This window comes from Hyla sarda, chromosome 2 (assembly GCF_029499605.1).
Source record: "Hyla sarda isolate aHylSar1 chromosome 2, aHylSar1.hap1, whole genome shotgun sequence".
NCBI lineage: Eukaryota > Metazoa > Chordata > Amphibia > Anura > Hylidae > Hyla > Hyla sarda.
Genome location: NC_079190.1, coordinates 473,473,151 through 473,545,239, shown reverse-complemented (window position 1 = coordinate 473,545,239; position 72,089 = coordinate 473,473,151).

Here is a 72,089-nt window from a genome sequence, read left to right as displayed (position 1 = left end):
TTATTAAGCTGAAGCTTAGCATTAGCCCCCAAAACAGCTAGCGCTAACCCCCAATTATTTCCCCGTTACCCACCACCACAGGGGTGCTGGGAGGAGCCGGTACCACCAGGCCCAGAGGCTCAAATATGGCGCTCCTGGGCCTAGGCGGTAACAGGCTGGTGTTATTTAGGCTTGGGAGGGCCAGTAACAATGGTCCTTGCCCACCCTGGTAACATCAGGCTGTTGCTGCTTGGTTGGTATTTGGATAAAAATAGGGGGAACCTTATCTTTGTTTTGCATGAATAATTATAAAAAAAATAAATAAACGCATAGGGTTCCCCCTATTTTTATTTTCAGCCAAATACCAACCAAGCAGCAACAGCCTGATGTTACCAGGGTGGGCGAGGACCATTGTTACTGGCCCTCCCCAGCCTAATTAATGCCAGCCCGTTACCGCCTAGGCCCAGGAGCGCCATATTTGATGCTCCGGGCCTATTGGTACCGGCTCTTCCCGGCACCCCTGTGGCGGTGGGTACCGGGGTAATAATTGAAGGTTACGCTAGCTGTGTTGAGGGCTAACACTAAGCATAGGCTTAGTAATGGATTCCGTCTATTAGACTAAGCCTTTCAAGTAATTAAAAAAAAAAACACAACACGTTTCCAAAAATTTTATTCCAAAAAACACTCTCATTAACATTAAACAGGTTTAAAAAAGACGCTGGTCATTGAAGCAGTCCACCAAATCCGAAATAGTCCACAGGATACATGGATCTGAAATGAGGAGAAAAAAAGAAAAATAGGTTAATACATTTATTGTCACCCGTCCGCGCCTGACTACAACTCCCAGCATGCCCTTACAGTAAGAGCATGCTGGGAGTTGTAGGGGGGGGGTGACAATCTCCCGCACCACATGACTACAACTCACAGCATGCCCTTACAGTAAGGATATGCTGGGAGTTGTAGTCATGTGGTGCGGGAGATTGTTACCCCCGCCCCCCCCCCCCCCCCCCACACACACACTACAACTCCCAGCATATCGTTATTGTAAGGACATGCTGGGAGTTGTATTTGTGCGGCAGAGGGCAGATGACAGGCTTGTCACCCGCCCCCCTACAACTCCCAGCATGCCCTTACAGTAAGGATATGCTGGGAGTTGTAGTGTGTGTGTGGGGGGGGGGGGGGGCAGGGGTAACCATCTCCCGCACCACATGACTACAACTCCCAGCATATCCTTACTGTAAGGGCATGCTGGGAGTTGTAGGGGGGCAGGTGAAAAGCCTGTCACCTGCCACACAACTACAACTCCCAGCATGTCCTTACAGTAAGGGCATGCTGGGAGTTGTAGTCATGTGGTGTGGGAGATTTTCATCCCCCCCCTACAACTCCCAGCATGCTCTTACTGTAAGGGCATGCTGGGAGTTGTAGTTGTGCGGCAGGGGGGCAGGTGACAAGCTTGTCACCCCCCCCCCACAACTCTCCCAGCATGCCCTTCCTGTAAGGACATGCTGGGAGTTGTAGTCGTGCCAGCCAGGGAAGCGGGTGGTAATGCGCTCCGCTCCTTGGCTGCAGTGATCAGAGAATCACTGTAATTTCATATTTCCTGCCGGGTCACGTGACACGGGACTCAGCGGGAAATTTGAAATTAAACCAAACTCCGCGGCGCTGTAGTAAGGAGCCCGGGCTGACATAACACTGCAGCCGCCCGGGACTCCCTCAGCCAGGCAGGGAGATGTGCAGAAGCCGTCCCTGCCATCTCTCGGTGTGTACCGCAGTGCTGAGGGATGACAGGGACGGCACCTACACATCTCCCTGCCCGGCTGTGGGAGTCCCGTGGGGGGCTGCTGAGTGAGGTTAGCCCGGGCTCCTTACCACGGCGCCGCAGGATATCTGAGGAGCCCGGGAGGGTGCAGACTGATGCCAGCCCGGGCTCCTTTTAACATCTAGCGGAACCGCGCAGCTTTTAGTCCCTAATGTAATATCAAATTTCCCGTGATTGGCTGCTCGGTCCTGGCCAATTACGGGACCCAGCGGGAAATATGAAATTACATTAAGGGAAATAGAAACTCTGCTGCGCCGAGGTTTGTTAAAAGGAGCCCAGGCTGGAATCAGTCTTCAGCCGCCCGGGTTCCTCCGATTCTATCCCCGCTACCCTAATACAATGATGGGGATGGGGACACTGCTTTATATAACCCCCACCCCCCTTGTCTTCCACCCGCCCGCGCCGCACATTGTCCGCCCGCTACAATACTACAACTCCCAGCATGCCCTCACTGTATGGACATGCTGGGAGTTGTAGTCTTGCAACAGGTAGCAGACAGATGGGAGATGTGCAGCGCAGGCGGGTGGGAAACAAGGGGGGGTGTCCTTATGTTAGGGTAGCGGGGTTAGAATCAGACAGAGCTGGGCGGCTGCAGAGTGATGCCAGCCCGGGCTCCTTTGTACAGTTGCAATATATTTCCCGCTGGAGCTGTGATCACGGCTGCCAGCGGGAAATATAAAATTTGCTCTCAAAAGCCGTTTTGTGTGCCAGCTCCGAGCTGGCTTACATTTACGCAGTTTTTGAGGGCTTGCGACTTTTTATGCGACTTTCGCACTTGATAATTCCCTGACCACTGCAAAGTAAAAAATAAAATTTACTTTCGTACGCTTTTTTGTAGCTTTTTGCTTACAGCCAAAAGTCGCACAAAAAATTGCTGAAGTGCTAATGCGACCTTTTGTGCGACTTTTGTAAGCAAAAAAAGAGCTCTAAATCCCTTGATAAATGTCCCCCATTGTATTTGTGAATCAATATATAATTTGGAATGTCCATTTTTCTTACAGGCAGAAAAATGCAAAATTTTCAAAATTTTGGGATTTTTGACCAAAAAAAGATGCAAGTAACGACAAAAATTACCACTATGTTAAAGTAGAATATGTCACGAAAAAACAATCTCAGAATCAGAATGAAAAGTAAAAGCCTTCCAGAGTTATTCATATATAAAGTGACAGTGGTCAGATTTGCAAAAAAGGGCCGTGTTGTTAAGGTGAAAATGAGCTGAATCCTTAAGGGGTTAAAAATCTAAATATAGCTATTAACTGTTACAGTTTAATAAAGGGAATAAGTGCCTCCTCCAATAAAAAATGAATTCCCCCTCTTTTCCCATTTTATAAAAAATTTTTTTTTTTAAATAAAATAAATCAACATATTTGGTAGAATAGTCTGAATGACTAAAATATAACGTTAATGACTCCATACGGTGAACGACATAAAACATAAAAATAACAAAGTCCAATGCTGAATTGTGATCACATCCCGGAAAAAAAAAAAAAGGAATAAAAAGTCATCAAAAATCACATATACACAAATGTGGTACTGATGAAAACAACAAATCACAGATTAAGTGCCCATACAAGCATAACCATATGAATAAAACATGTCCAGGGGTTAACCCCTTGGGTACGGAGGGTTTTCCCGTTCTTGCACTTTCGTTTTTTCCTCTATATGATGGCTCCATATGATTTACTCCTCTAGCCGCAAATCACATTCTAACATACCTGGCCCCGAATACAGAAGTGACGAGCGGTACTTAGTCCCGCCCCCTATGGGCGTCAGAGAGAGGCGGGGACGGATGACGTCACGCTGGGGTGCCAGGATATGACGCCAGACGCCAAGGATCGCGGCAAGGCAGCGCATAGAAGCCGGTCGGACTTTTACTGGCTCCCCGCCATTGCGGGTTTGCGCACCTTCCGGGATCCTGTAATTGGCGGTTACATCAGCGGACTGTGAGTAACGAGTGGCGGCGATACCGCTATTTTTTTGCAGGTGCCGCGCAGCAACTCCTTACAGGGATATTTGTTGTATTCTTTCTTTAGGTACTGGGAGACGGACCACGGACTGTGAGTGAGAGCCCTATACATGAAAGGATATTATATTGTACCTGATCATATGGTCTGACTGGCTTTATGTATCTTCTTTATAGGTTATCTCCTTTGGATCCGCTGTAATTACACCCGCATAGTGGCACCTAGTATCGGGGTGCCACATGCAGATCAATTACACCAGCATAGTGGCACTTAGTACAGGGGTGCTACATGCATTTATCTATGTTTATATATTGAGTGACGCCATTGTTATCTCCTTATCTCACACATTTTCCACATTGTTGAGACTTTCTATATATATGAAGTTCTCCTGATGACGCTCTAGACTAGGGCAGAAACGCGTAGAGAACGATATATATCTGAGAACGGTATATATTCATATAAATCCACCGGATTGGTGGCGCTCTGAATACTGGTAAATCCACCATACGGGTGGTAACCTAGAGTGGATCCTGTGTATCAGTTTTTAAGATGGTATTGGTCCACAATAACTTCAGTGGTGTATTTTAAAATTATTATATTAAAAGTTATATTTTAGTAGCACTCCCCTCACACTTTTTTCTAAAAAAGTTTTTTTTTTTGCATTTCTGATGCTGGGAGATGATATGACCCCTTGTAGGTCAGCTAAATCATTCTACATACAAAATTTTTGGAATCTGTTTATGTGCTGGCTAGTTTGGTCACTGGATCACCAAATTTGGCAGATTGGCTCACGGAAGCAAAAGAAGTGTTTTCGGAGCGAATGTACTCACAGCCTAAATACACACCCTCTCTGAAAGTAGCCCTTAGGGACCTTGTCTCTTGTTATAAAGATTATGCAGTTTCATTCTGGGAAATCCAAACATTTGAAAACTACTTAAGACATAACATAGTTCCCCGAGGTCTGAGAATTCCGGTGTTACCGGCACCCAGACTTAGAACAACAACAGTATTAAAAAAGTGGGAAACTGAAGCTACAGCCACCTCGCTGAAATTCATTCAAATATTGTTGGAGGAAGAAAAAACTAGACTAACGGTAGCAGAAGCTAAATTGAATGAGCAACGAGATACTGTATTAAGATTTAAGGACGACCCAGAATTTAATAACAAAGAAACACATACCAAAAATATATTGGAACGTTTTCAGTATCAATTAAAAGAAAGGAAACACTTACAATTCATCAGGGACTTACAGGAATTCAGAGATAATAGAGCTTACACCGTATTGTCCAGAGTACCCACACCTCGGGAGACTGAGACTGAGATTTCCTCCTCGGATACCGAGCCTGGTGAAGGAGACAGAGCTCCAGCACGCGGTAAACGAGGAGGAGCACCCTACCGCGCGCGAGGTACGCGGGGTAACTCCCGTGGACGTGGGAACTATAAAAAGAAATCTAACCACAATCAGGAATGGTCGGATACGGGCTCTTTGCCTTCATCCTCTGCTGGGCATTTTTTAGGGGGGGAATACAAGGACCAGAGTCGAGATCCTTACCCCACCCGAACCCAGAGTCTAAATACAGGAGTTGATAGATCCTCATTACAAGTGGTGAATCTATCCAAACAACAACTATCCCAGGAACAAATCGGGGTCCTTGCACAGGGTCTCTCATTTGTACCCACGGTCACATTTGACCAATTCAATTTGATTAAGGACCTCCATCTGTTTGGGCGTAGACTAAAATGGCAAAAATTCTTTAAAACACGAGACAGAAAGGAATGTTTGGAGTTAGGTATCGGTATAAATGATCTACCAGCCACAAGAGATCTAGCATCATTATTAGATGACAACCATAGATCAAGAGGTGAAGGACCATTTACTACCTGTAAGTTAAAAAGTAAAGTATTCCCTCCTACAGGCGAAACATCCTGTATAGATGTGTTTCTGGATTTGGTGATCAGAGATATAGAGGACCTGAATCTTCCCTCCATACCTCAGGATCGGACCAACTTCTCATATCAAGAGAAGTTGGCTATCAAACAACTACAGAAGAATGATAAATTGGTCATCAAAGCCGCAGATAAGGGGGGTAACATTATAGTCATGGATCGTACACAATACATAGATATGTGCAATAGACTATTAAAAGATAGCCTTACTTATGAAACATTATCGGGAGACCCTACTTCCAAATATAAAAAAGAACTTACTAAAATACTATCTATAGCTAAGGAACGAAAACTCATCAGTGACTCGGAATTTCAATTTTTGCTGCCCAAATCCGTTACTGTCCCCACCTTCTATGCCCTCCCAAAGGTCCACAAAGGGACTAACCCTCTAAAAGGGAGACCCATAGTGGCGGGCATAGGAGGTCTGGGACAGAATCTCGGGATATATATTGATCAAATTTTTAGAGAATTCGTATTAGCCCTCCCTTCATACACGAGAGACACGATGGATCTCCTTAATAAAATGGAAGGAATAGAGGTGGAACAGGATGTGTTGCTGGCTAGCATTGACGTGGAGTCGTTATATTCATCTATCCCGCATGATATTGGACTAGCAGCAGTCTCGCATTACTTATCCCAACGGGGCATACAGATGAGATTACACAATGAATTTGTCCTGGAAATATTGAGGTTCACACTCACACATAATTATTTTCTCTTCGACAGGACTTACTTCCACCAGCTCAGAGGGACCGCAATGGGGAGCCCTAGTGCCCCCAGTTATGCTAATCTCACTCTGGGCTGGTGGGAGGCCACCCAAGTCTTTGTCGAAGAAAGGGAATATTTTAGTGAACGTGCCCTAGTTTGGGCGCGTTTTATAGATGATATTTTTATATTGTGGCAGGGCAGCACTGATGAGTTTAAAGAATTCCTGAGATTACTGAACCATAATAGTCTAGGACTTGCATTTACATATGAATACCATGACTCACATATCCCATTCTTGGACATCTCAATCCAAAAAACTCCTAAGGGTAAACTGCGGACCACCATACATAGAAAAGTGACGTCCACGAACAGCCTCCTGAGGTGGGAAAGCTGCCACCCGGGACCCCTCAAAAGGGGTATCCCGAGGGGGCAGTACCTCCGCCTCAGGAGGAACTGTTCTGACAAACAGGATTTCCTGAGGGAAGCAATGGATCTCAGACAGAGATTCAGAAATAGAGGGTATCCGGACTACATCTTAAGATCAGCTTATCAAAATGCCCTTAAAACTCCCAGGGAAAACCTGTTGACCCCCAAACAGACAGACCAGATGATACAGCCTACACGTGTGATTGCCACCTTTGATCATGCTTCTCCAATGATACGAGGAATACTTGAGAAACATTGGAGGATTCTACGGATGGATCCTGATCTGAGGGACACAGTATCGGACAAACCCCAGATCACATTTCGGAGAGGTAGGAATATAGGGGATTTAGTAACACATAGCCATCTCCCCCCTATACCATCTAAAGGGAGCACTTGGCTTAATAAAACACCTATAATTGGTAACTTTCCCTGTGGACATTGTAAGGCGTGCCCTAACATGATAAAAACGAAAGAAATTCTCAATGAGAGGACAGGTAAAATACATACCATTCGTAGCTTCATTAACTGTAGCACTTGTGGAATAATTTACTTGGCAATTTGTCCATGCCATAAAAGATACATAGGGAAAACATTCCGACCTTTTAAGAAAAGAGTGTTAGAACATCTGGGAGATGTCAGAAACAATAGAGATACCTCCCTGGCTCGCCATATGAATTCCGTACATAGTGGCTGCTATGATCATCTTATGTTCATTGGATTAGAACAAATTCATCCATCTCCAAGAGGGGGTGATTTTGATAAACTTTTACTCCAGAAGGAGTGCAGACTTATATACGAAATGGGTACGATGGAACCTATAGGTCTCAATGACCAATTAAGTTTTGCTCCCTTTTTATAGGTCAGGCCATGTGGGGATGATACTGGATATGGTGACCAGTAGGCAGTAAGTGGAGATCTTAGTAGATCTATCAGCTAGTGTCACCAAACTAGTAAGGGAGTGACAGGACAAGTAGGAGGTACGAGAGCAGGGTCCGCCCTTATTAGGGCGATAACACTGCCTAGGGGTCAGGGCATCAGTTAGCATAGGGTAAGATCAGGTTCCCTAGGCCCAGTTTTAATGCCACTCCATTATTCCCTGATAGCCTCCCCAACTGTATCATCCCCACTTTGTCAGGTCAATACCTAACTGTATCTTCCCCCCTTTATAATACAATTTTCTAAATTTATCTATTATTGCTTAGTTGGCTAGGAACACAATTCTTTCTCAGTTGGCTAATTGTATACTCTGGTCTGTTTTGGAGGTTCACAGATATCCACTTAAGAATAGGGGCATTCCCTGGGAATTTTAGTGAACTGAAACAGGGGCCTCACAACCCCTTGCCTTTTTGTTCAAAGAGAGGGGGGTTTGGAGATGAGCCATTCTTTAGGGAATCCCTTTGAGAATATTACATCAGTGGATTTGTCCGGGTTGTTTTCAAAGATTGAGGGACCCAGTGCCTGTATTATTAAATTAGGCACCTTAGCGTCCCGGTCCTCTCCACTGATGTTTATTTATTTATTAACCTAAATATAATATCTACCCCTCAAAGATGTATTCCGTATGGCTCCAACATTAAACCCCACTTCTCCACCATATAGGGCCACTTAGAGGTGCTTAGTAGCAATGAATTTATATATATTTGGGTAGCATCTCCTAATAAGCTCCAATTTTAGGCTGTCCAGTATTCTAGCATGTGATCATAATTGGTGCCGGTCACTGAGGAGTTAATGTATTTACTCCTCTAGCCGCAAATCACATTCTAACATACCTGGCCCCGAATACAGAAGTGACGAGCGGTACTTAGTCCCGCCCCCTATGGGCATCAGAGAGAGGCGGGGACGGATGACGTCACGCCAGGATACGACGCCAGACGCCAAGGATCGCGGCATGGCAGCGCATAGAAGCCGGTCGGACTTTTACTGGCTCCCCGCCATTGCGGGTTTGCGCACCTTCCGGGATCCTGTAATTGGCGGTTACATCAGCGGACTGTGAGTAACGAGTGGCGGCGATACCGCTATTTTTTTGCAGGTGCCGCGCAGCAACTCCTTACAGGGATATTTGTTGTATTCTTTCTTTAGGTACTGGGAGACGGACCACGGACTGTGAGTGAGAGCCCTATACATGAAAGGATATTATATTGTACCTGATCATATGGTCTGACTGGCTTTATGTATCTTCTTTATAGGTTATCTCCTTTGGATCCGCTGTAATTACACCCGCATAGTGGCACCTAGTATCGGGGTGCCACATGCAGATCAATTACACCAGCATAGTGGCACTTAGTACAGGGGTGCTACATGCATTTATCTATGTTTATATATTGAGTGACGCCATTGTTATCTCCTTATCTCACACATTTTCCACATTGTTGAGACTTTCTATATATATGAAGTTCTCCTGATGACGCTCTAGACTAGGGCAGAAACGCGTAGAGAACGATATATATCTGAGAACGGTATATATTCATATAAATCCACCGGATTGGTGGCGCTCTGAATACTGGTAAATCCACCATACGGGTGGTAACCTAGAGTGGATCCTGTGTATCAGTTTTTAAGATGGTATTGGTTCACAATCACTTCAGTGGTGTATTTTAAAATTATTATATTAAAAGTTATATTTTAGTAGCATTCCCCTCACACTTTTTTCTAAAAAAGTTTTTTTTTTTCCATATGATGGCTTATTTTTTGCACGTATACCATTGACTGTGCGGTTTAATTAACTATATATTTTTATAATTCCGACATTTCTGCATGCGGCGATACCATATATGTTTATTTACACAGTTTTTGGATTTTTTTTTTACGGGAAAAGGGGGGTGATTCAAGCTTTTTTCACTTTTTTTTTTCAATGTTATAGCTCCCATAGGGACCTATAACACTGCACACACTGATCTTTTACATTGATCAATGGTTTCTCATAGGAAACCATTGATCAATGATTCTGCCGCTTGACTGCTCATACCTGGATCTCAGGCACTGAGCAGTCATTTGGCGTTCGGACAGTGATCAAGTTGAACGCTGCATCTAAAGGGTTAATAGCGCGCGAAACCACGATCAGTGCTGCTCGCTATTAGCCTCGGCTCCCGGCTGTTGTTAGGGGCCTGGCCCGACCCGCTATGATGCTGGGCCACGGCGTGGCCCCGCATTATAGAAAGGTGGTGGGCGGAGGGCGTATAGGTATGCCCTCCGTCCCCAACAGGTTAAAGGAGATCTTTAGTGCTTATAACTTATACCCCAACCTAAGGATAGGGGATGAGTTATAGATCGCGGGGGGGTCCGAGCACTGGGGTCCCCCGCGATCTCCTGTATGGGGCCGTGGCAATGAACAGGAAAGGGGGCATTCTGTTCCCGCATGACGCGGCAGCCGGCACGCCCTTCCATGACTTCCATAGAAATACATGGAGGGGCGTGCCCGCTGCCGCGTCAAGCGGGGACGGAATGCCCCCTTTCCTGTACATAACTGTGGCCCCGTACAGAAGATGGCGGGGGGCCCGATCGCTCGGACCCCCCCCCCCCCCCCCCGTGATCTATAACTTATACCCTATCCTTAGGATGGGGGATAAGTTATAAGCACTACAGATCTTCTTTAAATGTGAGTGCAGGTGCAGTGACCATGCCGGCGTATAAGATGACTTGGCGTATAAGACGACCCCCAACTTTGCCGTGCTGGGAGTTGTAGTTTCACAACAGCTGGAGGCACCCTGGTTTTTAGTATACAGTATTAGTTTTTACTTGCTCTGGCCGGCCCCCGCCTGCAGCTACACACAGGAGCCGGCCCGGGCAGATAATCAGAAGTTTTCCTATCCCGGACCTCAATACACGGCGTATAAGACGACCCACGGCTTTTCAGAAGAAAATTTGGGGTTAAAAAGTCGTCTTATACGCCGGGATATACGGTATTTATATATTTTTAACCCCTTCAGGACAGGTTTTTTCATTTTTGCACTTAGTTTTTTCCTCCTCACCTTCTTAAAATTATAACACTTTCAATGTTCTACATACAGAGTCCTATAAGGGCTGTTTTTTTGTGCCACCTATTGTACTTTGTAATGACAACAATAATTTCACCACAAAATCTACTGCAAAACTAGGGAAAAAAAAAAAACTCCATTCTGATTTTTTTTTTTCGGGGCTTCAGATTCTACACAGTGCACTTTTCGGTAAAAATGACACCTTATATTTATTCTGTAGATCCATACGATTAAATTGATACACAGCTTATTAACCCCTTCCCGCAGAATGTCATATATAAACGCCGGGTTGTGCAGTGCGTTCGCGCATCCCGGCGTTTATAAATGACATGCAGTTAACCCGGCGATGCGCAGCATCGCACGGGTTAACTGGCAGAAGTCCCGCTGTTTCCAGCAGGGGACAACTTCTGCTTCACCCCCAGGACCATCAATTGATGGTCCTGGTCAGCGATCACTGTGATTGGTCCCTGTGGACCAATCACAGTGATCTGGGGTGAAAGTTCAGATCCCCCGCACTGCCCGCCCCTGGAAGTCGGGCAGAACGGGGGACGAAGGCTGCAGGGGCTCGCGGGGACCTGCGGCATTCGGGGGGAACACGTGGGGACCGGCGGACTTACCTGATCCAGCGGCGGGACCGAGGAGCAGCGCGGGACCGGCCACGTGGACGAGCAGCGACGGGTAAGTATGTGGTCCTCAGAGGCAGCAGTGAAGATCTTCACTGCTGCTTCTAGGAGTCTGAAAACTACAACTCCCAGCATGCCTAGACAGCCTTTGGCTGTCTGGGCATGCTGGGAGTTGTAGTTTTGCAACATCTGGAGGGCCCCAGTTTGGAGACCATTGTATAATGGTCTCCAATCTGTGCTCTTCCAGCTGTTGCAAAACTACAACTCCCAGCATGCACTGACTGTCCAGGCATGCTGGGAGTTTTAGTTCAGCAACATATGGCCCTTCAGATGTTGCCGAACTACAACTCCCAGCATGCCCTTCAGCTGTCTGGGCATGCTGGGAGTTGTAGTTTTGCAACAGCTGGAGACACACTGGTTGGGAAACATTGTTTCTAACTCAGTGTTTCCTAACCTGTGTGCCTCCAGCTGTTGCAAAACTATAACTCCCAGCATGCACTAAAAGACCATGCATGCTGGGAGTTGTAGTTTTGCAACATCTGGAGGGCCCCAGTTTGGAGACCATTGTATAATGGTCTCCAATATGTGCTCTTCCAGCTGTTGCAAAACTACAACTCCCAGTATGCACTGACTGTCCAGGCATGCTGGGAGTTTTAGTTCAGCAACATCTGGCCCTTCAGATGTTGCCGAACTACAACTCCCAGCATGCCCTTCAGCTGTCTGGGCATGCTGGGAGTTGTAGTTTTGCAACAACTGGAGACACACTGGTTGGGAAAATTGTCTGTTTCTAACTCAGTGTTCCCTAACCTGTGTGCCTCCAGCTGTTGCAAAACTATGACTCCCAGCATGCACTAACAGACCATGCATGCTGGGAGTTGTGGTTTTGCAACAGCTGATGCAAGCCCCCCCCCCCCCCCGCCCCCTGTGAATGTACAGGGTACATTCACATGGGCGAGGCTTTTACAGTGGGTTTCTCGCATCTTGAGATGCAGCAAATTTTGCGCTGGGAAACTCGCTGTAATCCCCCGCCCATGTGACTGTACCCTAAAAACACTACACTACACTAACACAAAATAAAATAAAAAGTTAAAAACACTACATATACACATACCCCTACACAGCCCCCCTCCCCTAATAAGAACGTCCGGTACACCACTGTTTCCAAAGCAGAGCCTCCAGCTGTTGAAAAACAACAACTCCCAGTATTGTCGGACAGCCGTTGACTGTCCAGGCATGCTGGGAGTTTTGCAACAGCTGGAGGCACCCTGTTTGGGAATCACTGGCGTAGAATACCCCTATGTCCACCCCTATGCAAATCCCAAATTTAGGCCTCAAATGCACATGGCGCTCTCACTTTGGAGCCCTGTCGTATTTCAGGGCAACAGTTTAGGGCGACATATGGGGTATCGCTGTACTCGGGAGAAATTGCGTTACAAGGTTTGGGGGGCTTTTTCTTCTTTAACCCTTCATGAAAAGGAAATGTTGGGGTCTACACCAGAATGTTAGTGTAAAATTTTTTTATTTTTTACACTAACATGCTGATGTTGCCCTATACTTTACATTTTCACAAGAGGTAAAAGGGAAAAAAGCCCCCCAAAATTTGTAATGCAATTTCTCCCGACTACAGAGATACCCCATATGTGAGCGCAAAGTGCTCTGGGGGCGCACAACAAGGCCCAGAAGGGAGAGCGCACCATGTACATTTGAGGTGATTTGCACAGGGGTGGCTGATTGTTACAGCGGTTTTGACAAACGCAAAAAAAAAAAAAACCCCACATGTGACCCCATTTCGGAAACGACACCCCTCACGGAATGTAATGAGGGGTGCAGTGAGAATTTACCCCCCACAGGTGTCTGACGGATCTTTGGAACAGTGGTCCATGAAAATGAAAACTTGTACAGCCCACTGTTCCAAAGATCTGTCAGACACCAGTGGGGGGCAAATGCTCACTGTACCCCTTGTTACGTTCCTCAAGGGGTCTAGTTTCCAAAATGGTATGCCATGTGTGTTTTTTTTTTGCTGTTCTGGCACCTTAGGGGCTTCCTAAATGCGACATGCTCCCCGAGCAAAATTTGCTCTCAAAAAGCCAAATCTGACTCCTTCTCTTCTGAGCATTGTAGTTCGCCCATAGTGCACTTCAGGTCAACTTATGGGGTACCTCCATACTCAGAAGAGATGGGGTTACAAATTTTGGGGGGTATTTTCTGCTATTAACCCTTGCAAAAAGGTGAAATTAGGGGGGAAACACACATTTTAGTGGAAATTTTTTTTTTTTTTTTTTACATATGCAAAAGTCATGAAACACCTGTGGGGTAATAAGGCTCACTTTATTCCTTATTACATTCCTCAAGGGGTCTAGTTTCCAAAATGGTATGCCATGTGGGTATTTTTTGCTGTTCTGGCACCATAGGGGCTTCCTAAATGCGACATGCCCCCCGAGCAAAATTTGCTCTCAAAAAGCCAAATATGACTCCTTCTCTTCTGAGCATTGTAGTTCACCCATAGTGCACTTCAGGTCAACTTATGGGGTACCTCCATACTCAGAAGAGAAGGGGTTACAAATATTGGGGGGTATTTCCTGCTATTGACCCTTGGAAAAATGTGAAATTTGGGGGGAAACACACATTTTAGTGAAAAAAAAAATTTTTTTTTTACATATGCAAAAGTCGTGAAACACCTGTGGGGTATTAAGGCTCACTTTATTCCTTGTTACCTACCTCAAGGGGTCTAGTTTCCAAAATGGTATGCCATGTGAGGGTTTTTTGCTGTTCTGGCACCATAAGGGCTTCCTAAATGCAACATGCCCCCAAAAACCATTTCAGAAAAACGTACTCTCCAAAATCCCCTTGTCGCTCTTTCCCTTCTGAGCCCTCTACTGCGCCCGCCGAACACTTTACATAGACATATGAGGTATGTGCTTACTCGAGAGAAATTGGGCTACAAATATAAGTATACATTTTCTCCTTTTACCCCTTGTAAAAATTTAAAAATTGGGTCTACAAGAACATGCGAGTGTAAAAAATGAAGATTGTGAATTTTCTCCTTCACTTTGCTTCTATTCCTGTGAAACACCTAAAGGGTTAAAATGATGACTGAATGTCATTTTGAATACTTTGGGGGGTGCAGTTTTTATAATGGGGTCTTTTGTGGGGTATTTCTAATAAGAAGACCCTTCAAATCCACTTCAAACCTGAACTGGTCCCTGAAAAATTGTGAGTTTGAAAATTTTGTGAAAAATTGGAAAATTGCTGCTGAACTTTGAAGCCCTCTGGTGTCTTCCAAAAGTAAAAACATGTCAATTTTATGATGCAGACATAAAGTAGACATATTGTATATGTGAATAAAACATTTTTTTATTTGTAATATACATTTTCCTTACAAGCAGAGAGCTTCAAAGTTAGAAAAATGCAAAATTTTCAAATTTTTCATCAAATTTTAGGATTTTTCACAAGGAAAGGATGCAAGTTACCACAAAAATTTACCACCATGTTAAAGTAGAATATGTCACGAAAAAACAATCTCAGAATCAGAATGATAACTAAAAGCATTCCAGAGTTATTAATGTTTAAAGTGACAGTGGTCAGATGTGCAAAAAACGCTCTGGTCCTTAAGGCCAAAATGGGCTTGGTCCTGAAGGGGTTAAGGTTTGATTTTGTTTTACTTCTGTTAAAAAAAAATTATTACTTTTACACCAAAATTAGTACGTTTAAAATTGTCCTCTTCTGACCTCTATAACTTTTTTTTTATTTTTCCGTATACAGCAAACAATTAGCCCTCATACAGTTTAAAACATACTTATATTGTTCAAAAAGTTAGATATTTTTTTGAAGCAGTACAAAAAGAGTAAAGCGTTTACCCAAGCATTGACCCTCAGTATAAAAAGAACATGTCAGTGAATAAAAACGAAAACCCTCAAAAGTTGCCAAATTGTGGTTTTCTTTTCAATTTCCAGCCGTAAATAATATATATATATTTTTTTATAGTACCGTACATTTTATGTTACCATCCATTACAAAGTACAGTTGGTCGCAAAATAAACAACAACTCATATTGGTCTTTGGGTGGAAAATTAAAATATTTATGGCTCTTAGAAGGGGAGGAGGAAAAAATGAAAATGTAAAAATGAAAATTTCCTTTGTCCTCAAGACCAAAAAGGGCTGTGACCCTGAAGGGGTTAAAACTGTAATCGTCAAATCCTTTGTAAACCCCCAGTATAACTGTACATAGTGTAAGTAAAGTACAGTACAGCCATTACAATGGATACACATACACGTGATGTCATCTGCTGTGACATCACACATCAAAGAGACTTTCTCCAGGGTAGAATCCAATCCCTAACACTTATTTCCTCGGTTCGGCGGGTGAACACGTTCTCCTACTAGACCTGCGCTTATTTTGCAAATTGAAGAGAATTTTGTCTATTTAGGCAAAAGGATCCTGTAAGGACGGTGACCATGAAGCTAAGAGGTAGGAATAATGAAAACTTCCAAAATTTCAGTTTATAAATGGATTTAACATGAATGTATTAGTGTAAAGTTAATATAGTAGAGTGCAGTAAAGTTACTGATGTTCTCTTGTACAGTCTATCCTGGGTGGCTTTAAAGGGGGGCTTCCCCAGCGTTCGGCACATTTTGTTCCAAACGCTTGGAGCGGGCGGCGGGGGTTGTGACATTAGGGCCACACCCCCTCAATGTAAGTCTATGGGTAGGTTGTGGTGTGACCTCACGAGGGGCGTGGCCATGAAGTTGCGACCCTGTCGAATGCTGAATGAACGCTGGGTGCTGCACAGAGATCGCTGAGGTACCAGCTGCGGGACCCCTGCAATCAGACATCTTATCCCCTATCCTTTGGGTAGGGGATAAGATGTCTAGAGGAAGAGTACTCCTTTAAGTCTCTTACAGCAATTGAGCAAATGTTTATTCCTGTGAGATAAATGATTTCAGTTTGTGAATCAATGCTTTAAGTATTTTGCCTTCTAAAAGAAAACATGGAAGCTACTCTGATATTAGTGAAATAATATAATAATAGTAGTAATATAATTATAATAACAATGTTTTAGTCACACACAAGTTTAAAAAAAGCTTCATACAGTGACAATACAGTGATCCATGACATCTAATCTTCTAGCATATAGCCTATAAAATATTGATAGTTTGCCGTATAAATTATAGTTTTAACAAAAAAAGTATATATATGTATATATATATATATATACATATATATGAACATATGTATTTACATATATATATACATAAATACATGAATGAATATAGGTCTAATATATTGTATACTTTTGCTATTTTGCAGATATCCCAGTTCTCTCGGTGCCTGTCGTGTGTCTCATACATTACGTGACGAGTTTCCTTTGGCGGTATACTAACCTATATCATTATAAGGTCACTCCACCATATTATGAGATCCATAAAATACCTGCGAAGAAGATTAAGCACCGTGGTCAGCGAGCAGATGTGGCTATTGACATGGCTTTAGGTGACAATTCAGACCCACATGAATCCAGGCACAGCGATCATGTGACAGTCACCATGGAGGATAACCAGATGGATTTACCAACAACCTCTGAAGATGCCTCGGAGCCCAAAGTGTCTTGGCTGCAGCGGACTTGGCAATATGCTAAAAGCAAACTGAAGTGGCCCAATTATGTATCCAATGTTTGGGTTGGAGCATGGGCCATGGCCAAACGGACAGTAACCGGCATGATGACCACATTCAAGATGCCATTTTACTTCCTACATACACAGCTAAGAAGTATTACAGCAAAGGCCATTGACGATCAATGTGAACCAGTTTAACAAGACGGCTGATTGGGTCACACAAGATCTACATATGGTTGGGGGTGGGGGTGGGGAGGAGCCCGAAATGCAGCCACCTCCACGTGGTGGGCTCTGGGTCACTTGATACATTAACAAGTGAGCGAGGAGCTGCATAATTCAAGGCACATTTCCCATATAGGACATACAGCTTGTAATGGAGACAGAAGATATTGACCACCTAGAGATACATTTTGCACAAATAAGTGGGAAAACAAGCCCCCCTATTGGATGATTAAGGAATCAGAGATATGTAGAAGGGGAGAGGTGGATTCCCAGGAATGGAGGATGACAATATATCTCTAGCATAATATCTCTGGATAAGTGGATATGGTGGAAACAGTATCATTATTACAATTATTTTTAACCCCTTAAGGACCTGCAATGTAAATGTACATTTGCATTGCCATCTTCTGGGATCACCACGTCTCTGGATGCGGTGATTGGACTGGGATGGCTGTTGTTATCTAAAAGCAGCCACCTCGGCATATCGCCCAGGGGGGGGTCCCGGGAATCCCCCCTTGGCGGCAATCGCTGTGATTCGTCAGTCAATACTGACCGGTGAATCACGGCTTTTCCAGGCCAAATGGGTCACTGGTGACCAAGGAAATATGGGTGATTGGTGCTGTCCGAGACAGCACCAATCACCATTGCCCAGCAGGAGTGAGGTGGCACTGGTGCCACCTCACGATCATGGTGATTGGTCGGCTGAGACCAGCTGAAGAATCACGGCATCTTCTGGGCTGTCCTGACGGCACCCGTTCCACCCCTAGTCTGGAGGGCGAGAGCGGGTACCGACCATGTAGTGTGCAGCGGCGGGGATAGCATACTGGCGGTGGCAGGAAATGACTGGCAGCAGCAGCAGGAGGTGAGGCCTGTGTGCCTCCTACTGTTTCATAACTACAACTCCCAGCATGCACAGCCAAAGGGCATGCTGGGAGTTGTAGTTATGTAACAGCTGGAGATACCCTGGTTGGGAAACACTGTGCTGTACAGATGAAGTGGGGCCAGTATGAGAATAGCTCTTAGTGTAAGATTATATGGGAATGGTCCTAACCTTTGAAGTGGGAACTTGCACTTAATGCAGATTCCATTTCTTTGGAGCCAAAAGCAACACGAGTTGTGTGTCTCATCTTGCTCCTCCGCTGCTGCTGAAGCCTTCCTCATCTATGCCGTCTGCAGAGTTTTTGTGATCTGGAGTATTGTTATTGGAAGTCTCCTTGGAAGCTCTGGAAGACGGATATCATGGTAGAGACGTCTGTGCTGAGAAACGAAGTTCCCGAAAAAACTTTTTGAAGGAGATTTATCTTTTTTTTTTTTTTTACTTACTTTTTCTTACATGCGACCTATCAAAAAGTCATACGACCTTGATAAATAAATTGCACGTAAGCAAAACCCGGGAAACCCACTTGCAAAAGCATTTTTTTAAATCAGAAAAGTAGATAAAGTTCCTTATCTACCCTTTATTACCAGTAGTGTTTCTAGAGAGTGACGGGGAAGGGGGGGGGGGGGGGGGAGGGGGGTTGGGGCGTACTGCATTGGATGAAGCTGTATTACTTTTTTTTTTTTTTTTTAAAGGAAAATTTTAGTGCCACATATGGGTTATTTACGTAGTCTGTAAAAATCTTACACAACTATTTTGTGCCTTATTCTATTTTAACACAACATTTTCAAATTTAGTGGGTACGCCAGCATGTACGTGTCCTACAATTAACAAGGTGTGCAGTGTGTATTTTTAACCTTAAAATTAATAGAGTTGTTATATAATTAAAGTTTTCTATAATTAACATTAACCTTTGTGCTCTCCCGGTACAGGACCGGTCCTGTACCATCCTTAAGTCCCCTCAGGAAGAGTCCCTTAGGTCCATAGGGCTCTCCTGCAGCGCTCCCCCCTTGTTGTCTCATAAATGCAGTGTATATTCATTATGTGTTTTTATAGTTCATATGTATAAAGTTGTACAGTTTGTATAAAATGCATAGGACCTTCCTTGGTCATGTGATCTACTGTCATGTGATATACCCAGAGTTCCATGGGCACAGGAGCTCCAAGCATTAGCAACCAATGGGCTTTTGTCCAGCCCCCTAGTATATAAGTGGCTGTAGTCTCTATACTCTCTCTTATCTCTTGGACTCAAAAGGAAGCACAAAGTCCTGTATACTGCAAATTCATCTCATCAAGGCCAAAGCCTAAAGAAATGCAGCCACTTTTAAAACGTAAGTTACAATTCTCTCTACAAATCCAGTGACTACTCCTCAGCTAAGGAATATATCAGTAGCACAATGGTCTGCCTAAATATCTCAATAATAACAAGTCCAAGCAAACCTGTGAGGTGTCCTGTGTCACGGTTGCCTCTGAAGGAACTGCATAATTGTAAAGACTGTTCCCTAAACATTTCAAGTAAAAGTTCCAGTTTATTCAGAATCCTTGCTGTGGACATTCCTTTATTACAAACCATTTTTGGGTTGGTTGACGGCGGTTACTATACCGGAATAACCACATACTCGCGTCACGAACACTAAGGGGTTAACAACATCTTGCCCCCAGGATTTATACCACCTGCTACATACTGCAACACCCCAGTCACCACATTTCTTTTGGCGTCCTACGAACAGGATACGGGTGTGTGCCTTTAATAATTCAGCCACCCAGGCCACCCACAATGAAAAACGGGTGTATGCCGTGATTGCAAGTGCCACTAGTCATCCCCCTGTGCAGGAATATGTATAGAAAACTGTCCAGGATTGTCGCAATCCGCGACCGAAATTACGCCCAAAAGTGTACAGGACATTGTTGCTGAAATTGTGCTTTGCCGGGGTGCTAGAAAAAGTAAGGGGGAGGTGAAGAATATTGTATTGTGGCCATGGGTAAGATTAGGAACGAAGCCATGTTACGTGCTTCAGTACAAAAGTACCTGAAGTCTCCTCAGCGGCCAATTTGAGTATGTTCCTGTTTTCATAATATGTGCCCTACTATTTGGTCCCATTACCCTGATGGGTTTGTTCTTACCTTCTTTGTTTCTTGCTCCTTTGAATTGTTTTATTGTATTGTAAAACTTAATGAAATGATCTAATAAAAAAAAAAATACCTGAAGGGGTTAAGGAAGAACCCAAGAAGCGCGCCAAGATGTCCCATGCTGGATATCATGTAGCAGCGTCTATGCCGAAGTGGAACTGTTGTCTGACTTCCTGTGGGACAGGAAGTCAGAGCTGCACCAATGACGTCCTTCCGGCCGGCCGGCATTTTGTTGAAGCCTCTTATAAAAGGCACCATGCGGCCATCCCTCTTCAGTCCGGAAATGGCAGAGAGGTGTACAGACATGGCGCAGCCCACCAGAGCACGTGAAGAGAGCAACAAGATGGCTGCGGAGCAGCGGAAAGTTACAGTGGCTGCAGCGCAGCTGTTCCATGACCTAGCTGACCATTTGCAGCAATTGCCCCTTGGGGCCGAGGAGGCCTGCAAGCTGCCCCCGCTTCCAGAGGACGATGAATGGCAAGCTACCCCAAAAAGGGGATCACCACAGTCTTCAGCAGCAGCATCGCCGGTGAGATTGTTCCCTCGCCACAGATCCTGGGGATCCTGGGCGGAGATTGCAACCGAGGAGTCAGATGTAAGTACGCCGGCCGAGGCCGCATTTTCTACGCCTTCAGCCCCGACAGGGAACCCCCAGGGCAGAAGTCTGTTCCAGTTAGAGCACGCTCACAGTCACCCCTTCTCCTTCAATGGGTGTTCGGCGACAAGCCAGAGTTTGTCCCGTACTTGTGGGACCATGTCCTTCCCCTGCCAGGGAAGTCCCATCCACCAGTTCCCACAGTACAGGCTGAGAGAGCCCGCAGAGAGGCCGAAATAGCCAGCATCATTGAGAAATTAAAAGCCCAGCACAGAGAGAGGTATGGGCCTAAGCAGTTGCCCTATGAAGTACAAGTAGAGCAGCAGCAGGATACTAAAAGGCTGGAAGCCCTCTATATAAGCAAGTTGGACTATCCACAAGTGGGTGAGCCACCCTTGGAGCGCCGACTCGCCACAGTTATAAAATTTGATAAAGTACGTGGCTTTGGCACCCTCCAAGACTGCCAGCATGGAGGAACCATGCTAGTAAATAGGAAAGTCGTTCAGCGGGACTGCCTGCCTCCAGCACTCCACTCCTTAGAAGCAGGGGAGATAGTGGAATATACCCCGGTAAAAAGTCTGCGGGGAGAATGGGCGGCAGCCATAACCAGGCCCAAGAATCCCACTCAAATACCCTTTACGTATTTTCCGTCGGACGACTGGGACATAGATCCCCATTGAATTCGGCCGATAAGGTGGAAGAAGAAATGTATTTGTCCGAGGCGCCCATCATGGCTCCTAAATTTATGAGGAGAGAGAGAAAAGGAAAAAAGGGGGGAGGCTCAAGCTAAATGTAAAGCATAACACAAAAGGGTGCTATCTGGCTCATAAAACAATAAGCACAATAATAACCAGACTAAATAGCCATAAAGGATGCATACCCAATATCATATAATGCAAGAAAATGTAAACTTTATTATAACACATATGACACAAAGTAAGGAAAAACACTCTAAAAACACTTAAAAAGGCTCAGAAGAGCCGCACTACAACAGTGGGACCAATTGTGGTCACCACAGGACATGGGAAGAAAAATGAAAGGGACCCTTCCTGTCACTCACCAAATAAGTAACAATAAAACACAAATGACAAAAAAGGGCAATGACAAATGGGCTTCTTTATTGGACATGGGCTTACTGGGACACTTTCCCTCCTTCCTCCGTCTGTGGATCGTCCACTGTGTTTGTATATTAGTGTACTGAGTATTACATTCTTGCACCTGCTTCCCTGAGTAACATTCATCGCATTGTACCATTTACCATTTGGGGACTGGCATGCACAGTTTGTTGACTGTCCACTACTTTTTTGTCATTTGTGTTTTATTGTTACTTATTTGGTGAGTGACAGGAGGGATCCCTTTCATGTTTCTTCCCATGTCCTGTGGTGACCATAATTCGTCCCACTGTTGTAGTGTGGCTCTTCTGAGCCTTTTTAAGTGTTTTTAGAGTGTTTTCCTTGCTTTGTGTCATATGTGTTATAATAAAGTTTACATTTTCTTGCATTATATGATATTGGGTATGCATCCTTTATGGCTATTTAGTCTGGTTTTTATTGTGTAAATTTATGAGGAGGTCCAGTCCTGAATCTTCACTTACAGAAAATGTGCCCAGGCGTACTCCCCCAGAGGAGGTGAGGCCTAACCAACGGGCACCAACTTATGTGCCTAGGCCTACTCCACGCCGGAGGTGAGGCCTAATCAGCACGCACCGACCGATGTGCCGTGGCCTACTCCACCTAAGGAAGTGTGGCCGAACCAGCTGGCACCTACAGCTGTACCAGCGGCATCAGCCTCTGAAGTCAATGTGGTGGTCAATGTTAATCCGACCATAACACAGTCCTGGCTGACCAATGTAGCCTGGAGGGAAACCCAACCTCGTGCTCCCAGATATATATCACAAAGCAGGAAGCACACCGACAGGCGAGGTTGGGAAGCAAGAAGAACCAATTTCAAATTTTTTGCATTCTACTAAATGTGTGGTACACTAATACCTTCTTTATTGTTTCAGGTTATCATTATCCGCAACAGTTCAAGTCAAGTGCCTGGCAGGACTGTGCAAAGAAGTTTCACCATTTGTAAAGTAACCATTTTCGTAAGTTTGTGCCCGGCTCTGGCCGAGAGACTCCTTGCCCTAGGAGATCCTATTAAGTCTTGTGCCCAGCTATAGCCATGATCCTAACCAAAGACTCCATAATGTAGGTGGATTGCTGAGCCTTACATGCACGTTATTGTATATGTGATAAAAGCAATATATATTTTGTGCACTATTTGGCACTCAAAAATATCAGGTAAATTTAACCTGACCATCTTAATTATTTGCTGCTGGTATTTAACCTTTGTGCCTACAAGCAACAAAAGTTATGTTCACCTAAAATGTAATAAAATGTAAATGGTGTCACGATTCGGCTGGCTGGAGGTGGATCCTCTGTGCCAGAGAGGGATTGGCGTGGACCGTGCTGGTGGACCGGTTCTAAGTTGCTACTGGTATTCACCAGAGCCCGCCGCAAAGCGGGATGGTCTTGCAGCGGCGGTAGCAACCAGGTCGTATCCACCAGCAACGGCTCAACCTCTCTGACTGCTGAAGATAGGCGCGGTACAAGGGAGTAGAGAAGAGCAAGGTCGGACGTAGCAGAAGGTCAGGGCAGGCAGCAAGGATCGTAGTCAGGGGCAACGGCAGGAGGTCTGGAACACAGGCTAGGAACACACAAGGAAACGCTTTCACTGGCACAATGGCAATAAGATCCGGCGAGGGAGTGCAGGGGAAGTGAAGTATAAATAGGGAGTGCACAGGTGAACAAACTAATTAAGCCAGCTGCGCCAATCAGTGGCGCAGTGGCCCTTTAAATTGCAGAGACCCGGCGTGCGCGCGCCCTAAGGAGCGGGGCCGCGTGCGCCGGGACAAGACCGACGGAGAGCGAGTCAGGTACGGGAGCCGGGATGCGCATCGCGAGCGGGCGCCTCCCGCAACGCGAATCGCATCCCGGCTGAGAGAGGTATTGCAGCGCACCCGGTCAGCAGGTCTGACCGGGGCGCTGCAAATGCGAGGATGATGCGAGCGCTCCGGGGAGGAGCGGGGACCCGGAGCGCTCGGCGTAACAGTACCCCCCCCCTTGGGTCTCCCCCTCTTCTTGGAGCCTGAGAACCTGAGGACAAGACTTTTGTCTAGGATGTTGTCCTCAGGTTCCCAGGATCTCTCTTCTGGACCACAGCCTTCCCAATCCACCAAGAAATTTTTTTTCCCTCTGACCGTCTTGGAGGCCAGAATCTCCTTCACGGAGAAGACGTCAGAAGAACCGGAAACAGGAGTGGGAGAAACAAGTTTGGGAGAGAAGCGGTTAATGATGAGTGGTTTAAGGAGAGAGACATGGAAGGCATTGGGAATATGAAGAGAAGGAGGAAGAAGGAGTTTGTAAGAGACTTGGTTAATCTGGCACAAGACTTTGAAAGGACCAAGATAGCGTGGTCCCAGTTTGTAACTGGGGACACGAAAGCGGACATATTTAGCGGAGAGCCATACCTTGTCTCCGGGAGCAAAAATGGGGGGAGTTCTTCTTTTCTTATCGGCAAACCTTTTCATGCGGGATGAAGCCTGTAAAAGAGAATTTTGGGTCTCTTTCCATATGGTGGAAAGATCACGAGTCACTTCATCCACAGCGGGAAAACCAGAGGGCAAGGGAGTAGGGAGGGGGGGAAGAGGGTGACGGCCGTACACCACGAAAAATGGGGACTTAGCAGAAGATTCGGAGACTCTGAAGTTGTATGAGAATTCGGCCCATGGTAGAAGATCTGCCCAGTCATCCTGGCGGGAGGAAACAAAATGCCGTAAATAGTCACCCAAGACCTGGTTAATTCTTTCTACTTGCCCATTGGATTGGGGATGATCAGAGAAGTTTAATTTAATCTTGAGCTGTTTACAGAGGGCCCTCCAGAATTTAGACACGAATTGGACGCCTCTATCCGAGACGATCTGCGTGGACAAACCGTGAAGACGAAAAATGTGTACAAAAAATTGTTTTGCCAACTGAGGCGCTGAAGGAAGACCAGGAAGAGGAATAAAATGTGCCATCTTGGAAAATCGATCAACGACCACCTAAACAACAGTGTTGCCACTGGATGGGGGTAAGTCTGTAATAAAGTCCATACCAATCAGTGACCAAGGCTGTTCGGGGACAGGCAGAGGATGAAGGAGACCAGCAGGCTTCTGGCGAGGAGTCTTATCCCGGGCACAGACAGTACAGGCCCGCACAAAATCAACAACATCCGTCTCCAGAGTCGGCCACCAATAGAAACGAGAGATGAGTTGCAAGGATTTTTTGATGCCCGCATGGCCTGCGAGGTGGGAGGAGTGTCCCCATTTGAGAATCCCGAGACGCTGGCGTGGAGAAACGAAGGTCTTCCCTGGAGGAGTTTGCCTGATGGAGGCTGGAGAAGTGGAGATCAGACAGTCAGGAGGAATGATGTGTTGCGGAGAGAGCTCTACTTCCGAGGCATCCGAGGAACGAGAGAGGGCATCGGCCCTAATGTTCTTGTCGGCAGGGCGAAAATGAATTTCAAAGTTAAAACGGGCAAAGAACAACGACCACCTGGCCTGGCGAGGGTTCAGCCGTTGGGCAGACTGGAGATAGGAGAGATTCTTGTGATCAGTGTATATGATAACTGGAAATTTTGATCCCTCCAGCAGATGCCTCCATTCCTCAAGCGCCAATTTCATGGCCAGTAGTTCTCGATCCCCGATGGAGTAGTTTCTCTCCGCCGGAGAGAAGGTCCTAGAAAAAAACCCACAAGTAACAGCATGCCCGGAAGAATTTTTTTGTAAAAGGACAGCTCCAGCTCCCACTGAGGAGGCATCTACCTCCAATAGGAAGGGTTTAGATGGGTCAGGTCTGGAGAGCACGGGAGCAGAAGAAAAGGCAGACTTGAGATGTTTAAATGCGTCTTCCGCTTGGGGAGACCAGGACTTGGGATTGGCATTTTTCTTGGTTAAAGCCACGATAGGAGCCACAATAGTGGAAAAGTGTGGAATAAATTGTCTGTAATAATTGGCGAACCCCAAAAAACATTGGATAGCACGGAGTCCGGAGGGGCGTGGCCAATCTAAGACGGCAGAGAGTTTATCTGGGTCCATTTGTAGTCCCTGGCCAGAGACCAAGTATCCTAGGAAAGGAAGAGATTGACATTCAAACAGACATTTCTCCATTTTGGCATAAAGTTGATTGTCTCGAAGTATCTGAAGAACCATGCGGACATGCTGGCGGTGTTCTTCTAAGTTGGCAGAAAAAATCAGAATATCGTCCAGATAAACCACAACACAGGAATATAAGAGATCACGAAAAATTTCATTAACAAAGTCTTGGAAGACGGCAGGGGCGTTGCACAGGCCAAAGGGCATGACCAGATACTCAAAGTGTCCATCTCTGGTGTTAAATGCAGTCTTCCATTCGTCCCCCTCCCTGATGCGGATGAGATTATAAGCACCTCTTAAGTCCAGTTTGGTAAAGATGTGGGCACCTTGTAGGCGATCAAAGAGTTCCGAGATAAGAGGTAGGGGGTAGCGGTTCTTTACCGTGATTTTATTAAGTCCGCGGTAATCAATGCAAGGACGTAGGGAGCCATCTTTTTTGGACACAAAAAAAAATCCAGCTCCGGCAGGAGAGGAGGATTTGCGGATAAACCCCTTTTTTACATTTTCCTCTGACTCTGACATGGCAAGAGTCTCTGGAGCAGACAGAGGATAAATTCTGCCCCGGGGTGGAGTAGTACCCGGGAGGAGGTCAATAGGACAATCATAAGGCCTGTGAGGAGGTAAAGTCTCAGCTTGCTTTTTGCAAAACACGTCAGCATAGTCCATATAAGCCTTAGGAAGACCGGTTACAGGGGGAACCACAGGGTCACGGCAGGGAGTACTGGGAACCGGTTTAAGACAGTCCTTGAAACAAGAAGTACCCCAGCTCTTGATTTCTCCTGTGGACCAATCAAGGGTTGGGGAATGGCGTTGAAGCCACGGTAATCCAAGAAGAATTTCGGAAGTGCAGTTGGAGAGGACCGAAAATTCAATTTTTTCGTGATGAGGTCCGATGCACATTAGGAGAGGTTCCGTGCGGTAACGCACGGTACAGTCCAATCTTTCATTGTTAACAGAATTGATGTAGAGGGGTCTGGCGAGACTGGTCACCGGGATGTTGAACCTGTTGATGAGAGAGGCCAAAATAAAATTTCCTGCAGATCCGGAATCCAAGAAGGCCATAGTAGAGAAGGAGAAGGTAGAGGAAGATATCCGCACAGGCACAGTAAGGCGTGGAGAAGCAGAGTTGACATCAAGAACTGTCTCACCTTTGTGCGGAGTCAGCGTACGTCTTTCCAGGCGGGGAGGACGGATAGGACAATCCTTCAAGAAGTTTTCGGTACCGGCACAGTACAGGCACAGATTCTCCATGCGGCATCGTGTCCTTTCTTGAGGTGTCAAGCGAGACCGGTCAACTTGCATAGCCTCCACGGCGGGAGGCACAGGAACGGATTGCAGAGGACCAGAGGAGAGAGGAGCCGGGGAGAAAAAACGCCTCGTGCGAACAAAGTCCATATCCTGGCGGAGCTCCTGACGCCTTTCGGAAAAACGCATGTCAATGCGGGTGGCCAGATGAATAAGTTCATGCAGGTTAGCAGGAATTTCTCGTGCGGCCAGCACATCTTTAATGTTGCTGGATAGGCCTTTTTTAAAGGTCGCGCAGAGGGCCTCATTATTCCAGGATAATTCGGAGGCAAGAGTACGGAATTGGATGGCGTACTCGCCAACAGAAGAATTACCCTGGACCAGGTTCAGCAGGGCAGTCTCAGCAGAAGAGGCTCGGGCAGGTTCCTCAAAGACACTTCGAATCTCCGTGAAGAAGGAGTGTACAGAGGCAGTGACGGGGTCATTGCGGTCCCAGAGCGGTGTGGCCCATGACAGAGCTTTCCCAGACAGAAGGCTGACTACGAAAGCCACCTTAGACCTTTCAGTAGGAAACTGGTCCGACATCATCTCCAAGTGCAGGGAACATTGCGAAAGAAAGCCACGGCAAAACTTAGAGTCCCCATCAAATTTATCCGGCAAGGATAATCGTAGGCCGGAAGCGGCCACTCGCTGCGGAGGAGGTGCAGGAGCTGGCGGAGGAGATGATTGCTGAAGCTGTGGTAGTAGCTGCTGTAGCATCACGGTCAGTTGAGACAGCTGGTGGCCTTGTTGCGCTATCTGTTGCGACTGCTGGGCGACCACCGTGGTGAGGTCGGCGACAACTGGCAGTGGGACTTCAGCGGGATCCATGGCCGGATCTACTGTCTCGATTCGGCTGGCTGGAGGTGGATCCTCTGTGCCAGAGAGGGATTGGCGTGGACCGTGCTGGTGGACCGGTTCTAAGTTGCTACTGGTATTCACCAGAGCCCGCCGCAAAGCGGGATGGTCTTGCAGCGGCGGTAGCAAACAGGTCGTATCCACCAGCAACGGCTCAACCTCTCTGACTGCTGAAGATAGGCGCGGTACAAGGGAGTAGACAAGAGCAGTGGCCCTTTAAATTGCAGAGACCCGGCGCGCGCGCGCCCTAAGGAGCGGGGCCGCGCGCGCCGGGACAAGACCGACGGAGGGCGAGCGGGCGCCTCCCGCAACGCGAATCGCATCCCGGCTGAGAGAGGTATTGCAGCGCACCCGGTCAGCAGGTCTGACCGGGGCGCTGCAAATGCGAGGATGATGCGAGCGCTCCGGGGAGGAGCGGGGACCCGGAGCGCTCGGCGTAACAAATGGTTTACTGTACATGACTACAAAATTATAGAGCGGTGTTATAGTGATTCTACTCAGGTGCTGTCCCAGCTCCACTGGGAGAAACAAGAAAACCACCTTTCCACTAACGCCTAATAAATCAGATACCAAGACTGACTTCATTAAAAGTACATATAAATTCAGTACACATAAAATTCAGTACACACAGAACTCCATTAGTGTACATCTACAAGTTTAGTACACAGAAATCACACAAAACCACGTATCTCACACATCCAATTAAAGGTTTATTAGGGACTGTGACCTGTCTTATGCCAGTCCATACCACTGTTATGCACTAAATGTCATGCAACTAATGCTATTTCTTCTTGTCTCTGCGTATCCAGGGTACTTTACTGGCCAGAATGTATTCCTGTGGAGAATGCACGTGCACGCAAAAAAGTAAGGTAACAGAATGTGTAAATGTTATCTAGAATAAAGTGTTCTTGGGGTAAGTGTGTAGTACCGATAGACCCTAGCAGCCAAAGCATTGGGCAGAAAGCCTCAGGCAACCCAATCCTCAACCAGTGTATAACAGCAGAAATAACCAGTGTTATAATATTAACCCCTTCCCGCAAATTGACGTGTATACACGTCCATTTTTTCTGTGACTTAACGCAAATGGACGTGTATACACGTCCAATACATTTTCTATCACCATGTCCGTTGGCATGGTGATAGAAACGTCATCTCAGCTGTCCTGGACAGCTGACCGATGACACTATGCAGCAGGGTACCAATCAGACTGGTCCCCGGCTGCAGATCGTTGTCATTAGTCAGTCAGTTAGTGACTGACTAATGACAAGGACTTGTGGGGTTCCGGGCTGATCGGGTCTCTGGTGACCCGATCGCCCAGAAAATAACGATGATCGGAGCAGTCAGAGACCGCTCCGATCATCCTGAAGGGATAGGACCTAGGTGGCAGCTGCCACCTCGCTCCTAAACCCCTGCCATTGGTCATTAGGACTAGCGACCAATGGCAGGAGGGGGGCGGGAGGTTAAAGGTGAAATCCCCGCTCTGCCCCGCCCCTAAATGTCGGGGCAGAGTGGGGGGAAGATGGCGGAGGGTCCCGGGACCAGCGATCATGTCCCGGGACCAGTGATCATGTCACGGGGCCAGCGATCACAGCGGGACCCGCGGCGGTACCGGACAGACAGTGCGGGACCGGCGGACGGAGCTGTGAAGATCAGCGGTAAGTGATCTTCACTGCTGCATTCCAGGAGTTGCCAAACTACAACTCCCAGCAAGCCGAGACAGCCAAAGGCTGTCTGGGCATGCTGGGAGTTGTAGTTTTGCAACATCTGGAGGCCCACAGTTTGGAGACCACTGTGCATTGGTGTCCAAACTGTGCTCTTACAGATGTTAAAAAACTACAACTCCCAGCATGCCCAGACAGTCCAGGCATGCTGGGAGTTGTAATTCTGTAACATGTGGCCCTCCAGATTTTGCAGCACTACAACTCCCAGCATGCCTGGACAGTTTGGGCATGCTTGGAGTTGAAGTTTTGCAACATTTGGAGGGCTACAGCTTGGACACCACTGCACAGTGGTCACCAAACTGTGACCCTCCAGATGTTGCAAAACTAACTCCCAACATGTCTTTCGGCGGTCTGGGCATGCTGGTAGTTGTAGTTTTGCAACAGCTGGAGGAACCCTTTTTTGGGAAACACTGAGTTAAGTAACAAACTAGGTGTTTTGAAACCAGTGTGCCTTCAGCTGTTGGAAATAACCCATATGTGGACATAAAATGCTCTGTGGGCGCACAACAAGGCTCAGGAGTGAGAGTGCCATGTACATTTGAGGTGATGTAATGTAATAAGGGGTGCAGTGAGCATTTACACCCCACAGGTGTCTGACAGATTTTTTGAACAGTTGGCCGCAAAAATGAAAAATCTAATTTTTCATTTGCACAGCCCACTGTTCCAAAGACCTGTCAAAGGCCAGTGGGGTGTAAATGCTCACTGCACCCCTTATTACATTCCTTGAAGGGTGTAGTTTCCAAAATAGGGTCACATGTGGGGGGGGGTCCACTGTTCTGGCACCAAGGGGGGCTTTGTAAAGCACATGACCCCCGACCTTCATTCCAAACAAATTCACGCTCCAAAATACCATAGACGCTCCTTCCCTTCTGAGCCCTCTACTGCGCCCACCGAACACTTGACATACACACATGAGGCATTTCCTTATTTGAGAGAAATTAGGTTACACATTTTGGGGGGATTTCTCTACTTTTACCCCTTATAAAGATAAAAAAAAACTGGGTCTACAAGAACATACGAGTGTAAAAAATGCAGATTTAGAATTTTCTCCTTCACTTTGCTGCTATTCCTGTGAAATACCTAAAGGGTTAACTTCCTTACTGATTGTCATTTTGAATACGCTGAGGGGTGCAGTTTTTATAATGGGGTAATTTATGGGGTATTTCTAATAAGCCCTTCAAATCCACTTCAAAACTGAACTGGTCCCTGAAAAATTCAGATTTAGAAAATTTTGTGAAAAATTTGAAAATTGCTGCCCTCTGATGTCTTCCAAAAGTAAAAACATGTCAACTTTATGATGCAAGCATAAAGTAGACATATTGTATATGTGAATCTATATATAATTTATTTGGAATGCCTATTTTCCTTACAAGCAGAGAGCTTCAAAGTTTGAAAATTGCAACATTTTCAAATTTTTCATGAAATTTTGGAATTTTTCACCAAGAAAGGATGCAAGTATGGACAAAATTTTACCGCTATGTTAAAGTAGAATATATCACGAAAAAACATCCCAGAGTTATTAATGCTTAAAGTGACAGTTGTCAGATGTGCAAAAAACGCACTGGTCCTTAAGGTGAAAATGGGCTTGGTCCTTAAGGGGTTAAATGTCTATAAAAAATAAAAATAAAAAACACAACAACAACATTGAGATAATGTCAAGTATGAATAAGCATTGCAGACATCATGCATACCATACAGTGTATAGCAGTGAAATGTCCGTAAGATTGTCAGTCAGTGAAATGTAATAGTACTAATAATATGTGCATAGTCATTAGAGATGCATAATAATATGTAGGTATATCTCTACAAAAATAAAAATTAAAAAAAATTAAAATAAAGGTATTGTTGGAAAATGTAAAAGTAATGTTACCATATTCATGGTTGTGTTCTTAACCTCTTCAGGACATAGGGCGTATGGATACGACTTGCATTCCAAGTCCATAAGGACCGAGGGCGTATCCATAGGCCCGTGGGAATTCCGGTCCCCACCGCTAGCCGGTTGGGGACCGGAGCCGGATGCCTGCTGAAATCGTTCAGCAGGCATCCCGACATATCGCCCAGGGGGGTCATTATGCCCCCATGTCGGCGACAATTCAGTCCAGCGATCTGCGGCGATTCCGGGTCAATCGGGTCTCCAGTGACCCGATGACCCGGAATTACTGGCTGATCGGGGCCAGAGCCTGCAGGGGTGAGGTGGCACTGGTGCCACCTCACCATCGCCCTGATTCGTCGGCCGGATTACCGGCCGACCAATCAGGGCGCCTGCTGCGGGTGTCACTCCCGCAACCCGCTCCGCCCCTCTTCCGGAGGACGTGAGCGAGTGCGGGACGTGCACCCCGGGTGCTGGGGACCCCGATCCCCGGTGTCAATGTTGGGATCGGGGCCCCAGCGGCGACGACGAGGGACTGACCTGTGCGGCGTGGATCGTTGGAGGTGAGTGACAGCATCCTGCTGTTGCTTAGCAACAGCTCCCAGCATGCAAAAAGGGCATGCTGGGAGCTGTAGTTATGCAACAGCAGGAGGCAGACCACCACAATTCCCAGCATTCCCTTATAGGCATGCTGGGACTTATGGTTTTGCAACAGCTGGAGGCACATTTTTTCTATGGAAAAGTGTACCTTCAGCTGTTGTATAACTACAACTCCCAGCTTGCACACACAGCTAAAGTGCATGCTGGGAGTTGTAGTGATGCATCTGCTGGTTGCATAGAAACTACTGTGAATCCCCGCCCGTGCGACTGTACCCTAAAAACACTACACTACACTACACTAACACAAAATAAAATAAAAAGTAAAAAACACTACATATGCACATACCCCTACATAGCCCCCCTCCCCTCCCCAATAAAAATGAAAGCGTCTGGTACGCCACTGTTTACAAAACGGAGCCTCCAGCTGTTGCAAAACAACAACTCCCAGTATTGTCGGACAGCCGTTGACTGTCCAGGCATGCTGGGAGTTTTACAACAGCTGGAGGCACCCTGTTTGGGAATCACTGGCGTAGAATTCCCCTATGTCCACCCCTATGCAAGTCCCTAATTTAGGCCTCAAATGCGCATGGCGCTCTCACTTTGGAGCCCTGTGGTATTTCGAGGCAACAGTTAAGGGTCACATATGGGGTATCGCCGTACTCGGGAGAAATTGTGTTACAAATTTTGGGGGGTATTTTCTGCTTTTACCCTTTTTAAAAATGTAAAATTTTTGGGAAAACAAGCATTTTTTTTTTTTACATACGCAAAAGTCGTGAAACACCTGTGGGGTATAAAGGTTCACTTAACCCCTTGTTACGTTCCCTGAGGGGTCTAGTTTCCAAAATAGTATGCCATGTGTTTTTTTTTGCTGTCCTGGCACCATAGGGTCTTCCTAAATGCGGCATGCCCCCAGAGCAAAATTTGCTTTCAAAAAGCCAAATGTGACTCCTTCTCTTCCGAGACCTGTAGTGCGCCAGCAGAGCACTTTTCACCCCCATATGGCATGTTTTCTGAATCAGGAGAAATTGGGCTTCAAATTTTTAGGGGTATTTTCTGCTATTACCCTTTTTAAAAATGTAAAATTTTGGGGAAAACAAGCATTTTAGGTAATTTTTTTTTTTTTTTTTTTTTACATTTGCAAAAGTCGTGAAACACCTGTGGGGTATAAAGGCTCACTTTATCCCATGTTACATTCCCCGAGGGGTCTAGTTTCCAAAATGGTAGGGCTTCCTAAATGCAACATGCCCCCCAAAAACCATTTCAGAAAAACGTACTCTCCAAAATCCCCTTGTCGCTCCTTCCATTCTGAGCCCTCTACTGCGCCCGCCGAACACTTTACATAGACATATGAGGTATGTGCTTACTCGAGAGAAATTGGGCTACAAATATAAGTAAAAATTTTCTCCTTTTACCCCTTGTAAAAATTCAAAAATTGGGTCTACAAGAACATGTGAGTGTAAAAAATGAAGATTGTGAATTTTCTCCTTCACTTTGCTGCTATTCGTGTGAAACACCTAAAGGGTTAAAACGCTGACTGAATGTCATTTTGAATACTTTGGGGGGTGTAGTTTTTATAATGGGGTCATTTATGGGGTATTTCTAATATGAAGACTCTTCAAATCCACTTCAAACCTGAACTGGTCCCTGAAAAATATCGAGTTTGAAAATTTTGTGAAAAATCGGAAAATTGATGCTGAACTTTGAAGCCCTCTGGTGTCTTCCAAAAGTAAAAACTCGTCAATTTTATGATGCAAACATAAAGTAGACATATTGTATATGTGAACCAAAAAAAATGTATTCTTAATATCCATTTTTCTTACAAGCAGAAAGCTTCAAAGTTAGAAAAATGCAACATTTTCTAATTTTTCATCAAATTTACGGATTTTTCCCCAAGAGAGGATGCAAGTATCGACAAAAAATTATCACTATGTTAAAGTAGAATATGTCACGAAAAAACTATCTCGGAATCAGAATGATAACTAAAAGCATCCCAGAGTTATTAATGTTTAAAGTGACAGTGGTCAGATGTGCAAAAAACGCTCCGGTCCTTAAGGCCAAAATGGGCTTGGTCCTGAAGGGGTTAAGGAACCTTGTCTCGACCATTAAATGGTTCTGTATATCCAGCAAGTACTAAAGTTAACCAATGTCATCCTGTTCCCAAGTAACAGCGCATGTATGGACATTTTAATGTGTACAGAGACTCTACACTTTATTATTTTCTCGTTCATCAGCCTGAAATTGAACGTTCTAATTAAATGCTTCAGGACTGCATACGACCCAATGGCCCAATTCGCTCCTGAGGGCCACTAAGCAAGGGGGTTTGCGCATTAACCAAGGGGGTTTGTGGTGTCCCGGTACAGGACCTGCCCCCTCAGGAAGAGTCTCTTAGGTCCATGCTGGGAGTTGTAGTTTAGCAACAGCTGGAGTCTCTCTGTCTGGGTAGACACTGCCAGAAGGGTCTGTTCACATTATACAAAACGGACAATGTGAACAGAGCTTCAGATAAACTAGCCTTGTTCCCTTCTGTAGCTCCGTCCTCTAATTACGTCATCACTAGGGGGCGGAGCTACACGGATGGCCCGGGACTCGAGGGAAGTAAGCTGGACTTCGTCTTCTGTATACACTGTATACAGCTATCTATAGATAGCTGTATATAGTGTATACCGCCCAAAGGATTAACCTACACTGTCCAGCAGTGTAAGTTAACTCTTCCCTTGCTGGGCTTGCGCATAGCGCACAGCTCAGCAAGGGGTTAAGTGAGACAGCAATGTGTATACTGTATACACATTGCAGGCTCACTGTAAGTTCTTGCTGGGCAGTAGATATACGATGTTTACCTATGGCTCAGCGTCAGCTGTTCTCCCGGCTCTGTAGACATTCACATCAGGAGGATCGCAGCGGGTGCCAAGAGAAGTGACATCCCTGGGATCTGTTCCTTACTGCAGGTACTAATACTCCCAACATGGAGCACACTCTGTTCCATGCCGGGAGCTGTAGTACCTGCATTAATAGACATATCGCAGCGAGTGTAACTTCTGACACCCACTGCGATCTGTCTATTAATGCAGGTACTACAGCTCCCAGCATGAGGCAGAGTGTGCTCCACGTTGGGAGTGGTAGTACTTGTAGTAAAGGAAAGATCACTGCGGGTATCACTCCTGACAGCCGCTGCGATCCTCCAGTATAATGTATGGATGCAGCGGCCGTTCTCCTATGGTCCCCTGCACGGCCGTATATATACACATATTCCTATTTCTCACAGAGAGCTGTGATTGGCTGGAACCATCTGGCCAATCACAGCTCTGCGGGAAATATGAATATGTGTATATATACGTGAGTGCAGTGGACCATAGAAGAGCGGCCCCGCATCTATACATTATACAAGAGGATCGCAAGGGACCCCTGCGATCTGTCAATTAGTACAGGTAACTACTACTCCCATCATGGAACAGTGTGTTCCATGCTGGGAGCAGTAGTACTATCTAAAAAATTTTTATAAAAAAGTGAAAAACACGCACACACTACATTTTTACTATTGTCGGCTACATTTTTAGTGCTTTACCCGCTCACATAAATTGATCCCTGTTTAAAAATGAATAAACATTTCATAATAAAAAAGATACATTTTGTTAGATACAATTTTTTCCATCACTACTGTATCTATTTTATTATGATTTTTTTATGGTACCCTACGAAATTTTAATAAAAAAGGTATGGCCATAATTTTTTAGGATCGCTAAAGTCCCAAAAAAAAAAAAAAATTTACCGAATGTACCCGAATACCGAATGTATCCGAAAAAAATCAACCCCCGAATACCGAATGTATCCGAAAAATCTAAACCGAAAATATTGCCGAACCGAAATTTTTTTCCGAAACGAAAAAACGAAACGAAATGAAACTAAAATTATTCTAGTGCACAAGTCTAATGTAAAGTGTAACCCCACATGTAACCCCATTACTTCTGAGTAAGAACATACCCCATATGTGGATGTAAAGTGTAACCCCACATGTAACCCCAATTTGGAATCTACACCCCTCACATATTGTAATAAGGGGTGCAGTGAGCATTTACGCTCCACAGGTGTCTGACAGATTTTTGGAACAGTGGTCCGTGAAAATGAAAAATGCAATTTTTCATTTGCACAGCTCACTGTTCCAAAGACCTGTCAAACATCAGTGGGGTGTAAATACTCAATGCACCCCTTATTAAATTCTGTGAGGGGTGTAGTTTCCAAACTGGGGTTACATGTGGGGGGGTCTACTGTTCTGGCACCACGGGGGGCTTTGTAAACGCACATGGCCCCTGACTTCCATTCCAAACAAATTCTCTCTCCAAAAGCTCAATGGCGCTCCTCCTCTTCTGAGCATTGTAGTGCGCTGGGTCCAGAGATCTTGAGACCAGAGAAGTAGATTGTCGATATTACTGATCAGTATTAACCCCTTGGGGAAGGAGCCCATTATAACCTTAAAAAAGGGAGCATTTTTTGCAAATCTGACCACTGTCACTTTAAGCATTAATTACTCTGGGATGCTTTTACTTATAAATTTGATTCCGAGATTGTTTTTTCATGACATATTCTACTTTATGGTAGTGGTACATTTTTGTCGATATTTGCATCATTTCTTGGTGAAAAATTCAAAAATTTGATAAAAAATTTGAAAATGTTGCAATTATGACATTCAGTAAGTTTCTTAACCCTTCAGGTGTTTCACAGGAATAGCAGCAAAGTGAAGGAGAAAATTCAAAATCTTAATTTTTTACACTGACATGTTCTTTTAGACCCAGTTTTTTTTACAATTGGTAATGGGAGAAAAAGCCTCCAAAAATTTGTAACTCAATTTCTCTCGAGTAAGGAAATACCTCATGTGTGTGTCAAGTTTTTGGCGGGTGCAGTAGAGGGCTCAGAAGGGAAGGAGCGACAATGGCATTTTGGAGAGTGAATTTTGCTGAAATGGTTTTTGGGGGGCATGTCACATTTAGGAAGGCCCTATGGTGCCAGAACAGCAGAAAACCCCACATGGCACACCATTTTGGAAACTACACCCCTCAAGGCACGTAACAAGGGGTCCAGTGAGCCTTAACACCACGCAGGTGTTTGACAACTTTTCGTTAAAATCAGATGTGTAAATTTTTCCACTAAAGTGCTGTTTCTTCCCCAAATTTACAATTTTTACAAAGGGTTATGGGAGAGAATGCCCCCCAAAATTTGTAACCCCATCTCTTCTGAGTATGGAAATACCCCATGTTAGGACGTAAAATGCTCTGCATGCAAAATACAATGCTCAGAAGAGGAGGAGCACCATTGAGCTTTTGGAAAGAGAATTCGTTTGGAATGGTAGTCAAGGGCCATGTGCGTTTACAAAGCCCCCTGTGGTGCCAGAACAATGGACCCCCCACATGTGACCCCATTTTGGAAACTACACCCCTCACAGAATTTAATAAGGGATGCAGTGAGTATTTACACCCCACTGGCATTTGACAGATCTTTGGAACAGTGGACTGTGCAAATGAAAAATACAATTTTTCATTTTCACGGACCACTGTTCCAAAAATCTGTCAGACAAATGTGGGGCGTAAATGCTCACTGTACCCCTTATTACATTACACGAGGGGTGTAGTTTCCAAAATGGGGTCACATGTGGGGGGGGGGGGTCCATTGTTCTGGCACTATGGGGGCTTTGTAAACTCATGTGGCCTTCAATTCCGGACACATTTTCTCTTCAAAATCCCAATGGTGCTCCTTCTCTTCTGAGCATTGTAGTGCGCCTGCCGAGCACTTTACATCCACATATGGGGTATGTTCTTACTCAGAGGAAATGGGGTTAGGAATTTTGGGGGGCTTTTTTCCTATTTTCCCTTTTGAAAATGAAAAATTTAGGGTAACACCAGCATTTTAGTGAAAAATTTTTTTTTTTTCATTTTCCCATCCAAATTTAATGAAAATTCGTCAAACACCTGTGGGTTGTTCAGGCTCACTATACCCCTTGTTACGTTCCGTGGAGGGTGTAGTTTCCAAAATGGGGTCATATGTGGGTATTTAGGTTTTTGCGTTTATGTCAGAACCACTGTAAAATCAGCCACCCCTGTGCAAATCACCAATTCAGGCCTCAAATGTACATGGTGTGCTCTCACTCCTGAGCCTTGTTGTGCATCCGCAGAGCGTTTTACGCCCACATCTGGGATACTTCCGCACTCAGGAGAAATTGCTTTACTAATTTTGGGGGGCTTTTTTTCCTTTTACTGCTTGTGAAAATAAAAAGTATGGGGCAACACCAGCATGTTAGTGTAAACATTTTTTTTTTACACTAACAGGCTGGTGTAACCCCCAACTTTTCCTTTTCATAAGGGGTAAAAGGAGAAAAAGCCCCCCAAAATTTGTATTGCAATTTCTCCCAATTACGGAAATACCCCATATATGGCCCTAAACTGTTTCCTTGAAATACGACAGGGATCCGAAGTGAGAGAGCGCCATGCGCATTTGAGGACTAAATTAGGAATTGCATAGGGGTGGACATAGGGGTATTCTACGCCAGTGATTCCCAAACAGGGTGCCTCCAGCTGTTGCTTAACTCCTAGCATGCGTGGATAGTCAGTGGCTGTCTGGAAATGCTGGGAGTTGTTGTTTTGCAACAGCTGGAGGCTCCGTTTTGGAAACACTGCCGTACAATACGTTTTTCATTTTTATTGGGGGGGGGGGGGACAGTGTAAGGGGTGTATATGTAGTGTTTTACTCTTTATTATGTGGTAGTGTAGTGTAGTGTTTTTAGGGTACATTCGCACTGGCATGTTACGGTGAGTTTCGCGCTAGGAGTTTGAGCTGCGGCGAAAAATTTGCCGCAGACCAAACTTGAAGCAGGAAACTTACTGTAAACCTGCCCGTGTGAATGTACCCTGTACATTCACATGGGGGGACAAACCTCCAGCTGTTTCAAAACCACAACTCCCAGCATGCACTGACAGTGCATGCTGGGAGTTGTACTTTTGCAACAGCTGGAGGCACACTGGTTGGAAAACCTTCAGTTAGGTTCTGTTACCTAACAGTATTTTCCAACCAGTGTGCCTCCAGCTGTTGCAAAACTACAACTCCCAGCATGTACTGACATACCGTGCATGCTGGGAGTTGTACTTTTGCAACAGCTGGAGGCACACTGGTTGGAAAACCTTCAGTTAGGCTCTGTTACCTAACAGTATTTTCCAACCAGTGTGCCTCCAGCTGTTGCAAAACTACAACTCCCAGCATGTACTGACATACCGTGCATGCTGGGAGTTGTACTTTTGCAACAGCTGGAGGCACACTGGTTGGAAAACCTTCAGTTAGGTTCTGTTACCTAACTCTGAATTTTCCAACCAGTGTGCCTCCAGCTGTTGCAAAACTACAACTCCCAGCATGTACTAATCGCCGAAGGGCATGCTGGGAGATGTAGTTATGCAACAGCTGGAGGTTACGCAACTACAACTCCCAATATGGTGAGACAGCTGTTTGAGCATGCTGGGATTTGCAGTTTTGCAACATCTGGAGGGCTACAGTTTATAGACCATTGTACAGTGATTTCCAAACTGTGACCCTCCAGATGTTGCAAAACTACAAATCCCAGCATGCCCAGACAGCAAAGAGCTGTTTGAGCATGCTAGGAGTTGTAGTTTTGCAAGATCTGGAGGGATACAGTTTAGAGACCACTATATAGTGGTCTCAAACTGCAGCCCTCCAGCTGTTGCAAAACTACTTATTCCAGCATGCTCAAACAGCAAACAGCTGTCTGGGCATGCTGGGAGTTGTAGTTTTGCAACATCTGGAGGGCTAGAGTCTCAGACTGTAGCCATCCAGATGTTGCTAGGCAACTTACCGGCTTCTGTAGGATCCAGGGAGCCGTCTTATTCTGCCGCCCGCCGCCCGCGCCGATCTCCGTCGCCGCCCGCCGATCACCGTCGCCCGCAGCCTAAGGGTAAGTGAACCTTCGGCGTTTGGTCCCGTTGTTTCCCCGTCCTGCCCCGCCTATTGTGGGTGGGCAGGACGAAGAAAACGAAAGTAAATCCCTCCGCCCCCGATCTGCTATTGGTGGTCACGTCTAGACCACCAATAGCAGCGATAGGAGGGGTGGCACCCCTGCCACCTCACTCCTATCCCTTCTTAGACAACCGCGATCCCCCTTCTATTTCGGGTCACCGGGTCACCATAGACCTGTGATGACCCGGAATCGGCGCAAATCGCAAGTGTGAATTCACTTGAGATTTGCGCTGATCGCCGACATGGGGGGGTCTAATGACCCCCCAAGGGCATTTGCACGGGGTGCCTGCTGATAGATATCAGCAGTCACCCCGGTCCGGTCCACATCCGGCCCGCGGCGGGGACCGAAATTCCCACGGGCGTATGGATACGCCCTTCGTCCTTAAGTACCAGGATGCAAGGGCGTATGCATACGCCCTTTGTCCCCAACAGGTTAAAAATCAAAAAGATAGCTATTAACTGTTACAGTTTAATAATGGGAATAATTACCTCCTCCAATAAAAAAAATGTAATTCCCCCTTTTTTCCCATTTTACAAATACAAATTTGTAAAAAAAAAATAAAATAAATCAACATATTTGGTATAGCAATGTCAAGAATAGTCCGAATGATAAAATATAACATTAATGATTCCATACAGTGAACGGCATAAAACGTAAAAATAACAAAGTCCAATGCTGATTTGTGATCACATCCCGGAAAAAAAATAAAAAAGTTAATAAAAAAAAAGTCATCAAAAATCACATATACGCAAATGTGGTACCGATAAAAACAGCAAATCACAGATTAAGTGCCAGTACAAGCATAACCATATGAATAAAACATGTCCATGGGTTAAATGTGAGTGCAGGTGCAGTGACAATGAAAAATATATATATTTTTTTTAACCCTTTCAGGACCACAGGTTTTCATTTTTGCGCTAGTTTTTTCCTCCTCACCTTCCTAAAATCATAACACAGACTCCTATAAGGGCTGTTTTTTTTGCACCACACATTGTACTTTGTAATTACATCAATAATTTCACCACAAAATCTACGGCAAAGCTAGAAAAAAAATATTTGTGGGGCAAAATTGAAAAAAACAAACGCCATTTTGAAATTTTTTTTAGGGGCTTACGGTTGTACACAGTGCAGTTTTCGGGAAAAATTACACCTTATATTTTTTCTGTAGATCCATACAATTAAATTGATACCCAGCTTATTAAGGTTTGATTTTGTTTTACTTATTATAACTTTTTTTTTCTTCTCCTTTTTTATTTGCTCAAAAAAATGCATACAAAATTGTGTTACAAAAAAAAAAAAAACACACTGATAAATTTTATGCCTATACGAGCCCATCTCCTCCTCACTCTTCCCTTCATTCAACAATAGGATTATAATGGATTCCCTCATAGAAAGTGGCAACCCTAATCCCTTCCCACTAGAGGACAAAACTCAGGCTAATGCTGGTAACAGGCAGCTACTGTATCTTCTGTATACCTCAAAAGGGAGGCCATCACTCCCAGGGGTGGTATTACCCCGTGTTTTTTTAAGAGCATGTTCTAATTCCCCCACACTTACTGAATTCTCCATTTCCTCCCTAACTTCACTCGGGATTTGAGGGAGCCCTATTACTTGTAGGTACTTTTTTATTTCTTTACTTTCTTTCTCTATTTCTGATGTATATAATTCCTTGTAATATTCTCCAAATTTTCTAAGAACCTCTTTCCTTCCCACACATTCCTTACCTTCCCTCCCTATAATTCTCTGAGGCCCTGGAGAGGCTCTCTGCTACCTCACCAGTGACATCAGAAACTTATTTGAGGTACCCGCCTCTACCAGTCTCTGGTGTCCCTGGAAAAGGGACTTGCTCTTACTTTTACTTAACAGATAGCCGTCCAGGGCATCCTGGCACTCCTGCCACTTACTTTTACCTTCCTCCGTGGGGTTCCGTACTTGTTGTTCTTCAAACAATTCTTCCTCAGCTCTTCCTCCCTACTCCTAAACTCCCGCTTCTTTCTTTTAATTGCTCTTATTAACTCTCCCCTGAGGAACGCCTTCCCCGCTTCCCATACCATCTGGTCACTCGCTGTCCCCCAGTTGTTCCTAAAGTACTCTACAAGACTCTTTAATATCCCTCCATTATCTATAAGTGTAAACCAGTGTGCGTTAATTTTTAACAAACCCTCCCAGGCCAACCCTCCCGTAATAATATTTATCTCTATCGCTGCGTGGTCAGACAGGCAGCGAGTGAGATAAGGAATCTGGCTTATTTTATCCCAGCTTTGGGGATTACCAATACATGTATCTATTCTGGACAGAGTTCGGCTGGTTTTATTCCAGCAAGAATACTTTCTAGCTTCCGGATTTTGCATCCTCCAAATATCCTTCCATCCGAACTCTGTGCAGATTTTAGCCAATGGGGACACCCCCGTACTTCTAACTGCTCCCTGCATACGAAGTCTATCCATTTCCTCTGAGCTTACACAGTTTATATCTCCCTGCAGGAACATAGGACAGTCCTTCCCTACACAAAAATCAAAAAGCTTAATCAAAATATCTGAGGAGAAAGGAGGAGGGACATAAACAAATGCTAGAACACAAATCAAACCATCCATATTGCCATGTAAAAAGATGAATCGCCCATACTCATCCACCCTCTTTCCAAACAGCTCCCATTTTATACGCCTATGAAAGAGAACCGAAACTCCCCTTGAGTGAGAAGAGAAAAAGGAGTGGTAGCTATTACCCCACCAATTTCTTCCCAGGAGGTGCACCGTGTCCCCCGTAAGGTGTGTCTCGAGCAAGCCCACCACACACGGGAGGTGGTTTCTTACTACCCTCATTACTGCCATCCTCTTAACATTGTCCCCTAATCCCCCAACGTTCCATGCGAGAATCTTAATTTTGTTTACCTTATTCTGCAACACAACAGAGGGGATGGGAAAGAGCAACGCCTAGGCATCCTAACCATTGGGAAAGAATAAAGAAAGCAGAGGAGAAATAAAAAAATAAATAAAAAAGAAAAGGAAACCATCACAACCCCCTCTGGGCATGCCCACCCCCTTTTTTTCATGTCTTCTCTTATTAGATTTATATCTACCCCAATTACACCAATCTGACCAGAGAGATCATCTATGGAGTTGTTACACTTGTAACTTTTTGCACCAAAATTAGTAGGTTTAAAATTGTCCTCTTCTGGCCTCTATAACTTTTTTATTTTTCCATATACAGGGATGAATACAGCAAAAAACTTAGCCCTCATACAGTTTAAAACATACTTATATTGTTTAAAAAGTTTGATATATATTTATATTTTTTGAAGCAGTACAAAAATAGTAAAGTGTTTACCCAAGCATTGACCCGCAGTATAAAAAGAACATGTCGGTGTTATCATACAGTTCATTGTGTAAAAACAAAAACTATCAAAAGTTGCAAAATTGCGGTTTTCTTCTCAATTTCCTGTCGCAAATAATATATATTTTTTTTTATAGTACCATATATTCTATGTTAAAATGAAAGGCTTGATTACAAAGTACAGTTGGTTGCAAAAGAAATAAACCCTCATATTGGTCTTTAGGTTGAACATTTTAAGATTTATGGCTCTTAGAAGGGGAGGAGGAAAAAATTTTAAGGTAAAAATGAAAATTTCCTGTGTCCTCAAGACCAAAAAGGGCTGTGACCCTGAAGGGGTTAAAGCTGTAATCTTCAAATCCTTTGTAAACCCCCAGTATAACTGTACATAGTGTAAGTAAAGTACAGTACAGCCATTACAATGGATACACATACACGTGATGTCATCTGCTGTGACATCACACATCAAAGAGACTTTCTCCAGGGTAGAATCCAATCCCTAACACTTATTTCCTCGGTTCGGCGGGTGAACACGTTCTCCTACTAGACCTGCGCTTATTTTGCAAATTGAAGAGAATTTTGTCTATTTAGGCAAAAGGATCCTGTAAGGACGGTGACCATGAAGCTAAGAGGTAGGAATAATGAAAACTTCCAAAATTTCAGTTTATAAATGGATTTAACATGAATGTATTAGTGTAAAGTTAATATAGTAGAGTGCAGTAAAGTTACTGATGTTCTCTTGTACAGTCTATCCTGGGTGGCTTTGATGGGGTACTCTGCTGCCCCCGGGGTCGTGATGTCAGGGCCACGCCCCCTCAATGTAAGTCTATGGGAGGGGGTGTGGTGGCTGCATTGAGGGGGTGTGGCGTGATGTCACGAGGGGCGTGGCCGTGACATTATGACCCTGTCACCCAGTGTTGTGAACGAATGCTGGGTGCTGCACAGAGATTGCTGAGGTACCAGCTGCGAGACCCCTGCGATCAGACATCTTATCCCCTATCCTTTGTATAGGGGATAAGATGTCTAGGGGCGGAGTACTCCTTTAAGTCTCTTACAGCAATTAGGAAAAGGTTTACTCCTGTGAGATAAATGATTTTAGTTTGTGAATCAATGTTTTAAGTATTTTGCCTTCTAAAAGAAAACATGGGAAACTACTCTGAAATAATAATATTTGATTAATAATATATAAATAATAAATTTTTATACATATATATTATATGTGTGAATATATCAATTTACATATATATACATAAATAAATAAATGAATATAGGTCTAATATATTGTATCCTGTCGCTATTTTGCAGATATCCCAGTTCTATCGGTGCCTGTCGTGTGTCTCATACATTACGTGACGAGTTTCCTTTGGCGGTATACTAACCTATATCATTATAAGGTCACTCCACCATATTATGAGATCCATAAAATACCTGGGAAGAAGATTAAGCACCGTGGTCAGCGAGCAGATGTGGCTATTGACATGGCTTTAGGTGACAATTCAGACCCACATGAATCCAGGCACAGCGATCATGTGACAGTCACCATGGAGGATAACCAGATGGATTTACCAACAACCTCTGAAGATGCCTCGGAGCCCAAAGTGTCTTGGCTGCAGCGGACTTGGCAATATGCTAAAAGCAAACTGAAGTGGTCCAATTATGTATCCAATGTGTGGGTTGGAGCATGGGCCATGGCCAACCGCACACTAACCGGCATGATGACCACATTCAAGATGCCATTTTACTTCCTACATACAAAGCTAAGAAGTATTACAGCAAAGGCCATTGACGATCAATGTGAACCAATTTAACAAGACGCTGATTGGGTCACACAAGATCTGCATATGGTTGGGGGTGGGGGTGGGGAGGAGCCCGAAATGCAGCCACCTCCACGTGGTGGGCTCTGGGTCACTTGATACATTAACAAGTGAGCGAGGAGCTGCATAATTCAAGGCACATTTCCCATATTGGACATACAGCTTGTAATGGAGACAGAAGATATTGTCCACCTAGAAATTTTTTTGTACATAAGTGGGAAACAAGCCCCCCTATTGGATGATTAACCCCTTAAGGACGCAGGACGTAAATGTACGTCCTGGTGAGGTGGTACTTAACGCACCAGGACGTACATTTACGTCCTAAGCATAACCGCAGGCATCGGATGCCCGTGTCATGCGCGGCTGATCCCGGCTGCTAATCGCAGCCAGGGACCCGCCGGCAATGGCCGACGCCCGCGATCTCGCGGGCGTCCGCCATTAACCCCTCAGGTGCCGGGATCAATACAGATCCCGGCATCTGCGGGAGTTCGCGATTAAAATGAACGATCGGATCGCCCGCAGCGCTGCTGCGGGGATCCGATCATTCATAACGCCGCACGGAGGTCCCCTCACCTTCCTCCGTGCGGCTCCCGGCGTCTCCTGCTCTGGTCTGTGATCGAGCAGACCAGAGCAGGAGATGACCGATAATACTGATCTGTTCTATGTCCTATACATAGAACAGATCAGTATTAGCAATCATGGTATTGCTATGAATAGTCCCCTATGGGGACTATTCAAGTGTAAAAAAAAATGTAAAAAAATGTAAAAGTAAAAGTAAAAAAAAAGTGAAAAATCCCCTCCCCCAATAAAAAAGTAAAACGTCCGTTTTTTCCTATTTTACCCCCAAAAAGCGTAAAAAACATTTTTTATAGACATATTTGGTATCGCCGCGTGCGTAAATGTCCGAACTATTAAAATAAAATGTTAATGATCCCGTACGGTGAACGGCGTGAACGAAAAAAATTTTAAAAAGTCCAAAATTCCTACTTTTTTAATACATTTTATTAAAAAAAAAATTATAAAAAATGTATTAAAAGTTTTTTATATACAAATGTGGTATCAAAAAAAAGTACAGATCATGGCGCATAAAATGAGCCCCCATACCGCCGCTTATACGGAAAAATAAAAAAGTTATAGGTCATCAAAATAAAGGGATTATAAACGTACTAATTTGGTTAAAAAGTTTGTGATTTTTTTTAAGCGCAACAATAATATAAAAGTACGTAATAATGGGTATCATTTTAATCGTATTGACCCTCAGAATAAAGAACACACGTCATTTTTACCATAAATTGTACGGCGTGAAAACAAAACCTTCCAAAATTAGCAAAATTGCGTTTTTCGTTTTAATTTCCCCACAAAAATAGTGTTTTTTGGTTGCGCCATACATTTCATGATATAATGAGTGATGTCATTACAAAGGACAACTGGTCACGCAAAAAATAAGCCCTCATACTAGTCTGTGGATGAAAATATAAAAGAGTTATGATTTTTAGAAGGCGAGGAGGAAAAAATGAAAACGTAAAAATTAAATTGTCTGAGTCCTTAAGGCCAAAATGGGCTGAGTCCTTAAGGGGTTAAGGAATCAGAGATCTGTAGAAGGGGAGAGGTGGATTCCCAGGAATGGAGGATGACAATATATCTCTAGCATAAAATCTCTGGATAAGTGGATATGGTAGAAACAGTATAATTATTATTATTATTACTATTACTTTTATTAACCCCTTAACCCCTTAAGGACCCAGGGCATATGGATACGCCCTGGGTTTTTGATCGTTAAGGACCCAGGGCGTATCCATACGCCCCTGGGAATTCCGATCCCCACCACACGCTGGGCGGGGACCGGACCGGGATCCCAGCCGAAATCATTCAGCAGGCATCCCGTGCAACATGTCGGCGATCGCTGCAAATCGCCGGTGTATTTACACCGGCGATTTGCGCCGATTTCGGGTCATACACATAGGCGTGCGCACGGGGTGTGCCGGGTGTGCCACACCCTAATCAAGCCCAGGCTCAGGGGCGTCACTAGGTCATTTTATTCGGGGCCTGGGCCCCGGATGTCAGCTGCTTCGGCTTTTTTTAAAATCTTCCTCCATTTTTTAAATATATTTGTAAAACAGTGGGGCCACTCTGGCACGCAGAAAGGGACCCCACTCAGGGCAGGTCCTCCGGTCCCAAGTTCCTTAGGCCGGGCCGGGGACACTGCTACTTTAGGAGTAGCACACTTCCGTGCGCAGGCACGCCCCCCTGCCCCGGCTGCTCCGAGCAGGACGGAAGCTCGGAGCTTAAACCACTGCAGAAGGCAGCAGCCAGGCGTGACCAGGAGCCGCCCAACGTGATCTACAGCCCGCCCGATGTCATCTGCAGCCCGGAAAGGTTAAAAGGGCGGTGGGGGGGGGGGGGTTGTTGGGGTCAGGGATCAAAAGATTGTGAAGGAGGGGGTCTGTGGAGGGACAGTCACAGAACAGTGCGAAGAAGTGGTGGCAGAGGGGGCTGGGAAGGAGCAAATGTACAGGAGGAGGGGACAGAGGGGCAGGGGGCAGAGGAGTCTAAAGTAGGGTGCCACCTGGCCGGTATTTATATAACCAATCCACCAACTACCAGAATGTTGCACCATATACTATACCAGTGTTTCCCAACCAGAGTGCCTCCAGCTGTTGCAAAACTACAACTCCCAGCATGCCTGGACAGCTGTTGGCTGTCCGGGCATGCTGGGAGTTACAGTTTTGCAACAGCTGGAGGCACCTCTGGTTGGGAAACACTGATCCATACTATATTCTACTATATAGTCCAACATGCTGCTGAGCCACAGGCTGTATCAAGGCATGCTGGGAGTTGTAGTTAGTAACTAACTGCAACTCCAGAATTTAATCAAAAAGACAAAAGAAAGCAATCAAAAGGTCCCATCGAAACAAAAATGGAACCGTTAAAAATCACAGATCGGGGCGCAAAAAAATGCCCCTCATACAGGACATATAAGGAGAAATAAAAAATAGGGGTCAGAATAGGAGAAAATATCCCCCGCATATGTGTATCCTGTGATGTCACGCATATATAATTAATTGTGTGTATATTTTGTGTGTTTTTATACACTGTTTTTGCCCTTTATATGGAGTTTATCCTGAGAGACTACTTATACTCAAGTGCAATAAGATAAATGTGTCCTAATCCATAGGTGATCGGTGGCAGCCTGTATATTTTGTAGTGTAAGTCGATATTTTATTGGAACATAATAAAAGGTATATTTAATTGTATGGAAGGTCCCTATTCAAATCAGTGTCTATATTATTAATGTACTGGGAAACCCATCATTTTAACCTGAAAAGTGTTAATTCCTACCTGCCAATCTAGCTAACAACCTACCTACCTGGTTTCCTACTTCCCTGGCTATCTAACTACCTGGCTACCTACATAGCAAGCTGGCTACCTGACTATCTACCTGGCTATCTAGCAACCTGAATATCTACCTACCTAACTATCCATCTACCTAACTACTTGGCTACCTACCTAGCTATCTATCTACCTAGCAACCTAACTACATGGCTACCTAGCTAGCTAACAACCTACCTAGCTAATTGCCTACCTGGCTACCTAGCTAGCTACCCACCTATGTTGCTAATAACCAACCTTGCTACCTACCTAGCTATTTACCTAGCAACCTAACTACCTACCTGTATGGCTATCTACTTAGCTAGCTAACAATCTACCTAGACACTTAACAAGCTATCTAGCTAACAACCAACCTAGCTATGAACATACCTAGCTACTGACATAGTTGCAACCTACCCATGTAGCTAGCTACCTACTTACCTGCCTACCTACCTATCTAGATAGCTAACAACCTACCTACTTTCAGACGTATTTATCTAATGAGGGGGTCTATGGTGGGGGAAAGGCCTACTTAATGGGGTACCTACTATTCCTTATTATGAGAGGGCATTGCACTGGAAAAATGCAGAGTCTAACATGTTTTTCCTGCAGATGCTAAAGAGATGGTTTTTACCTGGAAGAAGTTGACATGTCAATCTGATCCAGATACACAAGAAAAGGAAAGAGGACATCGCTGATCAGAAATTATGTTACCTGTGAGTCCCTAGATGTAACTATAATCCCCTATATGGTATACAGATCCTGTGTACAGCTGGTATCTACCTTTATATGATCCTGGATACAATTACTTATATGGTATACAGGTTTGCAACAAAGTCCAAGACCACAGCACCAAAAATTATAAACTGATACGTGCAAAAGAACTGTAGTTTATTAGTTCCCCAAAAGTTTTTTTGAGGAACCAATAAATAATAGCTCTTTTTTTCCAATTTTGGTGCTGTGGTCTTGGACTTTCTTGCATGTTTGGTATCTGTATTGGCTATCTGGATGACTACGGGGACAATGGATTTATCTAGTGGTGTCTTCTCTGTTTATGTATGTGTGCATGCAAGCAAGAGTGTATTTGTGTGTTTGTATGTGTGTGTGTGTGTGTATGTATATGTATGTATGTATATATATATATATATATATATATACGCATGCGTGCGGCGTGAGTTTGTACTTTAGGATGCACACCCTAATGCAATAGGCTGCGCACGCCTATGGTCATACAGGTCTATGGTGACTGGTATATAAAGGGGATCGCGGTTGTCAAAGAAACCCACGATCCCCCTGAAGGGATAGGAGTGAGGTGGCAGGGGTGCCACCCCTCCTATCCCTGCTAATGGTCATCAAGAAGCGACAACCAATTGCAGATCGGGGGCAGGGGGGTTAACTTTCAGTTTCCCCTTTCTACCCACCCACAGTAGGCTGGGCAGAACGGGGAAACCGACAGGGTCCGGCACCGAAGCCCAATCACTAACCGGCGGCGGCAGCAGGCGGCGATCGGCAGGGGTGATCGGCGGCAGAAGAGGAGGACGGCGATGCGGCTCCCTGGATCCTACGAAAGCCGGTGAGTTGCCTAGCAACATCTGGAGGTCTACAGTCTGAGACCAATATACAGTGGTCTCTAAACTGTAGCCCTCCAGATGTTGCAAAACTACAACTCCTAGAATGCCCACAAAGCAGTTTGCAGTCTGGGCATGCTGGGATTTGTAGTTTTGCAACATCTGGAGGCCCACAGTTTGGAGATCAATGCACAGTGATCTCCAACCTGTGACCCTCCAGCTTTTGCACAACTACAAATCCCAGAATGCCCAAATAGCAAACAGCTGTCTTGGCATGCTGGGAGTTGTAGTTGCGTACCTCCGGCTGTTGCATAACTACATCTCCCAGCATGACCTTCGGCGATCAGTACATGCTGGGAATTGTAGTTTTGCAACAGCTGGAGGCACACTGGTTAGAAAGTGCTGAGTTAGGTAACAGAACTTAACTGAAGGTTTTCCAACCAGTGTGCCTCCAGCTATTGCAAAAGTACAACTCCCAGCATGCACGGTCCGTTAGTACATGCTGGGAGTTGTAGTTTTGAAACAGATGGAGGTTTGCCCTCCCATGTGAACATACAGGGAAAATTCACACGGGCGAGTTTACAGTGGGGTTTATGTTTCAAGTTTGAGCTGCGGCAAATTTTTCGCCACAGCGCAAACTCCTAGCGGGAAACTCGCTGTAATCCGCCAGTGCGAATGTCCCCTAAAAATACTACACTAACACATAATAAAGGGTAAAACACTATATATACACCCCCTTACACTGTTCCCCCCCAATAAAAATGAAAAACGTATCTTACGGCAGTGTTTCCAAAATGGAGCCTCCAGCTGTTGCAAAACAACAACTCCCAGCATTTCCAGAGAGCCACTGACTGTCCAGGCATGCTGGGAGTTTAGCAACAGCTGGAGGCACCCTGTTTGGGAATCACTGGGATAGAATACCCCTATGTCCACCCCTATGCAATCCCTAATTTAGTCCTCAAATGCGCATGGCGCTCTCTCACTTCGGAGCCCTGTCATATTTCAAGGAAACAGTTTAGGGCCACACATGGGGTATTTCCATAATCGGGAGAAATTGTACTACATATTTTGGGGGGCTTTTTCTCCTTTTACCCCTTATGAAAAGGAAAAGTATGGGGCTGCACCAGCCTGTGTAAAATAATAAAAATGTTTACACTAACATGCTGGTGTTGCCCCATACTTTTTATTTTCACAAGCAGTAAAAGGAAAAAAATACCCCTAAAATTTGTAACGCAATTTCTCCTGAGCACGGAAATACCCCATAGGTGGGCGTAAAATGCTCTGCGGACGCACCACAACGCTCAGGAGGGAGAGTGCACTATGTACATTTAAGGTCTAAATTGGTGATTTTCACAAGGGTGGCTGATCTTACAGCGGTTCTGACATAAACGCAAAAAAAGAAATACCCACATATGACCCCATTTTGGAAACTACACCCCTCAAGGAATGTAACAAGTGGTATCGTGAGCCTTAACACCCCACAGGTGTTTGAAGAATTTTTCATTAAAGTTGGATAGGAAAATAAAAAAGTAAAAAAAACAGAAAATAGGAAAAAAGCCCCCCAAAATTTGTAACCCCATTTCTTCTGAGTAAGAACATACCCCATATGTGGATGGAAAGTGCTCTGCGGGCGAACTACAATGCTCAGAAGAGAGGAGCACCATTGGGCTTTTGAAGATAAATTTTGTCCGGAATTGAAGGCTACGTGTGTTTACAAAGCCCCCATAGTGCCAGAACAATGGACCCCGCCCCACACATGTAACCCCATTTGGGAAACTACACCCCTCACATAATGTAATAAGGGGTACAGTGAGCATTTACACCCCACATGTGTCTGACAGATTTTTGGAACAGTGGTCCTTGAAAATGAAAAATGTAATTTTTAATTTGCACAGCCCACTGTTCCAAAGACCTGTCAAACACCAGTGGGGTGTAAATACTCACTGCACTCCTTATAAAATTCTGTGAGGGATGTAGTTTCCAAAATGGGGTCACATGTGTGGGGTCCATTGTTCTGGCACCACGGGGGCTTTGTAAATGCACATGGCCCCTGACTACTACTCCAAACAAATTATCTCTCCAAAAGCTCAATGGCGCTCCTTCTCTTCTGAGCATTGTAGTTCACCAGCAGAGCACTTGACATCCACACATGGGGTATTTCCACACTCAGAAGAAATGGGCTTACAAATTTTGGGGGTCATTTTCTCCTATTACCCCTTGCAAAAATGTAAAATTTGGGGGGAAAACAGCATTTTAGTGTAAACATTTTTTTTCACTTACACATCAGACTTTTTTTTTTTCAAACAAGTTTTTATTTTATTTTAAAGTCATTAACGCACAATACAAAGAGATAAGGAACAAAGGTAGGCGAGGGGGTCGCTGTCGCAGCAGCGCCTTCTCCATCATAGTATAGATAACAGTACAGATCTGGCATCAAAACATTGACCTGCACTTATTAACATCTGAGTTTTTCCTACCCAGGTTTTTCCTACCCATCCATAGGATCAGGGGAAGATCATATCCAGTCAATGTCTCTTTAATCTCTGCTAGTAGGGGTTTGAAGTTAAGTTGAAAAATGCTTGTGAGCGAGCTAGGTATTTTAACCCCTAGATACGTGAGTGACGATTTGGCCCAGGGGAAAGGGGACAGGGAGCCGATCTCCCTAATCTTAGCTGCAGATAGAGTAATGTTTAATAATTCCGACATAGAAACATTTACTTTAAAGTACGACAGCGAGCCAAATTCTCCGAACAGGTCTAATAAACTAGGCAGTCCGTGTGCAGGGTCACTTAAGAGAAATAGTAAATCATCTGCGAAGGCTAGTGCTTTAAGCTCTCCCCTCGGGGTTTTGTATCCTGAGATACTGGTCAACTGTCGAACTCTCTGTAAAAGCGTTTCCATTGTTAGTATAAAAAGGGTTGGGGACAGGGGGCATCCCTGCCTGGTCCCGTTTGTGATCCAGAACGGGGGGATATGTCATCGTTGACCATCAACGAAGCATACGGTTGTGTGTAAAGGGACATAAGAGCTGTTATAAACTGCAGGGGAAATCCGAAGCAGTGTAGCGTCTCCTTCATATACTCCCAATTGACCCTATCAAATGCCGTCAATGCCAAGAAGGACAAGGGGCAGTCTTTTCATGTGAGCATGTTGGATCGCAGTTAGCAGTCTCAATGTGTTCGTGCGACCCTCCCTACCTGGTACAAATCCCGACTGGTCCACATCTACTAAGTGGGGAAGATGACTCTTGATTCTCAAGGAGAGCAGTTTAGCCCAGATTTTGAGGTCTAAGTTCAGAAGTGATATTGGTCTGTAGCTCCCACAGTCTTCTGGGTTCTTGCCTTCCTTGTGAATGAGAGTGACATGTGCTTCAAGGGACTGTTTAGGGAGAGGAGACCCACGGAATAAAGCCTCGCAAACAGAGGTGAGGTGGGGGATCAGAACGTCCGCAAATTTACGGTAGTATTCCAGTGGAAGACCGTCCGGGCCCAGACTCTTCCCCGGTGGGAAAAAAGAGACCACTCTCTGCACTTCTTCTGGGGTAATAGGTAGCATGAGTTCTCTCTGCATGTGTTCGTCTAAAGTAGGGAGGTTTAGTGATGTCAGAAATCTTTTCGTCGCCTCTCTACGTCCGGAAGCAGAGTCCGGGGACTCTCCCTCTGATAAATTATACAGAGAGGTGTAAAACGTCTGGAAAGCTTTAGCAATGGAGGGCGTGTCTGTATACCGGTGGCCTCTCTCATCTCTCACTGCATGAATGTGTTGTTTTGTTCTCGCTTTCTTTATAAGTGTGGACATGAGCTTACCTCCCTTGTCCCCGTGTGCATAAATACGGTGCCTGTGGTGGAGGTAGGCCTCCGCTGATTTTTCGGTGAGGAGAGTATTAAGGGTGGTGCATAGGGATTTAAGTGTCTCCTGAATCGCTATCGCCCCGGTACACTTGTGTATCCTCACCAGGGTGGAGATTTCAGACAGAATGTCAGTGATCTTGCGCTGCCTCTCTTTCTTCAGTTTGGAACCCCAGGAAATGAATATCCCTCGCATGAAGGCCGTTCCCGACTTAGAGTTTAAATCAAAGTATAAGGATAACTGTTGCGTAATGTCAGCTAGAGCAGTCTGATTAGAAAGGATGCCTTCATTCAATCTCCAGCGCCAAGAATTGGAGGGGAAAGGGGACAGAGACAAAGAAAGATGTACAGGAGCGTGATCGGAGATAGTAATAGAGTCAATACCTGTGGTCATGAGCGCCGGGAGGTCGTGGGCGCAATGTCCTGGTACAGTGTAACTTCTAGACATGTGCAATTCAGTTCAGCACGAATGTCTAATTTACCGAATTTTACCGTTTTCGGGCATTCGGACCGATCCGAATGCACGAAAACATATTTTGAACATTCCCGAATAGCCACGATAATACGAATAGCTGTAAATAACGAATGCATTCGTTATCCCTAAATGATGTAAAGAATTCATTCTGATAACAAAGATAATAAAAAGGATAAAGATGCAATTTGATTTTTCGGATACATTCGGTATTCGGGTACATTCGGTAAATCTTTTTATTCTTTTTTTGGACTTTAGCGATCCTAAAAAATTATGGAGATACCTTTTTTATTAAAATTTCGTAGGGTACCATAAAAAAATCATAATAAAATAGATACAGTAGTGATGGAAAAAATTGTATCTAACGAAATGTATCTTTTTTATTATGAAATGTTTATTCATTTTTAAACAGGGATCAATTTATGTGAGCGGGTAAAGCACTAAAAATGTAGCCGACAATAATAAAAATGTAGTGTGTGCGTGTTTTTCACTTTTCTAAAAAACATTTTTTAGGTAGTACTACTACTCCCAGCATGGAACACACTCTTCCATGATGGGAGTAGTAGTTACCTGTACTAATTGACAGATCGCAGGGGTCCCTTGCAATCCTCTTGTATAAGGTATAGATGCGGTGGCCGCTCTTCTATGGTCCCCTGCACTCACGTATATATACACATATTCATATTTCCCGCAGAGCTGTGATTGGCCAGATGGTTCCAGCCAATCACAGCTCTCTGTGAGAAATAGGAATATGTGTATATATACGGACGTGCAGAGGACCATAGGAGCGCGGCCGCCGCATCCATACATTATACAGGAGCATCACAGCGGGTGTCAGGAGTGATACCTGCAGTGATCTTTCTTTTACTACAAGTACTATTACTCCCAACGTGGAGTACACTCTGCCTCATGCTGGGAGCTGTAGTACCTGCATTAATAGACAGATCGCAGTGGGTGTCAGAAGTTACACTCTGCTGCGATATGTCTATTAATGCAGGTACTACAGCTCCCAGCATGGAGAAGAGTGTGCTCCATGTTGGGAGTATTAGTACCTGCAGTAAGGAACAGATCCCAGGGATGTCACTTCTCCTGACACCCTCTGCGATCCTCCTGATGTGAATGTCGGGATCAGCTGTTCTCAGGGCTACATAGCCGGGAGAACAGCTGACGCTGAGCCGTAGGTATACATCGTATATCTACTGCCCAGCAAGAACTTACAGTGAGCCTGCAATGTGTATACAGTATACACATTGCTGGCTCACTTAACCCCTTGCTGAGCTGTGCGCTATGTGCAAGCCCAGCAAGGGAAGATTTAACTTACACTGCTGGACAGTGTAGGTTAACCCTTTGGGCGTTATACACTATATACAGCTATCTCTAGATAGAAGACCTATATCGCAGTGAGTTAGGCCTGAGCCTTGCGGCAACGGCTGAATGATCTAAATTATAGAGTGTGTCATCCCCTAAGCACTCTGCAGTATCACCGGACCCAATATTTCCCCTAAATCCGGACGGATCTGCACATCACTCCCTAAATTCAGAAACTACAAGTTTAATGCAAGGTCCGCAACTTCTGCCAGTCGCTAAGCAACCTAAGAACTGTTATATGAGACTGTTACTACGCATTGGATATTGCAAGCACTGCAGTAAAGTTATTCAAGTTCAAGGTAAATCTGCTTGTGGACCTTCAGTCATTTCATTGCACCTATCGTTTCTGGGAAGGGCGGTGATAGGCCGGAACATGGATTCAGCATACCACCCCTCACCCTGGCGTCACGAGTGGCTGGGTTAATATTAACCCCTCATATACCAACATTATACCATCCCTACCATACACCCCCCAAGGGCTACGACATGTATGTAGTGTATACAGAAGACGAAGTCCGCTTACTTCCCTCGAGTACCGGGCAGGTCCGTGTAGCTCCAACCCCTAGTGATGACGTCATTAGAGGGCGGAGCTACAGAAGGGAACAAGGCTAGTTAATCTGAAGCTCTGTTCAAATTGTCCGTTTTGCATAATGTTAACAGACCCTTCTGACAGTGTCTACCCAGACAGGGAGACTCCAGCTGTTGCTAAACTACAACTCCCAGCATGCCCAGATAGCCAAAGGCTGTCTGGGAATGCTGGGAGTTGTAGTTTTGCACCAATTGGTGGCTCCCTGTTTGGGTAGACATTGCATCATGGGTGCTCTCCCCAGCGGACAGCGCCAAAAATGTCATAACCAATTTTTTGTGTTGTTTTTCTTTCTTCTCGTTTCAGATGCGTGTATACAGAGGATTACTGCGGATTTGATGGATTACGGCGGATTATTATTTTTTTCTTTTAATAAAATGGTTAACGAGGGCTGTGGGGGAGTGTTTTTTAAATAAAATAATTTTTCCAATGTCTTGTGTTTTTCTTTATTGAATTTTCAGGCTTAGTAGTGGAAGCTGGTCTTATTGACTGACTCCATTACTAAGACAGGGCTTAGTGCTAGCCCCAAAAACAGCTAGAGCTAACCCCCAATTATTACCCCGGTACCCACCGCCACAGGGATGTCGGGAAGAGCCAGTACCAAAAGGCCCGGAGTGTCAAAAATGGTGCTCCTGTTCCTAGGCGGTAACAGGCTGGCGTTATTTAGGCTGGGGAGGGCCAGTAACAATGGTCCTTGCCCACCCTGGTAACATCAGGCTGTTGCTGTTTGGTTGGTATTGTGCTGAGAATGAAAATACGGGGAACCCTATATGTTTTTTATTTTATTTAAATAAAAAAAATAAAAAAAAACGTAGAGGGTTCCCCGTATTTGCATTCTCAGCACAATACCAACCAAACAGCAACAGCCTGACGTTACCAGGGTGGGCGAGGACCATTGTTACTCTCCCTCACCAGCCTAAATAACGCCAGCCTGTTGCTGCCTAGGCCCAGGAGCGCCATTTTTTGACGCTCCGGGCCTGTTGGTACCAGCTCTTCCCGGCACCCCTGTGGCGGTGGGTTACGGGGTAATAATTGGGGGTTAGCACTAGCTGTTTTTGGAGCTAGCACTAAGCCCTGGCTTAGTAATGGATTCAGTCAATAAGACCGGCTTTCACTACTAAGCCTGAAAATTCAATTAAATAAAAAACACACATTGGAAAAATTATTTTATTTAAAAAAACACTCCCCCACAGCCCTCGTTAACCATTTTATTAAAAGAAAAAAAGTAATCCGCCATAATCCATTGAATCTGCAGTAATCCTCTGCATACATGGATCTGAAACGAGAAGAAAAAAACACAAAAAATTGGTTATGACATTTTTGGCGCTGTCCGCTGGGGAGAGCACCCATGATGCAATGTCTACCAAAACAGGGAGCCACCAATTGGTGCAAAACTACAACTCCCAGCATGCCCAGACAGCCTTTGGCTGTCTGGGCATGCTGGGAGTTGTAGTTTAGCAACAGCTGGAGTCTCTCTGTCTGGGTAGACACTGCCAGAAGGGTCTGTTCACATTATACAAAACGGACAATGTGAACAGAGCTTCAGATTAACTAGCCTTGTTCCCTTCTGTAGCTCCGCCCCCTAATGACATCATCACTGGGGGCGGAGCTACACAGACCTGCCTGATACTCGAGGGAGGAAAGCGGACTTCATCTTCTGTATACACTATATACAGCTATCTATAGATAGCTGTATATAGTGTATACTGCCCAAAGGGTTAACCTACACTGTCCAGCAGTGTAAGTTAACTCTTCCCTTGCTGGGCTTGCGCATAACGCACAGCTCAGCAAGGGGTTAAGTGAGCCAGCAATGTGTATACTGTATACACATTGCAGGTTCACTTTAAGTTCTTGCTGGGCAGTAGATATACGATGTATACCTACGGCTCAGCGTCAGCTGTTCTCCCGGCTCTGTAGCCCTGAGAACAGCTGATCCCGACATTCACATAAGGGCGATAGCAGCGGGTGTCAGGAGGAGTGACACCCGCTGGGATCTGTCCCTTACTGCTGGTACTAATACTCCCAACATGGAGCACACTCTGCTCCATGCTGGGAGCTGTAGTACCTGCATTAATAGACATATCGCAGCGAGTGTAACTTCTGACACCTGCTGCGATCTGTCTATTAATGCAGGTACTACAGCTCCCAGCATGGAGCAGAGTGTACTCCATTGTTGGGAGTAGTAGTACTTGTAGTAAAGGAAAGATCACTGCAGGTATCACTCCTGACACCCGCTGTGATGCTCCTGTATAATGTATGGATGCGGCGGCCGCGCTCCTATGGTCCCCTGCACGGCCGTATATATACACATATTCCTATTTCTCACAGAGAGCTGTGATTGGCTGGAACCATCTGGCCAATCACAGCTCTGCGGGAAATATGAATATGTGTATATATACGTGAGTGCAGGGGACCATAGAAGAGCTGCCGCCGCATCTATACAAGAGGATCGCAAGGGACCCCGGCGATCTGTCAATTAGTACAGGTAACTACTACTACCATCATGGAACAGTGTGTTCCATGCTGGGAGTAGTAGTACTACCTAAAAAATGTTTTAAAAAAAATGAAAAACACGCACACAATACATTTTTATTATTGTCGGCTACATTTTTAGTGCTTTACCCGCTCACATAAATTGATCCCTGTTTAAAAATTTATAAACATTTCACAATAAAAAAAGATACATTTCGTTAGATACAATTTTTTCCATCACTTCTGTATCTTTTTTATTATTATTTTTTTATGGTACCCTACGAAATTTTAATAAAATCTCCATAATTTTTTAGGATCGCTAAAAAAGTCCAAAAAAGAATAAAAAGATTTACCCGAATGTACCGAATACCGAATGTCCGAGACAGCACCAATCACAATTGCCCAGCAGGAGTGAGGTGGCACTGGTGCCACCTCACGATCATGGTGATTGGTCGGCTGAGACCGGCTGATGAATCACTGCGTCTTCTGGGCTGTCCTGACGGCACCCGTTCTGCCCCTAGTCTGGAGGGCGAGAGCGGGTACCGACCATGTAGTGTGCAGCGGCGGGGAAAGCTTACTGTTGGGGGCAGGAAATGACTGGCAGCAGGAGGTGAGGCCTGTGTGCCTCCTACTGTTTCATAACTACAACTCCCAGCATGCACAGCCAAAGGGCATGCTGGGAGTTGTAGTTATGTAACAGGTGGAGACACCCTGGTTGGGAAACACTGTGCTGTACAGATGCAGTGGGGCCGGTATGAGAATAGCTCTTAGTGTAAGATTATATGGGAATGGTCCTAACCTTTGAAGTGGGAACTTGCACTTAATGCAGATTCCATTTCTTTGGAGCCAAAAGCAACACGAGTTGTGTGTCTCATCTTGCTCCTCCGCTGCTGCAGAAGCCGTCTCCAGAATTTTTGTGATCTGGAGTATTGTTATTGGAAGTCTCCTTGGCAGCTCTGGAAGACGGATATCATGGTAGAGATGTCTGTGCCGAGAAACGAAGTTCCAGAAAAAACTTTTTGAAGGAGATTTATCATTCTTTTCAAACGTACGGCTTTTATATGACAATTGTTTTTTAACTTACTTTTGCTTATGTGTGACCTATTTATCAAAAAGTCGCACGACTTTGAAAAATAAATCGCACGGAAGCAAAACCTGGGAAACCCACTTGCAAAAGCCTTTTTTTAAAATAGAAAAGTTTTCCCTTATGTTAATAGCCGAAGTTCTTTATCTACCCTTTATTACCATTAGTGTTACTAGAGAGTGACTGGGAGGGGGTGTACTGCATCAGGTGACACCCTGACTGGCCTCCCTGGCACTAAATAGCTGCACTCCAACTATCCCGCAACAACCCATCCACCCTCCTCTGAAATTAAAAAAGTATTAAAAACATACTATGCCGCACCATGAATATCCGTACCCTGGGGGCTTTTTTGTTTAATTTTGAGACCACATTTTGTGACGTTGGTGGGTGGAGACATGCGTCACCGCGCTGAGGAAGGAGTTTACATCAGGAAGGAAGGCAGCGCAGCACCAACAGGCACATAAACAATAGTGAAGCCACACAAAAAAAAAGCGGCTCGGTACATTACCCACCCCAAAATGTGCATGAAGCTGCATTACTATGGATTTTTTATTTTTTTTTTTATGGAAAATTTTAGTGCCACATATGGGTTATTTACGTAGTCTGTAAAAATCTTACACAATTATTTTGTGCCTTATTCTATTTTTTACACAACATTTTCAAATTTAGTGGGTACGCCAGCATGTACGTGTCCTACAATTAACAAGGTGTGCAGTGTGTATTTTTAACCATAAAATAATAGAGTTGTTATATAATTGTTTCTATAATTAACATTAAGCTTTGTGGTGTCCCGGTATAGGACCTATCCTGTACCATCCTTAAGTCCCCTCAGGAAGAGTCCCTTAGGTTCATAGGGCTCTCCTGCAGGGCTCCCCCCTTGTCTTATAAATGCAGTGTATATTCATTATGTGTATTAATTGTTCATATGTATAAATTTGTACAGTTTGTATAAAATGTATAGGACCTTCCTTGGTCATGTGATCTACTGTCATGTGATATACCCAGAGTTCCATCGGCACAGGAACCCCAGGCATTAGCAACCAATGGGCTTTAGTCCAGCCCCCTAGTATATAAGTGGCTGTAGTCTCTATACTCTCTTATTTCTTGGACTCAAAAGGAAGCACAAAGTCCTGTATACTGCAAATTCATCTCATCTAGACCAAAGCCTAAAGAAACACAACCACTTCTAAAACATGAGTTACAATTCTCTCTACAAATCCAGTGACTACTCCTCAGCTAAGGAATATATCAGTAGCACAGTGGTCTACCTAAATATCTCAATAATAACAAGTCCAAGCAAACCTGTGAGGTATCCTGTGTCCCGGTTGCCTCTGAAGGAACTGCATAATTGTAAAGACTGTTCCCTAAACAAGTAAACGTTCCAGTTTATTTAGAATCCTTGCTGTGGACATTCCTTTATTACAAACCGTTCTTGGGTTGATTGATGGCGGTTACCATACCAGAATAACCACATCCTGGCGTCACGAACACTAAGGGGTTAACAACATCTTGCCCCCAGGGTTTATACAACCAGACCCTGTTACATACTGCTACACCCCAGTCACCACATCTCAATGTAGTAGCAGCAACAGTGAGATAATGTCGAGTATGTATAACCATTGCAGACATCATGCATACCATACAGTGGGGATCAAAAGTTTGGGCACCCCAGGTAAAAATTTGTATTAATGTGCATAAAGAAGCCAAGGAAAGATGGAAAAATCTCCAAGAAGCATCAAATTACAGATTAGACATTCTTATAATATGTCAACAAAATTTAGATTTTATTTCCATCAATTACACTTTCAAAATAACAGAAAACAAAAAAATGGTGTCTGCAAAAGTTTGGGCACCCTGCAGAGTTAATATCTTGTACTGCCCCCTTTGTCAAGTATCACAGCTTGTAAACACTTTTTGTAGCCAGCCAAGAGTCTTTCAATTCTTGTTTGAGGTATCTTTGCCCATTCTTTCTTACTAAAGTTTTCCAGTTCTTTGAGATTTCTGGGCTGTCTGTCACGCACTGTTCTTTCAACATCTATCCATACATTTTCAATTATGTTGAGGTTGGGAAATTGTGAAGGCCATGGCAAAACCTTCAGTTTACGCCTCTTGATGTAATCCCCCGTGGATTTCGAGGTGTGTTTAGGATCATTATCCATTTGTAGAAGCCATCCTGTATTTAACTTCAGCTTTTTCACAGATGGCATCAAGTTATCATCCAAAATTTGCTGAAGTTTTATTGAATCCATTTTTCCTTCTACTCGTGAGATGTTCCCTGTGCCACTGGCTGCAATACAACCCCAAAGCATGATTGATCCTCTCACCCATGCTTAACAGTTGGACAGAGGTGCTTTTCATTAAATTCTGTTCCCCTTCTTCTCCAAACGTACCTTTGCTCATTCCGGCCAAAAAGTTCAATTTTAACCTCATCGATCCACAGAACTTGTTTCCAAAACGGTCAAACGCTAATTTTTGTGGTGAGGATGTAAAAGAGGTTTTCTTCTGATGACTCTTCCATGAAGACCATATTTGTACAAGTATGTTTTTATAGTGGAATAGTGTACCACAACTCCAGTGTCTGCCAGATCTTTCTGGGTTTTGAATTGTTTTTCTCACAATCCTGCGAGCTGTTCTGTTTGATATTTTTTTGGTCTTCCAGATCTTGTTTTAACTTCCACTGTTCCTGATGACTGCCATTTCTTAATTACATTCCAAACAGAGGATATTGACACCTGAAAATGTTTTGCTATCTTCTCATAGCCGTCTCCAGCTTTGTGAGCATCAACTATTTTCAGTTTCAGATTTCTAGACAACTGCTTAGAAGAACCCATGGTGCTGATTGTTGGGGCAAGGTCAGATCAGTCTGGGCATTTAAAACCTTTGAGATTCACATCGCCTGGTCTTCCCAGATGATGATTGAGAACAATCCATGACACTGGCAGGTCTCAGCTGTGCAAAGGGGACAGTGCATGCTATAAATTCTGCAGGGTACCCAAACTATTGCAGACGCCATCTTTTTGTTTTCTGTTATTTTGAAAGTGTAAATGATGGAAATAAAATCTAACTTTTGTTGACGTATTATAAGAATGTCAAATCTGTAATTTGATGCCTTTTGGAGATTTTTCCATCTTTCCTTGGCTTCTTTAATACAAATTTTTACATGGGGTGCCCAAACTTTTGATCCCCACTCTATATAGCAGTCAAATGTCAGTAAGATTGTCAGTCAGTCAAATGTGATAGTACTAATAATATGTGCATAGTCATTAGAGATGCATAATAATATGTAGGTATATCTCTATAAAAAAAACAATAATAAAAATAAATAAAGGTATTGTTGTAAAATGTAAAAGTATTGTTACCATATTCATGGCTGTGTTCTTAAAGGGGTACTCCGCTGCCCTGTGTCCGATGCTCCGCTTCCCAGCGTCCGGAAGTTTATTGTTCCGGACGCTGTGTGCGGGCTTCCGTGTTCAGGGCTGCCCCTCGTGACGTCACGTCTGCCCCCTTCGTGATGTCACGCCCTCCCCCTCAGCGAAAGACTATGAGAAGGGGGGCACGATGGCCATCATGCCCCCTTCCCATAGACTTTCATTGAGGGGGCGGGCATAACATCATGAAGGGGGCGGGCGTGACGTCACGAGGGGCAGCCCTGAACACGGAAGCCCGCACACAGCGTCAGGAACAATAAACTTCCGGACGCTGGGGAGCGGAGCTTCCGACACAGGGCAGCGGAGTACCCCTTTAAGGAACCTTGTCTCAACCATTAAATGGTAAATTATATCCAGCAAGTACTAAAGTTAACCAATATCCTCCTGTTCCCAAGTTACAGAGCATGTATGGACATTTTAATATGTACTGAAATTGGACGTTATAGTTAAATGCTTCAGAACTACATTCGGCCCAATGGCCATTTCGCTCCTCTCCCTAAGGGGACAGACGTTGAGGGCGACTTTCATTAAACAAGGGGATTTGAGGTGTCCCGGTACAGGACCTGTCCCCTCAGGAAGAGTCTCTTAGGTCCATAGGGCTCTCCTGCAGGGCTCCCCCCTTGTTGTCTCATATAAATGCAGTGTATATTCATTATGTGCATCTATTATTCATATGTATAAAGTTGTACAGTTTGTATAAAATGTATAGGACCTTCCTTGGTCATGTGATCTACTGTCATGTGATATACCCAGAGTTCCATGGGCACAGGAACCCCAGGCATTAGCAACCAATGGGCTTTAGTCCAGCCCCCTAGTATATAAGGTGCTGAAGTCTCTATTCTCTCTCTCTTATCTCTTGGACTTAAAAGGAAGCACAAAGTCCTGTATACTGCAAATTCATCTCATCTAGGCCAAAGCCTAAAGAAACACAACCACTTCTAAAACGTGAGTTACAATTCTCTCTACAAATCCAGTGACTACTCCTCAGCTAAGGAATATATTAGTAGCACAGTGGCCTGCATAAATATCCTCAAAACTACAAGTCCCAGCAAGCCTGCAAGGTATCCTGTGTCCCGGTTGCCTCTGAAGGAACTGCATAATTGTAAAGACTGTTCCCTAAACATTTCAAGTAAAAGTTCCAGTTTATTCAGAATCCTTGCTGTGGACATTCCTTTATTACAAACCATTTCTGGATTGGTTGACGGCGGTTACCATACCGGAATAAACACATCCTGGCGTCACGAACACTAAGGGGTTAACAACATCTTGCCCCCAGGGTTTATACAACCAGACCCTGTTACATACTGCAACACCCCAGTCACCACATCTCAATGTAGTAGCAGGTAAACTCAGACTTACAAGTGGGTTGAGTTCAGTTCACATTGGGTGAGATATTAAAAAATTACTGTCATTTCTGTTCCAGCGATATTAATCACACCATTTTTTTTCTCCTCACATTTTTAAAGGTCTCTTGTGCTGCTTTTAAAATATTAACCCCTTAAGGACGCAGGGCGTATCCATATGCCCCCATTTCCGAGTCCTTAAGGACTCAGGGCGTATAGGTATGCCCTGCGTTCTTCCAGCTCCTGCCGTTCGCTGGGCATGGACCGGGATGCCTGCTGATATCGTTCAGCAGGCATCCCGGCATATTGCCCAGGGGGGGTCCAGAGGTCCATTCAGATGTGCGATTTGTGGTTATTCCGTGTCAATTGGGTCTCTGGTGACCCGGTGACCCGGAAAAAAAGGGTGAATGGGGCTGTCCGAGACAGCCCCATTCCCCCTTACTCAGCAGGAGTGAGGTGGCATGGGTGACACCTCACGATCACGTGATTGATCGGTCGAAGCAGCAGCAGGATTGGGCCCGGCGGCAGGATACAGTGCGGCGGTCCCGGCGGCAGGATACAGCAGGAGGTGAGGCCTGTTCACCTCCTGATGTTGCTTAGCAACAACTCTCGGCATGCAAAGCCAAAGGGAATGCTGGGAGTTGTAGTTTTGCAACAGCTGGAGTTCCAACTACAACTCCCAGCATGCCCTTTGGTAGTCTGTGCATGCTGGGAGTTGTGGTAATGCAACAGCTGGAGGCACATTTTTTCTATGAAAAAGTGTGCATCTAGTTTTTCATAACTACACCTCCCAACATGCACAGACTACCAAAGGGTATGCTGGGAGTTGTAGCAGTGTGCCTCCAGCTGTTGCAAAACTACAACTCTCAGCATGCCCTTCGGCTGTCAATGCATGCTGATTGTTGCAGTTTTGCAACAGCTGGAGACACATTGTTGTGAAACAGAGTTTGTTACCTACCTCAGTGTTTTGCAACCAGTGTGCCTCCAGCTGTTGCAAAAATACAACTCCCAGCATGCACTGAGACTGTACATGCTGGGTGTTCTAGTTTTGCAACAGCTGAAGGCACAATGGTTGCGAAACACTGAGTAAAGTAACAAACTCTGTGTTTCCCAACCAATGTGCCTCCAGCTGTTGCATAACTACAACTCCCAGCATATATGGTCTGCCAGTGCATGCTGGGAGTTTTTCCAAATTTTCCATCGCAGCTCAAACTTACTGTAAATCTCCGCCCATGTGAATGTACCATAAAAACACTACACAACCAATGCCGTTACTGAGACATGGTTTAATGAATGGAATAACTGGGACATATCCATACCAGGGTACTCTTTATACAGAAGAGAAAGAGAAGGCAAGAAAGGAGGAGGAGTGGCCCTGTATGTGAAAGATAGCATAAAATCTAACCTAATACAAGTTAGTGAGGAAACCACAGAGTCAGTTTGGGTTACGTTGCAGTTTGGTAACCATGCAGTAACTCGTGTAGGTGTGATATACAGACCACCTGGCCAAGTTAAAGAAGTAGATGATCTACTAGTTGAAAAAATATCTAAAATGACAATGAAAGGAGAAGTTATCATTATGGGAGACTTCAATCTTCCGGATATAAACTGGAAAACCAAAATAGCGATTCGGCCAGGAGTACAAATATTCTAAATTCCCTACTGGGATTATCTCTACAACAAGTGGTTGAGGAGCCAACGCGGAAGGAGGCCATTTTGGATTTGGTATTCACATATGGGGATTTGGTATATGATGTTATTGTAGGCGAAAGCTCTGGATCTAGTGATCACCAGTCAGTGTGGTTTAATATAAGAACAGTGAAGGAGTCACACCACACTAAAACAAAAGTTTTAGATTTTAGAAAAACAGAATTTTCAAAAATGAAATTAGTCATAAATGAGTCCCTATCAGACTGGAACAAATTACATGGAGTTCAGGAGAAATGGGACTACTTAAAAGACGCTTTATTGAAGGCAACAGAAAATTGCACAAGACTTGTCAGTAAAAGCAGAAAAAGGAAGAGACCACTGTGGTACTCAGCAGAAGTGGCCAAAATCATAAAAAACAAAAAACTAGCATTTAGTAATTATAAAACAACCAGAGCAATGAAGATAGGCAGAAAGAGACCAAGCAAGTTATAAGAACTTCTAAAGCACAGGCAGAAGAAAAACTAGCTCAGTCTGTGAATAAAGGGGATAAGACATTCTTCAGATATATAAATGAAAAAAGGAAATCAAAAAAAGGAATAACTAAATTAAAAACAAAGGAAGGAAGGCATGTAGAAGAGAATAAGGGGCTAGCCGACTGCCTTAAGTGAAGACAAATAAATCACAGGGGCCTGATGGGATACACCCAAAATTATTAAAAGAGTTTAGTGGTGAGCTAGCAAAACCGTTAGCAGATTTATTTAACCAATCAATGGTAACAGGAGCCGTCCCGGAAGATTGGAAATTAGCAAATGTTGTGCCCATTCACAAGAAAGGTAGTAAGGAGGAATCAAGCAACTATAGGCCAGTAAGTCTGACATCAATAGTGGGGAAATTAATGGAAACCCTACTAAAGGATAAGATTGTGGAACATCTAAAATCCCATGGATTGCAAGATGAAAAACAACATGGGTTGACTTCAGAGAGATCATTTCAAACAAATCTTATAGATTTTTTTGACTGGGTGACTAAACTAATAGATGGCGGAGGGGCAGTAGACATTGCATATCTAAATTTTAGTAAGGTTTTTGACACTGTCCCACATAGAAGACTTATCAATAAACTACAGTCATAGAGCTTGGACTCCAATATTGTTGAGTGGATTAGGCAGTGGCTGAGTAACAGACAACAGAGGGTTGTAGTCAATGGAGAATATTCAGAGCAAGGTCTTGTCACCAGTGGGGACCTCAGGGATCTGTACTGGGACCAATATTGTTTAATATCTTCATTAGCGATATTACAGAAGGTCTCGATGGTAAGGTATGTCTTTTTGCTGATGACACAAAGATATGTAACAGGGTTGATGTTCCTGGAGGGATCCGCCAATTGGAAAAGGATTAAGGCAAACTAGAAGAATGGTCAGAACTCTGGCAACTGAAATTAAATGTGGATAAGTGCAAGATAATGCACCTGGGGCGTAAAAACCCTCAGGCAGAATATAGATTATTTGACACTGCCCTGACCTGAGTATCTGAGGAAATTGATTTAGGGGTAATTATTTCAGAAGACTTAAAGGTAGGTAGACAATGTAAAAGAGCAGCAGGAAACGCTAGCAGAATGTTTGGCTGTATAGGGAGAGGTATAAGCAGTAGAAAGAGAGAAGTGCTCATGCCACTGTACAGAACACTGGAGAGACCTCAATTGGAGTATTGTGCGCAGTACTGGAGGCCGTATCTCCAGAAGGATATAGATACTCTAGAGAGAGTTCAGAGAAGAGCTACTAAACTAGTACATGGATTGCAGAATAAAACTTACAAGGAAAGGTTAACCCCTTAAGGACCAAGGGCGTACAGGTACGCCCTTGGTCCTGCTCTCCTGATATAACGCGGGGTTACACAGTAACCCCGCGTCATATCACGGCGGGCCCAGCGTCATAGTGAAGCCAGGACCCGCCTCTAATAGCGCGCAGCGCCGATCGCGGCGCCGCGCGCTATTAACCCTTTAGCCGCGCGCTCAGAGCTGCATCGCGGCATCCCGAACAGCTGACAGGACAGCGGGAGGGCCCCTACCTGCCTCCTCGCTGTCCGATCGCCGAATGACTGCTCAGTGCCTGAGATCCAGGCCTGAGCAGTCATGCGGCAGAATCGTTGATCACTGGTTTCTTATGAGAAACCAGTGATCAATGATGAAGATCAGTTTGTGCAGTGTTATAGGTCCCTATGGGACCTATAACACTGCAAAAAAAAAAGTGAATAAAGATCATTTAACTCCTCCCCTATTAAAAGTTTGAATCACCCCCCTTTTCCAATAAAAAAAAAAAAACACAGTGTAAATAAAAATAAACATATATGGTATCACTGCGTGCGGAAATGTCCGAATTATAAAAATATATCATTAATTAAACCACTCGGTCAATGGCGTGCGCGCAAAAAAATTCCAAAGTCCAAAATAGTGCATTTTTGGTCACTTTTTATATCATTTAAAAATGAATAAAAAGCGATCAATAAGTCTTATCAATGCAAAAAATGGTATCGTTAAAAACTTCAGATCAGGGCGTAAAAAATTAGCCCTCATACTACCCATACACAGAAAAATAAAAAAGTTATAGGGGTCAGAAGATGACAATTTTAAACGTATTAATTTTCCTTCATGTAGTTATGATTTTTTCCAGAAGTCCGACAAAATCAAACCTATATAAGTAGGGTATCATTTTAATCGTATGGACCTACAAAATAAAGATAAGGTGTCATTTTTACCGAAAAATGTACTACGTAGAAACGGAAGCCCCCAAAAGTTACAAAACTGCGTTTTTTTTTCAATTTTGTCGCACAATGATTTTTTTTTCCGTTTCACCGTAGATTTTTGGGCAAAATGACTGATGTCATTACAAAGTAGAATTGGTGGCGCAAAAAATAAGCCATCATATGGATTTTTAGGTGCAAAATTGAAAGAGTTATGATTTTTTAAAGGCAAGGAGCAAAAAACGAAAATGCAAAAATGGAAAAAACCCCGGTCCTTAAGGGGTTAAAGGACCTTAACATGTATAGTTTGGAAGAAAGAAGAGACAGAGGGGATATGATAGAGACTTTTAAATACATAAAGGGAATCAACAAGGTAAAGGAGGAGAGCATATTTTAAAGAAGAAAAACTACCACAAGAGGACATAGTTTTAAATTAGAGGGGCAAAGGTCTTTGCAGTAATATCAGGAAGTATTACTTTACTGAGAGAGTAGTGGATACATGGAATAGCCTTCCTGCAGAAGTGGTCGCTGCAAATACAGTGAAGGAGTTTAAACATGCATGGGATAAGCATAAGGCTATCCTTCATATAAGATAGGGCCAGGGACTATTCATAGTATTCAGAATATTGGGCAGACGAGATGGGCCAAATGGTTCTTATCTGCCGACACATTCTATGTTTCTATGGTTCTGCAAGAACATACGAGTGTAAAAAATGAAGATTTAGAATTTTCTCCTTAACGTTGCTGCTATTCTTGTGAAACACCTAAAGGGTTAACACACTTTCTGAATGTCAGTTTGAATACTTTGGGGGGTGCAGTTTTTATAATGGGGTCATATATGGGGTATATCTAATAAGAAGACCCCTCAAACGCACTTCAAAACTGAACTGGTCCCTGAAAAAATTTTGTGGAAAATTGGAAAATTGCTGCTGAACTTTGAAGCCCTCTGATGTCTTCCAAAAGCAAAAACATATCAACTTCATGATGCAAATATAAAGTAGACATATTGTATATGGGAATCAATATATCATTTATTAGCAATATCCATTTTCCTTAAAAGCAGAGAGTTTCAAAGTTAGAAAAATGCAAAATTTTCATGAAATTTGGGGATTTTTCACCAAGAATGGATGCAAGTAACGATGAAAATTTACCACTGTGTTAAAGTTGAATATGTCGCGAATAAACAATCTCGGAATCAGAATAATCAGTAAAAGCATCTTAGAGTTATTAATGTATAAAGTGACAGTGGTCAGAATTGCAAAAAAGGGCTGAATCCTTAAATGGGTACTCCGCCCCTACACATCTTATCCCCTATCCAAAGGATAGGGTATAAGATGTCCGATCGCCGGGGTCCCTCTGCTGGGGACCCCCGGGATCGCCGCTGCGGCACCGCACTATTATTACTGCACAGAGCGAGTTCACTCTCTGCGTAATGACGGGTGATACAAGGGACGGAGCAGCGTGACGTCACAGCTCCGCCCCTTGTGACATCACGGCCCACCCCCTTAATGCAAGTCTGTGGCAAGGGGTGTGGCAACCGCCATGCCCCCTCCCATAGACTTGTATTGAGGGGGCGGGTCGTGACGTCACGAGGGGGCGGAGCCGTGACATCACGATGCTCCGTCCCCTGTATCACCCGTCATTACGCGCAGAGCAAACACGCTCTGTGCAGTAACAATAGAGGTGTGGCGCAGCAGAGATCCTGGGGGTCCCCAGCAGCGGGACCCCGGCAATCTTCCATCTTATCCACTATCCTTTGGATAAGGGATAAGATGTCTAGGGGCAGAGTACCCCTTTTAGGTGAAAAAGGGCTCTGTTCTTAAGGGACTAAAATATGTGAGAGTTCTTTTTCGCAACCCTTTTTTTTCCGTCAAAATTGCTGAGTTTGTCACCAAATTTTGAATCATGGAAAATTCTGGCGGAGCATCTCATATAATATTCCATGATTACCAGTGCCCATATAAGCAATTACTATATGAATACAACATGTCCAGGGGTTAAATGTGAGTGCAAGTGCAGTGACCATAAAACATTTATTTATTTATTTTTAGCAGTTTGGGGACAGGGGGGGGGTGTTAACTTTCGGTTTCCCCATTCTGCCCACCCACAATAGGTGGGTCAGAACGGGGAAACCGTCAGGGACCGTCACCGAAGTCCACTTACCCATCGGTGGCAGCAGCGGGCGGCGATCGGCGGCAGAAGAGGATGGCGGTACGGCTCCCTGGATCCTACGGAAGCTGGTGAGTTGCCTAGCAATATCTGGAGGGCCACAATTTGGAGATCACTGTGCAGTGGTCTCTAAACTGTAGCCCTCCAGATGTTGCAAAACTGCAAATCCCAGCGTGCCCAAACAGCAAACAGCTGTCTTGGCATGCTGGGAGTTGTAGTTGCGTACCTCCAACTGTTGCATAACTGTAGGGTGGGCCATTTATATGGATACACCTTAATAAAATGGGAATGGTTGGTGATATTAACTTCCTGTTTGTGGCACATTAGTATATGTGAGGGGGGAAACTTTTCAAGATGGGTGGTGACCATGGCGGCCGTTTTGAAGTTGGCCATTTTGAATCCAACTTTAGTTTTTTCAATAAGAAGAGGGTTATATGACACATCAAACTTATT